The sequence below is a fragment of the Melopsittacus undulatus genome, chromosome 1, assembly GCF_012275295.1.
Source record: "Melopsittacus undulatus isolate bMelUnd1 chromosome 1, bMelUnd1.mat.Z, whole genome shotgun sequence".
Classification (NCBI taxonomy): Eukaryota; Metazoa; Chordata; class Aves; order Psittaciformes; family Psittaculidae; genus Melopsittacus; species Melopsittacus undulatus.
In genome coordinates, this window is record NC_047527.1 from 73397018 (window position 1) to 73467999 (window position 70982).

The following is a 70982-nucleotide window of genomic DNA, read 5'->3' on the forward strand; positions in this document are numbered from 1 at the left end:
GGCATTAAGACAGTTCTCTAGAAAATACCATCTACTTTACTGCTTTTTCAGTCCATCACCTTGAAAAAGATTTGCTGTAAGGGGCTTTTCTAAGGCTGCTTTAAAATACTCTTGAACCTATTTGGTGAAGGCACTGACTTAAATCCATCTATTGATATCTTCTAAACTAAGAAATTGTATTTATTGTAGAAATAGAAACTGCAGCAATTTAGATAGAACTCCATAAACATGGCACTTAAGAAGTAAAAGAAGGCGGGGTAGTGGCAATGACTGATACAAAGGTAAAAGCCTGACCTCTAATTGGAGGCCAACAAACAGAATTCAACCCAGAAATTGGAAAGCAAGTGAAAGCAGCAAGATCAATATGAAAGTGGAAGAATGATTAGACTCTTTGCAGGTCATACAACTTACAGGCCTCCTATAAATATAATATATTAGTCAATCATAAATAGAGCATTCATGGCACATGCCAAGATTTTGAAACATTTTATTTTAAAATGAGATGGTATCAAATGGTTCTTTGGACAGGTGCAATAGAGTCATAGTTTCAGAAATCTCAGTACCTTCAGTGTTATTTAATAGAAGAGCTGAGATCTGCTTCCGAAATCTCTGGTGCCTATTGGTACCATGTACCAATAACATGCCTAGCCCACAGTATAGAAGAAAATACATTTTTATTGAGGCTGACTAGCATACGGTATAAATTCATAGTGCTATGTGCGGTATACAAATCTAAGAGATAAGGACTGCAATCTGTTTCAGCAAATTATCCACCTAAACAGGTTGAAAATTGGCATTTGCAGTACAGATACTTCATCCTTGAAAATTAAAGTTCTGTTGTATAATTGCTTGGCAAAACTACACTACTGATAGGCAGAATTTTTATCAATTTCCTACATTTTTTTCATCCTTAATTAACAGGTCTTATTTTTCTTTTCACTACAGGCTGCAGGACAAATGTTTTTTTCAAATAGGTTTTTTCAGCATAATCTGTCGCTGTTAAAGCAGTCTATAGAACAGATACTCCTTAACACATATGGATCGAATAGATAGTGTAATGACTCTCTAACAAGCAAAACAATTTACATCGAGGCACACACATTTCTTCTCTATCACTTCTCGATAAACATTTTGAAAGCAGGTAGCATATAGGCTTCCTCGGAAGATTTATACTTTTGCAGTTCTGTTGGCCTTTTTGCTTTGTTCATCCCTTTCTTGGCCCCATCTGAAAGAGTGTATTGATTTTTACCTGAACTTACAGCTCTTGCAGTACCATCAATGTGTCATGACAGAAATAGTGAAAGCCAAACATTCAAGCATTACTACAGCTCAATAACACTACCTAAGCGACAGTAACCTCTGTCCTCCCTAGCACCTCTTCTGATTTTATGTAATTCTAGTGGCATGAATTACATGAATCAACATACTGAAGCAAAGTAGTACTCTGCATAAGGCAATGCAGAAGAAAGTCTCAGGGCTGGGGAAGGACTATCACTAATCTTTCAGCTAGGGTGAAACAAACAAGCAAACAATTCCTGTTGCCATGTAGAAAACTGTCTCAAGCAGTCTCATCTCTATACCCATTCTGAATTGCTCTTTTATTTGGCAAGACTGGTCTGATTTTGCACTTGCTTTTCATGATTCAGTGATAAGAGGCAGATACCAGCAATGCCATTTACTATGTTGTTCCTGGACTAACAAACTTTGACTGTATTTACTTAACTGATAGATAAGCAGTTTGATTGCCATGGCGGGGGTAGTATATTTGTTCATACATCGCTCAATATGTATTTTCTTGCACATGGCAGAGAAAGTATTTTCATAGAATCATAGAATAGTTTGAGCTGGAAGGGACCCTCAAAGGTCACCTAGCCCAACCCTCATGCAATGAGCAGGGACATCTCTTGTCTTGGGTTTGATCATATTTAGAGACGATGTCAAGCTGTTGCCTCTTAATTTAGAAAAATTAGTCAAAGCAACTAATCTAGTAAGATTTTACACATGATCTCAGCAGCCTGTTTTCCAAGCAGCCATATGTAACATACACCAGTGCTGGTTCTGAGCTCAATAAACTGATCGCTATCAGCTTCTGAATGAGAAGATCAAGACAGTACTGTACTTAAAACTGATGGTTATGTCAGGGTAAAATGAGTTGGGGCTTGTCAGGACAGGAAATTATAACAGCCAGAACTGTTGACAAGTCACATCAATAGAAAACTTTTTCAATCAATTTCACATGCTATTTTGATGAAGGATAAAGTTATTAAGGCTTAAGAAAAACAGTTCTTCTCTCAGTTCATCTCATTTGTAACTATGAACAAATACAGAAGTGAGAAATGAGAATATGTAGGTTTACTAACATAGGCCATGACAGATCAATCTGGTGACTTTACGAAAATCTAGTTTCATGTATGCTTAATGAAGTGTCCTCAGCAAATTAAAACACAGACCATGTACAAAAGTTAAAATAAGTAAGTGTGGCAAGTAAAACAGTAAGATACAAAAGTCACAATAACTATGCTGGACTGAAATCATTTTCTATTTAATACTCAACCTTAACAACAGATTTAATTGTTCAAAGATTTGAACTTTTCTGTCATAAAAAAAATGGAAATTGTCAAAAACGGGAAGAACCAAATTGACTCTCAGTGGAAGACAGACCAAGATGTAGCACACATGTCACAAACTTGTATCCTTCAATAGAAACAGTGTTTTACAACAAAGTAGCACGTATAAACAGTGACAAGGACCCAAATGCAGTTTAAAGCAGTAACCATGAGACACCAGATATTGTAACAGCTAATAAAAAGGCAAGACTGAAGAAAACAAAACCAAGATCATGAACCTGAAAGAAAGGATCGCTGCAAACACTGTGTCTTACAGTCTTAAGCAGTAAGAAAGCACTAAATGGCATACATGAGCATCTGACCTTTACAACTCTAGCTCCATCAATTGTGAAATTGCGTAAGTACTGCTACCCTCAGGAGTAGCCATTTAAAAAATACATTCTTCCAGCTGTAGATACAGATACGTAGTTGCAGATTTAATCATTTTAATCACAGCATTGCCACCTGTTACTTTCGTGGTCTTGAACAAATTAGCTCTTTAGTACAGTTTTTTTCCAGTTGTATAGGGTGAAGATAATGCCAGCCAGCCCTACAAAAGTGTTGCTAGATTTACTATTCAGCAGCAGTTTGAAAATGAATGCTGCTGTATAAATATTGCATTTTACTGCAGGGTTGAATACAAACTAATAATGAGCACTCCAACTGCCGTCTTCCACTTTTTTTTTTAACACATGTAAATAATTCCCTCAAAGTTAATAGGAGCAACACATGCTTACTGCAGAGAGAACAGACTTGTCTCTCTTCCTCCAACTTAAAAATCTCCATTGAGTAGCACTCAGCTTAGCCTATGGCCAGAGTATTAGTATCAGAAGATTATTCTTATATTTTTATTATATGATTATGATATTGACATATAAAAGAAATTATGCTACCGTAAGGAGCAAAATTTGATTCTTGATCTTCTCCAAAAAGGCAAACAGAAGACTGCTAATCCAAGCCTCCATACCAGATCCATTATCAAGCCCCCTGAACTAACCTTAAACCACGGGTAATTATACCAAGTCTTGGTGGAACATCAAGTTGTTCTGACTAGTGGTCCTGACAAACAGCATCTGTATCAGCAACAAGAATTTGAAAGTCTTCTCAATGCTTCTGGTAAGGATCTTTGTGCTGCTGACTTTCCAAAGGGGAAGACCCTCAGCTGAAGAAAGAGCCTTGCTCTCAAGTTTGTGCTGGAGAGGAAGGACTCTGGTGTTAGGTCTTTCCCTCCCAGTGAAGGAAAGATTAGGCTGTAGCAGAAACAAACAGCAGTGTAAAACTAAAGAATAATGTTCTACTGATATTAGGCTGAGGGAAAACTGGAGTGAATTTATCTTCCACTTCACAGAGTTCCTAAACCAGTGGAAAGACCAAATTCAGTAGAGCTAAAGCAATCCTTATAAAAGTTTGCCAAAAATGCTGATGCTGTGTCCCATCATGCTAAGACAGCAAGCTTCAGGAACTCTTCAGCACCCAAAGCCCACTTGTTTCAATGGCTTCTGACATGAAGAAGATACCTTAGGCAGACCCTTGATCGAAACAGCTGAAGCTGACACTAAGCCTGCTTACATCAAAATTTAAGTTGGGAAGGCCTTGCTAGACCCAGCCTAGACAAAGTTGGAAAGTCATGTGGTCATCTGCACCAGCAGCTGAAAATCAAGGAACACATCCTGATGAATGATGCTGTGGGGGCTCTGTTTATTTTGTGTGGGAGTTAGTGACCAGGGAGGAGGTGGTTGCTAAAAACAAAAACACAAAGTGAAGCACAGTGGTTTTGACTGGGTTATTTGCTGTGGAGCTTGAGCTCCAATATCCTTGGCATTAAGCACAGCTTGGAGCACTCTAACAATAACGCTGCATCATTGTTATCCTGAAAGGGATTGAAGGTATGCTTCAAGCTCTAATTTGTCCTTTGTCCTTACACTTGTAAGTATCACCCAGGTGGGTAAAAGACCCCCTTCAAATCATCTGACATTCACAATCACCCAAGGTACAGACAAGCATGAAGAAAATAGTTACAGACGAAGTCTCATAAGAGATCCAGCATCCAGGTATCCTGGAAAGCATGCAGACTACCTCATTTTCATGCAGTAGACAAATAATCCTGAGAAGAATGCTGTTTGATGAGCACTTTTATTAGAATAAGCAAACAACCTAATAGCATGTCACAAGAAGTTCTAACTTTTTCTAACAAACTTAAACTATTCATTAAGTCAATCTGGATCTCACCTATGATATGCTTCACACACTCTCACAATAATACCCTGTTGCTGAAGTTGGCAACTTTTTCCATATTAGAGTTTTCTAAGAGTGATAAATGTAGCCTCTACTTTATATATGTAATGTTGACACTCTAAAGGCTGGGTTCATTGGTTTGGCTTTTTTTTTTCTGTTGGGAAGGCAGCTTCTGACTATACTGTTAAAAAATACAGTTTCTTTTGAGCTACCACACAACACCACTGCTTTGCTACTAGTCTTCCATTCCCTGGCTTTGCTTAACACATCAGACTGACAACTGGAATGAAAAGTACCTCAATGGCAAGAGGCTGTACCACACCTATCACTAAGCAACGTTAGTAGTTTGACATCTTGACCATCACTAGTCCCTTTCCTGCTCAAAATCTTTTTAGAATTGCTTCAGTGCAAGATCTCTGTTTCCAAATAAACTTCATTGGTATTGATCACACCCACAAAGCTTAGTTACGCATTGAGCATAAAGGTAGTCAAGAGTATAAATCTGGCTTCTATGTGTGCTGGGAGAAAACAAAGGGAAGAAGCAATAAAATATACACAAACACAGATAATGAGAGTCCTGTAAGAAATTTAGAGAAGGGGACATAACAATTATTTTTATTTTTGTACACTCCAAAGCACTTGAAAAAACAATGTGAAGGAGAAAAAGGAGTACACTTTCAAGAGTAGCTATATAATCTTTGGTGAAGAAACAAAAGCATCAGACCTTAGTGGCTAAAATGACAGTAGCAGAGAAGATCCCTTTTTTTTCCTATATTCCACACCACTCATTTTTCACTCCCAGAACTTATATTGGTCCTCAAGTTTTGATCATTTTGTATCCTTCCCTCATACGCTCATTTTCAGTCAAGAAATCAAGAGAGTTTATGCAAGAGCTAGGCACATTTCTGCTCATGTGAACCTGAGCTCTGGCATGGACATCTACAGATATTACAGCATTAAGGAGTTTCATAGGGTCCATCAGCTATTTAGAAAGGCTTCAGTGGCAGCTGATCAGGTGTTTTAAACATTAGATGTCATGTTTAAATAGTTTCTAAAAAGAAAAAAGAAAATAAACCAAATAAACCAAACCAACCACCAAAAAAAACAAACCCTCAGTTAGACCCTTAAACCAAATCTACCATAGATTAACTAAAAAGCAAGAATTATTAAACTATTAGAATGCAATGGCAACATGCACAACCATGTGACTGCTCTGGTATAGTGAAATATAAAGTTTCGTGCTTATCAGAAGAGGCACCAGAAAAGTCAGGTCTTGGCTTTTCAGGACAAGGCCACAGCTCAAAATCACATGCCATTCTCTAAATCACAGATGGGTTCATTGCTTGCATCTGCCCACTGAGCATTAGCTGTTTGAGCAGCCTCCTCTAGTGGAAGGTGTTCCTGCCCATGGCAAAGGGTTGGAACTAGGTGATCTTTAAGGTCCCTTCCAATCCAAATCATTCTGTGATTTGCTGACACAAGCTTATACGTTTGTAAACTGCACGGGTTCAAGGCTCAACAGTCCATGCAAGCAACAACAGAAAGAATGAAAAAAACCCAAGAATGCTCACTTTATTAAACTCATTTCCATTTAGCTACTGTCTTACGTAAACACGTATTTTTATTTCACAGATTCTCAATTGATCATTTCAGACATATTAAAATTTTGCAATGGAAGGACACAACCACAGGGAGCAAATATAAACCTACTGATAGTAGACCTGCTTTTTAAATTACTTTTTGTGGACTCCTCAGAAAGTAACCACAAACCTCAGGTTGAAAGCTATGAATTTACTGCTTCTGACCCTGTAAAGACCTCTGCTCACCTCAAAACTTTATGCCACAAACTTTATATGGGTCTTCAAAAGCCTACTGTAGTTTTAAAAACCACAACACATACAGTAAGCTGAAAAATATCCCTGCATATTTACTGGTAAGCAGGTTTTAATTTTTACCAATGCTAGCAGTTCACTGGATTGTATTACCATGATTTTTCAAGGACTACAGCAATTTGCAAGAAAAACATCAGTCTGATATTTCAACCAAAGCCCCTAATAGAAACCCCAATATTATACTTAGGAAAAGAAATCAGCAAAATTCCCACCTGAACAAATAATCCCAATCCAAAGAACTACTGAATGGATAAAAGACCTGTATTCATTTGCCAAGTGATGAAATACAATCAAAATGTGAAATTAAGTACTTAAAACTACTAAATAGTCAGAATTGTTATAGACCAAGGCTATTTTTTAGTCTAAATACCATATGGGTGGATGTTTTTCTTTCATTTAGTGGAAACAAAAGTCATGCTGTGTCAGCACACAGACACTTAAATAAATCAAGGAGGTTAGTTAAATACATGTTAAAAACACTGGAAAGAAAAAGGACATTCCTTGACAAATTCACTCTTCCTGCAAAATTGTTGGAAAAAACAGGCAACTAGGTTACATGGAAAAAAAAAAAAGAAATACAGGAAAAGAGAAGATCTGACGAATTTATGAAGTCAAATTATAAAAAGACAGTACGGAAAAAAAAGCCCACACTGAAGTAAGAACAACTCAGAAAAAGAATGAAAAAAAAAAGTACTTATCCGTGCATAAGTCTCCCCCAGTTGAAGCACGCAAGGATGAACAGAAAGTTTATCAGTCAAAGAGATATACTGAAAATATTAATTGTGCAGCTCACTCAAGGGTGTTTTTTAAATTAAACATAGCTACCACAGTGTCCTATCAAGAACTCAAGAAGCCTTCTTGAAGAAACTTATGTTACGTCTGAAAAACAAGTTGGGGCTACATTGTAAAACTAGAGAACTACAAATTTGGCAAATGTAAAAGAAAAATAGATGACTGAAAGCAGAATTTGTTGGTACTATATCTAATGTTAGGCTGCCCCCTTCAAGCATGAATTTGAAGGATTAATGTCCTTTCTTGAGCACATGCTTCAGTATTTGTAAACCATCACAAAAAGTGAAACTACAGAAATATGGGGTGATCTATCAATAACCAGTTTTCATTCAGGTGTAATGGTATTAGACATGAAACCATTGCTGAGTCATGGAATGCTCATGACAACTGAGAAATAGGCACTGCTGATGTGCAAGTCTGTCAAACTGCTTCTGAAAAAGTTCAGAATGCCACACTTAAGGAAGGGAGTCCTATGGCCCCTTTTCTCCCATAGCTCAAAACATAAGAAGATAAACAAATGTTATCTCTGCTTACTTCTCTTGTAGATCTTAGAATGGTATTACTGTGGTAAAAAAATTTAAAGTACACACCCATGAGAAAAGCAAATCTCAAGTCCTTCTTAAAATATTTATGCGGAGTTCAGGAGATCTCAGTAATCTCCTGAGCTGCATCCCGCATTAAAGGTGACTTTCCCAAAACCTGGACTTTGGAACTTTTTTCCTCACAGACCATACTCATACATAAGTATGAAATGTAATACTTTACTTTAAACCTGATTCTGTACTGTCTTACCTGGCTACAACTCACGAGTCAGAAATAAATAGCAGCTCAGAGACAGGGGATTAAATTAGTTGGAGCAACATTAGATTAAGTGGTAGCATATTATCAGACCAGAGGATAAATCAAGAACTTCTATACAGCCAGTAATAGAGAAGTGCCTAAAGCTCACAAAATATGTGCAAATTTCACAAACAAATCTGGACAACCTTGGTTAACGTTGCTGTGTAGCTGCAGTGACTGTGCATACACTGTGAGCAACCTGCATATCCAATGCCTCTCTTGTAGCCATACCCCTCTCCCTCTCCTGAGAAAATAAATTTATCCAAAACAGGAAACTACAAAATTTGAACTGTAGCATTCAGATGCCACATTGGTACAACTGATCTTGCATCACAAAGCCTGTGGGGACATATGTTTCAACGTTAAAAAGAGCAAAAAAATATTGAAGTTTGACTCCTGGAGAACTCTGACTTGTATTACTTTCAAACAGATCAAATTCTGCATTATTTCAGGAAAGCATTACTTATTCAACAATGTAGCAACTGGTTTTGCTAAGATCTGGCAGGGCAAGGAAGGAATAAAACAAGTAAGTCCCAAGAGGCAAGGGATTCTACTAGAAGACATAAACAAAGATAAACTATAGGTTTTTCTGTGTATCTGAATTACTTTGGTATTGAACAGCATGCACATCTTGCATTTCCTTCTACTTGCTTCAGACCTATGCTATAATTTCATTAAGCCAGTTCTCTAAGGCTTTCCTGGTTTTCAGAAGAAAGAAATTTGTGCTCTGCAGTAGAATATTAATGAAATCATAATACACTACCCTAGCAATTGGAACTGTATGAACATAATAATCCATGCAGTCATAACTGAAGTCACAGTTAAGTATTTAATCTTGTAAACTATCAAATGAACATAGCAAGTAATAGAAAAATTGAGGACATGACAAGAAACTGCTTTCCCTCCCCTCCCATGTAAATTAGAGCAATTTGCTTTCCATTTCATACTCCATGAAAACAGGAAACACTGCACATTAGGCAAGAAACAGCCCTCTGCCTTTAAAAGTATTCATACATCTTTCCTTGCTGTGAGGACAGTACTTAGCGCCCCCAAAGCTCAGGCTATCACATCATCAATTCTTTATTGCCCTCCTCAACAAGTATTTCTGGAGTGATAGGTGGGAACTAAGAATTACAGGACCAAAGCCTTTCCCATGGGCAGAATTGAGAAATGCAGTTTTACCTTTTAACAGGCAAATGATAATGCAACAGACAAATATATAGTCGAACACAGCAGAAAAATAGGTGCCTCATTCCCTGCAAACTAACTTTCGTGAAAGCAGGCAATAGAAACCTGGGTCACTGCACTGCACTGCTGAGTTACAATTCACTCAACCAAACTCTTTTGCCTCTGCCTTTATACACATTTGCAGAATAACTCTGCATAATTAGCTGATTTCCCCTTTGGATGTTTTTTTTTTTGCCAACTGAAATAATTTCAGATTTCCTTTGTCTGAGGTTTTATGGCCTTGGGATATTAAAGTACACTCAGCCATGTTAAACAAGTCACTGTACCCCTCTCCTATCACTGTGTAATAATCATAACACTTAAATCATAGTACAAAGCATTCAGTGTAGTTCCACAAGATGCACTACATTACACTACAGTGAAAGGCTGTAAAAGACTGCTTACCAGAAATCAGTGTTCTTCAATACATAGTCTCCACGCTTACAGCTGTGTTTTGCCATGCAAGGCTGAAATCAGCTCTCCCTTGCAAACTCCAGAGCAGATACTTTTGCCCCTTTCTTCTCCTGCTTTGTATAAAATATCAGGACAAAACCATTCTGCTGCTCCTCAGTGTAGATTTGTATTTTAGATTCTTCCTACTCCTTCCCTCTCATCAGGAATGAAAAACCTGGGTACCAGTGTAACTGTGGACTACATATCCCAAATAACATCTAACTTCTCTTCAAGTCACACACTATAGTCCAGCAAATGTGTCTAATAAAGCAATGCCTAGTAAAATGTTACAGGCTTTGTATTTACCTGAATTGTAGGATCACAGCACTTCTCTTGTCCTGAGGTAATTTTAGTTGTGGTAACAACTGTCTAAAAGTAAGGTGGCAATTCCCTAGCCTGTTTTAGCTTAATTCTATTGGTATCATACATGCAAAAGTCTGACAAAAAGGCATTGCTTAACAGTCTATATGTTAAATGGTGCCAGGAGGGGTTAACTACGAACTTTGATTAATTTTTAAAGGGTGAAACCAGTAAAATTTTACCTGGGAACCAAAACACAGACCAAGCAAGCAGACTGTGACAAAATATGAAAGTGCTGTAACCATGTCAGAAAAGGAAAACATCACAGAAGTAGCATTAGTACCTCACTGCAAATCAGCAAAGACACGGGGAGAACTTGCCTCACCTTCCAAGGAAAAGCCACGCAGCAATGCCATGGGTTTCTGAGATCTCATCAGATGGCATAGAAAAGTGAAGTATAAAAGAAGCCTGACTGGAAATCTCCCTTCCCATCTCACTATAAATTAATGAGGTCTAATCAGATTTAACCAAGCTAGCCAGACCAACTATCCCTAGAATCAGAGACAGTCTCTATGACACATTCAAGTAAGCAGCTCCTACCCATACTTTATCCAAGGTTTGAACACAGAAGTGGTGAAACTTCACTGCCAAGTAGGTGACTTCTGAAACCCTTCCTAAATCAGAGAGGTTAGGAAAATATATGGTTATTTGCAAAGTCTTATACCAGTAAGCATTCAGTAAGAACACACTTCTGTAGTTTTGTCTTCACATCACAAGTTAAATAAAAACACACCAAGAGCTGCATTTGTGTTAATGAACAAGCAACTTGTTATATTTGATTGTGTCATATTCAACTTCAAAAAAATACACATTCAAGGCTGAGGTGCAAAACATAGGTATCATCAACACACTCAATCTGAATCAGTTTGATTTATTCAGCTTTCTGCCTACTCAGCACACATAATGGACATTTGGGAACCACGGCTCATTTGAGAAGCCACTTGCACACCACTTCCAACACCAATAACAAAAGCCACATAGGCTCAAAAAGAATACACATATTAAGTTCATCAATCTGAGCATCTTAACTAGTACATACATTCCCCTTAACAGTAGTGAAACATGTTTTATCCCATTTTCCATGCTATAGTTTTCCAATTCTTATAAATTTCTTTTCATAATTTTTACTAACTACATTAAGCCACTTCACCTTTCACAAACCTTTGTCTGCTTCCAGATAACCACTGTATTTATTTTAGTGACTATATATCTCCATACCCTGGGGCTCTGTTCACTCTTTAAAAGGTGAACTCAAAGCCAAAAAATTCAGCTCAAAAAAAATAGATTTTTAGGATTTTGTCTCTGGTGAAATTTCCAATCTTTTTGTTTCACATCCTCTGGAATGTTTCAAATCATAGGCCCACACAGTGTCTATTCCCTCTCCAGTAGTATGATCTGGGATCCAGCAAGGGAAAGGAAAACGACAGGCAATGATTCTGGCATTACATTTCAATTCTTCTTCCAGCTTCTTCTCCAACTGTGGCATCTGTTGAATAACAAGGAAAAGCTTTCAGAAGCAGTAAAAACCAGAACCATTCTCTTTAGAATCTAGTTCAAGTATTTAAGAGAAGTCCAAGGTTTGAAGAATTTTTGGAAAAGAAATGTAGGAAAATATTCATGACATACATTTTGCCTTTGGTGCATTTGACAAAGAATATCTGAAACTAGAAAATGGTTATTGTGCCCCTGATTGGCAAGATCAAGTAACTGCAGCTCTAAATTCTAAAAATTCAACCAAAACCCCATAAATAAGCCCTTAGATAACGACACATTAAGACAAGACTTTGCATGTCCCCATTTATCGCTCTCTTCAGTGAGATTCTCTGTAGAGAGAAGTATTTATGATACCCCAAGTCACATGAACTTTTATGTGATACTCTAAGGCCAATGCATTTTGTAGTTTCCAGTCTAACCCCAAGACATATCCTGGGACACTCAAAATGTTACACAGCCAACAACCCAAAGCAAATATACTGCTGCCACTGTATGGTAAAGTACTGGCATGTTAAATACTATCGAACTTGAACTTTGTAGGGTCCAGTGTGTTAATATATGCATGTAAATTGCTGCACTGCATGAAACAGCATAAAATCATAGGATGATTTAGTTGGAAGGGACCTTTAATGGTTATGCAGTTCCAATCACCTTGCCATGAGCAGGGACATCTTCAGCTCCATCAGGCTGCTCAGAACCACATCCAGCCTCGCCTTGAATGTCTCCAAGGATGGCGCATCTACCACTTTTCTTGGAAACCTGTTCCAGTGTTTCACCACCCTCACTGCAAAACAATTATTCCTCACCTCTAATCTAAATATACCTTCTTTCAGTTTCAAGACATTCCCCCTTGTCCTATCACTACATTACCTATTAAAAACTTTGTCCCCATCTTTCTTAAAAGTCCCTTTTAGGTAATGGAAGGCTACTATAATGTCTCCCTGGACCCTTCCCTATTCCAGGCTGAACAACTTCAATTCTCTCAGCCTTTCTTTGTAGGAGAGGTGTTCCATCCCTCTGATCACTTTCGTGGCCCTCCTCTGGACTTGCTCAAGCTGGTCCACATCCTTCTGTATTAGGGGTCCCAGAGCTGGACACAGTATTCCAGGCTGGGATTTCACCAGAGCACAGCTGAGGTGGAAAATAACCTCCCTCAACCTGCAGGTCACGCTTTTCGATGTGGCCCAGCATACAGTTGGGTTTCTGGGCTATGAGCACACACTGTCAGCCCACATCCAGCTTTTCATTCACCAGTAGCCCCAAGTCCTTCCAGAAGGGCTCTCAATCCCTTCATCCCCAGCCTCTATTGATACTGAGAATTGCCCCAACCCAGGTGCAGGACATTGCACTTGGCCTTGTTGAACCTCTTGAGGTTCACATGGGGCCACTTACTGAGTTTGTCCAGGTCCCTCTGGATGGCATCCCACACCCAAGGTGTGTCAACTGCACCACTCAGCTTGGTGGTATATGCAAACTTGCTGAGGGTGCACTTGATGTCACTGTCTGTGCCAATGATAAAGATATAAAACAGTACTGGTTCTAATAAGGGCTCCTGAGGGATATCACTCATGACTGATCTCCATCTGAACACTGAGCTGTTGACCACTATCCTGCATATGCTACCACCCAACCAATACCCTATTCACTGAACAGGCCATTCACTAAATCCATACCTCTCCAATTCAGAAAGAAAGATGCAATGATTCTGTGGGGGACTGTGTCAAAATACCACTGCACAACTGCTCTGGTTGAAGACCTGCAGTCTAGCTTTCCTCAATTTGCAAAAACTGAGCGGACACAAAAGTCAAGGGAAGTATCACTACTCTTCCAAAGAGAAACACCCATCCTAGTCAGATACTCTGTCTCCAATAACTAATTTGCAAATTCTGCTATGGATTAAGTGATAAATGAATTAACACATCTAGACTTCAGAGAAATTTCTTGCCCATCTCAGATACTGATGGGGGGAGGGAGAAAAAAGAAAAAAAAAAAAGGAAGGAAAAAACAAAGGGGAGAAACTTCATAGAGTTAGCCATTTTTGTCCTTTGGAAAAAAAAAATACATTATGTTTTATCTGATCAGGGCACATCCATTTGGAATTCCTTTATTTCTTGTATCAAAAGGTTAAAAGAACAGCAAGGATTTACAAATACAAATCAATATATGTCACAAAGAACACAAAGTATATGAAAATTTCACAAAAAAAAGAAAAAAAGCAACAGAACATTATTAGAAAACAAGATTAACTGAAGAAAATGTATTTCCCAAGGCTGCAGATAGCTTCAACTATCATATACACACACAGCGTGCCTTTGATGTGATATCCTATTATAGCTACACTTAAGCTTACAATGAAATATTTTAGGAAAATTATAGTCACAGATCTAATACATCAGAGAGTTACCTCTGGATATTTCTGAGCATTCTATGCTCTGATTTAATTCATACAGCAAATACTTTAAAACATTTTTGCTACTGCACTTAAATAAACTAGAAAAATAAGCCCACTTTGGAATCTCAAACTAAGCTGAGACTCCAGAAAAGGAAGGACTAAATTATTACAGAAACAATAAATATAGCCTAATAAAAATTAGTGACACTGTAGACCTATATTAGCTCAAATTATAAAGCATTGTTAATAGCTCAGGCAAAAAAAGAATCATACCCTTGAACTAAACAGTCAAACTAGTTTTTAAGCTAAATCTATCAGTAACATTAGGTGTTATAATCATCTTGTATCTTTTACCAAGACAGGCTGGGGGCTTTTTGTATGTCTACATAAATATACAGCTTAGTAAGTAAACCTTTTGTACAGTATATAATCAGTTAAAATACAGAGAACCTGAGAACATGCACACCTGGTAAGATTTCTGTCATCCCACCCTGAGCAAGTAAAAGCCCCTGCAATTACTCATAAACACACATTTCCCCACACATTCACAAGAACAAGAGAGGTCTTGGTTTTCTCTGAAGATCAATAACGCCACATTCTGTAAGTAAATCTTGGATATGAAATAAAAAGCACTGCTTAACAGCATCAAATCAGAGCAGTATTATTAAAAAAGCTGAAGAGATCTTTTGACCTCAGTAAAAACTAAAAAAGTGCATTAAAGTTTCTAGAAAATCAATTTAATCATTCAAGCAGCTAAGCATTCACAACTTCCAAAGTAAATTTAAAGGGGATCATGAGCAAACAAATGCTCAGGAAATGCAGTAGTTCACACGTTTGGATCTATCACATTTATGACAGCATTTCTATTGGAAGAATTTAGCCCAGTGTTAACTGAATTTATTGAAGTTACTCTTCCTATCATAGCTGTTACTAATTTATCCCGCTTTATACTATTACATTTAAAGTTAAGCCAGTATTTCTGCTGGGTTTACTCACATTTTCCCTGGGCACGTGTTTATTTCTAGTTTAGTGAAATTTCTTTCTTCACCTGCACTTGAAACCCTCAAGTGCGGCTGCAGAACTTCTGATTGCAAATTCAAATATTTATACTGCCCCCTCCCGGAACTCAAGCTATAGGGCACCCAACATTCAAACCTGGCAACATCCGCAGCACAACGTAACAGTTCCCACTAATATGCTACCACAAAAGTAGGGAAAAAGAAAAAATAACTGTTTTCACTCCAGTTTCCAACATGTGTTACGATTTAAATCTGAAGTACGTATCTTAATTTCAATGCTGATACAGAAAAAACAGAGAATAGTGAAGCGTTCTTATGCTTCTTGTTGCAACTTTCTGCTACTAATACAGAAATCTTATCAGTGTACATTGTACAGTATAGCATAAAACTCTTCACTCATTTCGTCCCACATTTTCCTTAGCAGAGGAAGAAGCAACACAAAAACATTTATAGGATATTTCTGTTTCATTCCTCCATCTGCATTCAACCTATATACAAGATTTCAGTAATAAATCAAAGTACCAAGAATATTTTAAATATTTAAGAAATTTTCCTCTTTCTTAGTAAAAAAAAACCAACCAAACAAACAAAAAAAACCCCTCCATCATCTGACCAAATTTATCAAATATATTAGTAAAGCAGCCTCTGCAACTTAGTTACTACACCAGTTTTGAAGAATACTTTTTCCCCAGGGATACAATGAACATAGCCTTATAAAGCCTTCCTAAAAGGCAAAGAATTTGTGGACTTGTTCTTTAGGCAATTATACTTGAAATATTTCTGAACTTTAATAGTCTAACATGGGCAAGAGATTATTACAATATATCTGCTGCTAGCCTAATTGAGGTAATCTGGGTTTTGGAGAATATGGGCAAAATTCAATACTCTTCTCTAAGAAGGTTCCCAAAATTAAGCTGTAGCCAATATCCTATTCCATCCTCTCCCTGCAAACTCCTCATTTTTTCAGTATGAAAAACTAAAATTGTCAGGAATCAATCTATCACCTTCCCTCCAAGCAATTTGAGCACATCAGTTTTCATTTTGGTTATGAACTAATGGACAGAAAATACTCCTTAAAAAAACATGCCTATTTTCAGAGCTCCAGTCTGCATACAGTCACAAGTTTTATCAGGTTTTATCATGGACATTAACAAGCAACAATGAAATATCAAAATATTAGTACTAACTACCTTTGACATTTTACAGGTTGCTTCATCTTGCAGATAAATGTACTAACACTGAATGCCTCAGTATTAATTAAACAATGCAAAAAAACTTACCATTTGAGGCACCCCAAAAACAACGACATTTGTATAACGGGAAAAAGAAACCTAAAATCAAATTTGAAAACAAGTCTTGATGAAAATGGCTTTTGTATTTGAAGAAGCTCTCACCATTCTCTGCCCTAACCCCTCTAGCTGCATTCCTTTCACCAGGGATTTAGACCAAAAATTAGAAGGGACATCCCATATCAACTTTTCATCACACAAATTTCTAAATAGACAACTTTATATTGCTGAACAGCAAAAAACTTTTACTGCCTGGCCAAGAATACAGCACTAATTCTAGTAGCACAGAAAGTGTTAATTTAGAAAATTATTTTACTCATGGCTGAGTTTTTCCACAGCTCCTGTATGTTAAAATGATGTATGTTTTAGGTTTGCCCACTCCTCTTTTGTTAAACGTTAGCTAGCTACAAGAACTTGCAAAGCATTCCAATGCCTGAGTTCTCCCACTCAGTGCCATGAAGTTTTCTGAGAGAAGGAAAAATTATACATTAGCACTTTTCCTCCAAATTCCTACTATCCACTTGGGAGAAGCCCACATAAACATGACCCAAGAAGGCACACCACATTGAAAAAAGCAATTGTGACTCAAGTGACAGTAAATTGTGAAAAAAAAATTCAGTCACATGTAAGTTACCTTAAAGCAACACTCAAAACCAGGTAACACACTACACAGCTAGACAAAGACACACATCTAATGAAGCGTCAGATGAGATTGCGATCTCATACATTAGGTGAATATAGTCTTGCTGCTGACCCCACAGTATCAGCTCTCAGCAATACCTGACATTAAAGCACCCCACATCAGTCACCAGGCATAATCATGCCATAGTACGTTCAAGGAGTCTGTACTGAAAAAGACAGCACTTCACCAAAGCACAAAACCAGCAGAGAAGCTAATTGTGCTGTGAGTTTAGTTTCTGCAGGCTCAAGTACTTTTCTCAAAGCCCAGTACAGTATCTTGTAGCCACTCAGTGTTCTGATTCTTTCAAGAAGGTATTTCTCAGTTAAGGAAATCTTTCAAATAGCCGAGATTTATGTATTTCACAACCTACCTTCCATAAGTCTGAAATATAAAATCTGGTGTTGTGATGTACCCCATCTCTCCAGGCACGGTATCTGGAGTACCAGACTAGCCAGGGATTTAATTCATAACCAACAGCTTTGAAACCCATTTTTGCAGCTGCTATCACCTACAAGGAAGAAAGTAAATCCTCACTTAGAAGCAGAGGAAGTGTATGCATGCATAGTTTTATTTACAATATAAATCAAACGAATGCACTTTTGTATTTCAGACAGATTTTAATTCCCAAGAGATTAGCAGTATAGTGAACAGAAGCTCAAACTACATTTTAGTGTTATGACTAGTCCCATTGAAATTAATAGATATATTCACATGAACAAAATGAACCACTTAAACATTCACAGGACAAAGCTATAAGCCTGTAGTATGTCTATGATTCGCATAAGAGTTTCATTTAACATATTCATGACACTGCCTTGCAGTTGGAATACTGAAATTGGCCATAGAGAGAACAGTGAAATACACAAACAGAAAAGCTCAAAATGAGAGTACTTAACTTATTTGAAAAGCAATGATGGGTAGGCACTTGAGACACACCTGAATCTGAGGAAAAATGATCCACCAATAGAAAGAGCATGAAAATAAACTGCTGACCTACATTTTAAAAAAGGTAAAAATTTAAATGTAGGATAAAAAAAAAGAAAAAGAAACCCCACATATAAAACTTATAGTAGAGCTTTCATTCACTGCTAAGCTTTATATATAATTTTAAAAGGCAAAAGGTAGTGCAGATAAATAGATTTTTAAAGACATTCCTCTAAATTTGACACTAAAATTTAGAATTGTTAAGCTTATTGCAAGTGTCTTCAAACAAGATCAAACCTACGAGATTTTAGAAAAAGTTTCTATTCTCATAGAAACATCACCAGTATCTAGAATTAAGACTTAAGTCATAATTTAAAAGGCTGCTGCCAGGTTCTCACCAGGAGAAGCCTGGTGAACTACGAATTGCAGAACAGGCAAGGTGCAGTCAGGAAGTACACATCTTAAACAGCATTACCTGGACAGTGCGTTTCACGCTATTAAAATAGCACATCTTTCATCATGCACACAGCACATGCAAATACACTAGAAAAAAACCTGACATTTTTACCAAGCTTGGAAATAAAAATACGGTAATATCTATCCACTGATCACTCCTGAAAAGAAGCTCAGTTTTTAGGACAGACAAATTAAGGCAAAACCAAGTATTCAATTTTAGGCTTGGCTCTCCAAGCAGTTTTCAGACTCTATTTAAGCACACAAAAACATATAAATTTACATACATACACATATAAAAAACAGAATTAAACACAGAATGCCTATTTAATTAGATGCCTCAGGTGAGTGTCAAGTCAGACTGCTGAGAAGAGAGGGCATCAAAAACTGTGGCTTGCATACCTACGTGCTTTTCTCCATTTCCTACTTGGGCACAATTCCTTCTAAGCCACCTTAGCAGATCTGGATTTCCAAATCATTTTTTTTTAGTGTTGAGAAACGGTTGATTCATTCACATGAACTACGGATGAAGGCAGCATTCAAGAACTTACTCATTTCCACCAAAAACCCACTTCACACACCATCCCATCACTAAACCTGACTTGAAACAGATGTTTATGGTTCACAAAACATCACAACTACAAAAAAAAGACACCATTCTCTACTACAGCCTCAACACCACTTTTCCAAATCAGAGATCAGATAATGTCCTGGAAGCATAGTATTGCTTTGACTTTAGCAATTCCCACCATTTCTCTCTGGAATTCTTCTAGGTGCGCACTGATTTTTGAAGCAGGGCAGCCAGCACTGCACAAAGGTGTGAAGACTACAGTACTAATGAAATCAGGATTGTTGTTTATGTAATCCACTGCTCATCTCTCATTCTTTGTTCCTCTGTCACCTTTATACAATAAGCATAGAGCTGCAGCTCCAAAAGGACAGTGCTATTTAATCTCAAAACTTCACATGCTGCAGCTATAAACTTGGGTGAAATCACAGCTCTTTGACAACCACAATACCAATACTTCCACTGCATCTTTTCACGTGAATTCAAAGCAATGCCCTCAAGTCAACAGGATGAGTTCATCTTTTTATACACTGCATTATCAAGCTGCAGGCAAGACTGGAGGAAAAAAAAACACTGCTTACTCACCTAAACTCAATACAAACCCTTCTCAGCTTTGAGCCTTTTTCTAAGGCTCAGACAAAAACACTGGATGACAAAGACAAGACATTCATAAATATGAGAAAACAACATCAGCCATGGCTGGAGCATCTGACACTTCTTTGAGAGGTAATATACAATAACTTACAATACGGCCATCCCCGCTACCAATGTCAACTAGGGAGCCACTTCTGTTTTCTAACATTCTCAGCACATTGTGGATCTGGGTGGAAGTTGCAGGAACAAAGGGCAGGCACACTTTCCTCAGAGCCGGAGTCACGAAGGGGGTGACCACAGCATAGAGAGCCACTAAGGTCCCACCAACACCAGCGGTGACCAACAGCCCCCAGCTCCTCTCTCTTGATGCACCCTTGCAGTCGTCCTGTGGGGGGGGTGCACGGCTATCATTTGCTACCACCTTGCACATCACACCTAGAGAGAAACATTAAAGAGTAATTTCTGAAATACCTTTATTATGTGCTTAGACAAATAAGTACTAGGATATCAGGAGGAGGGAAAAAAAACCAACTTACACCCCCTTGGGTGATGCCAAGACTCTACAGAAAACGTTACTATTACTGCTTTTTCGAGGCTAAAGCGTTATTTTTCCAGCTATAAAACCAGTTTTCATGTAAGCCCGTAGTTCCCCCCACCCGGCCGGGCAGCAGGGCACCTCACAACAGCTCAGGGACGGCGTGAGGAATGACCTCCCCGCCGCAGACAGCCAGAAGCCCGCTTCCCTAACCATTCCAGAGTAGCTATAGTTTTTCCTCCAGGAGTAACTTCTCTCCATAGCACAACCGACCCCCTCCCAGCTACCCCACCCCCACAGCACCGGCAAGCAGCCGTTCTTAGCCGGCCATATTTATAGGGGAGGGCAATACCACTTCGCCAGGCGGGGGTAGGAGGGACCGAAACCTTCTTGATGGCGCCTCACAGAGGGACGGAGCGCACTCACTCTTCCGCCGCGTGTCTGTCCCTACCACTTCGCTCTAACGGTATCACCCGATGCCGCTCGCTGCCACCGCGCTTGGCTCCCGTATTCTATCTCATACAGTATATCTCCCCACGCCCCTTCTCGCATCTGGGGACCGCGGCCGCGAGCACTCCCGTTCTGAATGCTTCCAGAAAGTCCGCTGGAGGCGCCATATACGTCTCGCCCGCCAAATACGTCGCGCAGTTACCAGCCGCGCAGGCGCGGAGTAGCGTGCGGGTGAGCGTGCTGCGTCACGGCGTAGCGGCGTCTGGCTCGTGCTTGCCTGGTGTGTGGGGGCAGCAGGAGGAGTTGCAGCCATGTCGGCCATGGGGACTTTGGCGTTTGATGAGTATGGGCGCCCCTTCCTCATCCTCAAGGATCAGGAGCGGAAGACGCGCCTTATGGGGCTTGAGGCGCTTAAGGTAAGCGGGGCTGGGGCCGCCGATCCGTCTGCGGGTCCTCGCTGGGCGCCGCGCCATGCCGCCGTTAGGGGCGGGGAGCAGGCACCGTTAGGCCTCAGCGGGAGGATGGAGCTTGGTGGGGCGAGGCGGTGCGACCCTTGTCTTCTGTCTCGTGTCAAGCGCACCTGGCCCCGCAGGTGAGGGAGGAATGGGGACAGGGGCAGGGAAGGCATCGCACGGGGGCTGCGAATCGGCCACCAGCGGCATGAGGTTTCTGTGGCTGCGGGGTCCTTTCCCCTGTAGTTTTCGGCGCGCCCCTCCCAGCGCCTTCTGGGCGCGGCGGGCAGGGAGGCTGCTCGCAGCCTGCTTCAGATCCCCCCTTTTTTCCCTTGTCTGGAGCTTGCGTTGCTTTCTTTTGTTGTTTCGCCCTTTTAAGCTTAAGGGCTGTCGTACTGCCATCTCTGCTTTGGCAAGCTATAGCGGTGCAATGTGCAAGCCGTGCAAGAAAAGGCACAGAAAATGTTTCTGATGTAAAAGCAATACATATATATTGATTTTTTTTCAGTCATAATTCGTTGATGTCAGTTAAATTACAAAATTTGTGTTAGTAGCTTATGCCTGTGTTTTTCTTAGCTTAATATTATGGTTTTGGGATGCATAATAATAATTTGACTTAATTTCTTTGTTTTATAGTCTCACATAATGGCAGCAAAGGCTGTAGCAAGTACTCTGAGAACATCCCTTGGGCCCAACGGTAATAATTTAATGCTTCCTTTTCAGTATTTTTTTTTTTGTGGATTTTCTAGATTTTCTTTCATGCTGTGAATATATTTTTAGGCTTGGATAAAATGATGGTGGACAAAGATGGTGAGGTGACTGTGACAAATGATGGTGCTACCATCCTGAATATGATGGATGTGGACCACCAGATAGCCAAACTTATGGTGGAGCTGTCTAAGTCTCAAGATGATGAGATTGGGGATGGAACCACTGGAGTTGTTGGTAAGACAAGGTTTTAAATTTAACTTAGCTTTTCCAGCTTTAACATCAAGCTTATTTAGTTATTTTAAGAAAGTTTATGTGAAGTAACAGTAGCTTTTATTAGCATGTTCTTAGAGTATTTACTCTTTCAGTATTCTTGTCAGTTCTTGTATTAGAAGCCTTGTCATAAAAAAGACTTCTCTGGCTACATTTTAAGCTGGTGTTGAGAGTCCTCTTTGTACTTTCAAAATTTTTTCTTCATGGTTTTCTTGCATAACCTTCTACCTGTCCTGTTGTGGTGGCCATGTGGCTTTTTCATCTAAGAGCATGCAGTTTTCTTTCTAAGCATAGCAAGTCTGGGGTTGTTTAGGATTATTTTGTCATTCAGGAAAGCTTCAACTGTTAAAATACTACAGTAAAAATTAGAAAGTGTACTTTTTATTCTTTTGATAATGTATTAAAGCTGATGCAGTGACCTGTGGAAGAGTAAATGTTACTGTAAAATTTTGTTTTATAGTTCTGGCTGGAGCCTTATTGGAACAGGCTGAGCAATTGCTGGATCGTGGTATTCACCCCATCAGAATAGCAGACGGTTATGAGCAGGCAGCTCGCATTGCCATTGAGCATCTAGACAAAATCAGTGACAGCTTTACGGTTGATCCACAGAACATTGAACCACTGATCCAGACAGCAAAAACAACCTTAGGCTCTAAAGTGTAAGTAACACAAACTTCAGAAAAACGTATCTGTTACATTAAAAAAGCTTGAAAGGTGAAACCCTGGTGGTTTGGTGGTTTATTAAATTGTTTGTGTTATTGGAGTGGCTGCTGAAGGCTTTTTTATGTTTGATTTTGGCTAATTTCTCAATGAACTTATGTCTCAGGATTAAAAATAATGCTTTTTCTCTAAAGGGGCAATTCCTTGATGCTAAGAGTACAAAATTCGTTTAATTCTAACCTGTTAACTCCAGATTTCTTCATCATAGTGAATTCCAAGAGTAACGCAGACCTCTTAAAAATAACTGTGTTACATTTCGAAGGTTGCTTTTGGTTTTTTGCTAATATATATTAAAAAAAAGTTTGTTAGATTGCTCTATAACTGCATATTTCATTATAGGTTTTAAGTGTATATAAATTCAGACACTGTAAGTGCTGTGCAGAGCTGTCTTTTTAATGGTGGTTTAGTGGTTTCTGTGACTTGAACGTTTCTTAACAAATTCTCCTAGCTTCTTTCAAATATATATCTTGAGACTATGTGTCCAAAGACTGCTTAAACAAGCAGTCTTTGTTCTGTTTTCTGCCATATTTAGCACCTTTGTTTCTGTGAACAAACAAGTAAGGCCTCCTGTTCTGTACAAAAGTTGTTACCTATAATGATTGGTTTTCTGTTCAAGATTGATAGAATAGCTTTCTTCTTCCAAACTGTGGAAACATAATGCAACTTTGTGTTTGTTTTTTTTAAACCTAGAGTTAACCGCTGTCACAGACAAATGGCAGAAATTGCTGTAAATGCTGTACTGACAGTAGCAGATATGGAACGTAAAGATGTCGATTTTGAGCTGATCAAAGTACAAGGCAAAGTGGGTGGTAGACTGGAAGATACACAGTTGGTTAAAGGAGTGATTGTGGATAAAGATTTCAGTCATCCACAGATGCCTAAAGTAAGTGATATCCCTGTTTGTGTCTGATCTGTAATGGTCAAATAACACTGTCTAGCTCACTTCAAATGCTGTCCTAGCATTTAAGTATTTAAACAGTGCTGCAGTTTGGCTTGTTTTTTCAACCATATGTCAACAAAGGAAGGGGAGAGGAGCATTACATTCTTTGTGTTGGCAGAGACCAAGGTAGAATTTTAGAACAGTCTTAAGAAATGATGGCAGCAGGGATCACTGTATGGCCAAGTGAGGACAGGTGCATAGTTCTGTTTTGAAACAGAAATAATCATCCATAATGTGTAATATGCTTGAGATGCTTAATGCAGCTTAGTATCAGGAAATGCTTCTTAAGCTTTATGAGTTGCCACATTGTCCTGTTTGGAACAGGAACCTCTCCTGCTATTATATTTAGTGTAGGTAAGGTCTCCAAGTCTTTGTGCAGCATACTTCAAGAACGAAGGATGCAATTTTAAATTTTGACTATTCTGAAATATTTTTCTAGTAGTTGATACTTTTTATCCTATAAAAAGGATGATACATAATGTCATTCATGTATGTAAAAGACAGCTGTGAAGATGAGTATGTAGTACTTCTAGTAGTTACAGTGGCTTGCGCAAATAATAGTTTCACAGAAAATTTTTTCTATTTGTATTTTTTCAATGATAACCATCTCTACCACTGAGGTCTTTTTATGGGCTTAAACAGTGTCTAAGCTGTGGAATTTGTTCTAGGTGGGTTAGAGACTTCTGAAAGATTTAGGTATAGTTAGTTTCAATTTAGAGTAAGTCAGATGTATCCCTGCGATTTTATACATGTCTGTATGTTTTGCAGATACAAGATAGAGGTGTTACTGAGGTCAAAACTCATTTATTCTATTTTGCGGTATTTTTTAATTATACAGGAGCTTAAAGATGCTAAAATTGCAATCCTTACTTGTCCATTCGAACCACCTAAGCCTAAAACCAAGCATAAGCTTGATGTCACATCTGTGGAAGATTACAAGGCACTGCAGAAATATGAAAAGGAGAAGTTTGAAGAGATGGTGAAACAAGTAAGATTGTTCCTCTGTTTTCTACATTTTCCATGACTCTTACACAAAATAGCATAGTGCAGTGTTGTATTTCTGGAAATGAGCTAATAATCCTGATAGGAGGCAACATCCAACCAATAATAATAAAAGTCAAGGTGACGTAAGAAAGATACCATACTAGTTTGAAATTAACTTTGAACTCTGTGTATGCCAAATAGTTCTTTTTTTGGACTTAGGTTTTGAGAAAATTAGAATGAAAATCATTAAGAGATTATTTTTTCTTTACTGTGTTAGTTCTGATCAGGAGATTTATGTTGTATGTTGTTTTCAGATAAAAGACACCGGTGCAAACCTTGCAATTTGCCAGTGGGGTTTTGACGATGAGGCAAATCACTTGCTGCTCCAGAATGAGCTGCCTGCTGTTCGTTGGGTTGGTGGAGCTGAAATAGAAGTAAGTAAAATCTTCTAAAATTGAGCTCTGTACCAGTTCTCAAACTCTTAAGTACCACACTGTACCAGTTAAAAGTTTGGGCTTTCTGGGTGGAACTGTGTAATTACGTGTATGGGTAGGTATTGGAGAAAAACTGTAGGGAATCTGTGGGAAGAACCTACAATGAATGGGATTATGGTTTACAATGGGAGTGTATGCATAGTGGCTAGGAACGTTTCTGCTTTTAGTCTTGCTCTTTGCAGAAACAAGGCATTACCTGCAATACTTTGAAGTGAAGAAAACCTTTTGGATTAGCATTTGACAGTCTGTCCTGTTAGTTTGTTATGAAAAAGGCAATTGAAGAGTCTTCTCAAAATAATTGATGGTTGTTTGACTTCAGTTAATCGCCATTGCAACTGGAGGCCGCATTGTTCCTCGCTTCTGTGAACTCACAGCAGAGAAACTGGGTTTTGCGGGTGTTGTCCGAGAGATCTCCTTTGGAACAACCAAGGATAGAATGCTTGTCATTGAACAGTGTCAGAATTCCAGAGCTGTGACCATTTTCATTAGAGGAGGAAATAAAATGGTGAGATGCTTGGTTTGTTATAAGTGTTTTATACATACATTGCCGAATGCATAGTTTCTTTCAAAACCATGTTAACTCTTCTTGTATTTCTCTAATTTTCTTTGCAGTGTGGATAAATAGAAGGGGAGGAGGGTTGTAAGCAGTGATGAGTTAGAAATCACTTGTTAGATTCACATACTGAGTTTTTTAATGAAAACTTTGTTTCCCACTATTAGATCATATAGTTCATAAAATAGAGAAGTAATTTTACCTGCGGATGGTCTAAATTCCTTTTTTCATGGGGGGGTGTCACTTTTACGGGTAAAGGCATACCACCATTTTTAAAAGATTGGAGTTCATTATAGATTTGTCATGTAATTTCTGATTTAATCCAGTTAAAAATTAAAACGCCCAAACCAGCCCCACAGCTACTGAATGAAACCACTTTAAATTCTGACATATTTAACCTGGTTCTTGGTTGTAGTGTTAGTGTTAAATTATATTAGTATAAGTCAAGACCTACTCCACATGAAAACCTTATGAAGAAAAGAACATAACCTCTAGTCTGAAGAGTTCTTAAAGAAAGAAAAATGCACCTTTGAACGTTAGCATAACTTGTTAAATCTTCCTACATCTGTTGAAGCTGGGAGATGACACAGATTGCAGTCTGAAAATAATGTTGGCATTTAAATTGATGTGTTTTGCATCTTGGAAAAAGGCAAGATTAAAAACCTTGTTGTGTAAGTTTTTGTTACTTGAATTTATATATTTTACAAGAAACACTGAAAAGGTGTTGGGGGTTTTTAATTCCTGCTCTGCCACTGAATGTCTAACATGTTATGTTGGGAAATAGTGTTAACATAGCTGCATTAGAGCCATGAAAAGATCCTACAATTTATTTGCAGTTTCTGTGTTGGAAAACACATCTTCGTAGCCTTCAGTTGTGTATGTTGTAAAATACATGCTGGTTTATAATTGCAGATCATTGAAGAAGCAAAGCGATCTCTCCATGACGCGTTGTGTGTCATTCGGAATCTTGTTCGTGATAATCGAATTGTATATGGTGGTGGTGCAGCTGAAATTTCTTGTGCCTTGGCAGTCAGTGAAGCAGCAGATAAGGTAAGAAGGAATAGTTGCAACTTTCTTTAATTTATGAAGGGAAAATAAGGATTAGGCTTAAGAGATTCCAAAAAACCTTCAAAGAGATTCCACAATGTCTGTTATAGAACTTTCTGACATTCATTGATAACCAGTGCTGCAAGTTTTCTTTCTCTGTAAAATGTCATTCCCAGTACCTTTTTCCTTTTATGATAAGAGCAGCTTATAATGCTTTTAATTTGCAAGTACTAAGTATTCATTCAATTGATACTATTTCCAAGAAAATCTGCATATCACGTATTTTGTAGCTAATGTGAAAATCAGCTTTTGCTAACATTTTTGTTCGTAATAGCTGTATGAACTTAAGTTTCTTTTCCCCTAGTGCCCATCTTTGGAACAGTATGCTATGAGAGCTTTTGCAGATGCCCTGGAGGTAATTCCCATGGCACTCTCTGAGAACAGTGGTATGAATCCAATACAGACAATGACCGAAGTGCGGGCTAGGCAAGTGAAAGAAAACAATCCTGCCCTCGGCATTGATTGCTTGCAGAAAGGAACAAATGGTAAGAACTGCAGTGTGGAGAAGGAGGAGAACAATGGGGTTTTCTTTCCCACAGTGTCTTGGGGTGTTCTTTGCTTTGTGGTTTTGACAGGGTTTTTTAACATATATATCACTTCAGTTATGAACTTTTGCCCCTTGTCACAATAAGTGGGAAGGCAGGTGGACAGATACATGCATGTCTACTAGATAGAAAATGTCTAATTGCTTGAAAAATCTTTATTTTGTAGCAACTCATCATTCAACCACCCTGTGGTACAGGTCTTCCCATGACATCCTCACAGGCAAGCTCAGGAAGTGCAGGCTGGATGGACAGAGAGATGGAACCGGCTGAATGGCAGAGCTCAGAGGACTGTGATTAGCAGCAGAGTCTAGTTGGAGGCCTGCAGCTTGTGGTGTACCCCAAGGGTCAATACTGGGTCCAATATTGTTTATCTTAATCATCAGTGACTTGGATGAAGAGATAGAGTGCCTACTCAACATACTTGCTGGTCATACAAAACTGGGAGGAGCAGTTGATATCCCAGAGTGCTGTGCTGTCATTCAAAGGGATATAGACAGTCTGGAGAGTTGGGCAGAGAGAAACCTAACAAAATTCAGCAGTCAGGGTCCTGTCCCTTGGGAGGAATAACCCCATGTGCCAGTACAGACTGGAGGTTTGTGTGCTGCAAAGTAGCTCTGGCGAGAGGGACCTGGGGGTCTTGGAGAACAGTAAGTTGTCTATAAGCTAGCAGTTAAACAAGAAGGCTAATGGTATCCTGGGCTGCATTAGGAATGCTGCCAGCAGGTTGGAGCCGGTTATTTTCCCTTTATTCTGCCCTGGTGAGGCATCACCTGGAGTACTGTGTCCAGTTCTGGGCTCCCCAGTTGAAGAGAGACATGGAATTACTGCAGAGAGTCCAGCAAAGGGCTACTGGAATGATTAAGGGTCTGGAGAGTTTCTTGTTTGAAGAAAGGCTGAGGAAGTCAGGCCTGTTCAGCCTGGAGAAGGCTCAGGGTAATCTGGTTAATGAGTGTAAGTATCTGAAGGGAGGATGTCAAGAGGATGGGGCCAAGCTCTTGGTGGTGCCAAGAAGTTAAGAAAAGATTTCGCATCTTTATGTTCCAGAATGTTTGGTAAGATCCCAGACATAAAACTGCAGTTGGTGCAAATTGTTTCTCGACTGTGGTGGCCAAGAGGAAGAACTTTAAAATAGTCTTTAAAATTACATTGAAATTACTACCTCAGATTAAATGTTTTCAGGAGAGCATCTAATTCTTCTGCTTCTTTTTGGCAGATATGAAGCAGCAACATGTTATAGAAACCTTGATTGGCAAGAAACAGCAGATTTCTCTGGCAACTCAGGTCGTTAGAATGATTCTGAAGATTGATGATATCCGTAGGCCTGGAGAGTCTGAAGAGTAAAGGCTGGAAAGCACAAACCATTAAGGGGGCCACCATAGTAGCGAAGACGGTAGTATTCTGATGCTTCATCTTCAGCTATTTATTTTGGATACTTTTTCTTTCAGATACTGTAACAGCTAATTGTTGGAAATAAAACACAATTGAGCACTGGTGGTTTCAAGACTTGTTTCAGAAATATCATTGCATATTTTCTTACAGGTGTGAATATTCATAGAAAACACTTCCTGAATGTATAGGAAACAAACATGGATAATGCTGTAATAAAATTCCATGGGTCCTTTTTCATTGCTTCTGCAGGTAACTCCATTAGCTGCTTGTATTTTTAGATGAGACTCTAAATTCTCATCTGCAGTGAAGCAAGCAGAAGTTTATTATAGCATTATACATTATATATACATATATATACACTGTACATTAAATAGATCAAGAGTGACGTTTCAGTCTGAAGATTTAAGGGAGCTGTATTTCATGCTTCTAGTTGCTTCCGTTTTTTCTGTTGTGGTACCCTGTTTCTGATCTATGTGCAAGGGTTTTTTTCAGGGTTAAACACATTCAGGCAAGTGGGGTTTTATCCAAAACTTCTGTCTGTTCTGCTACAGATTAAGTGCACTTACTTGGTAAGTCCCAGGTATTATCTTAGAATGGTAGAGTAAAATCTACTAGTAAGGGGCCTTGCTTGTGAAACGACTAGCAACAAAAAAGTGGTAGACCAGAACTGATGAGCAAATCTTCCTGCAGATTTCAAAAGCTAGGGAACTATTGAAAATACCAACTCAGCACAACTTGTGTTATGTTATATGTGCTTAATTCTGAAGTTTCAGAGCATAGTAGCACAGAAGAAATGTTCCTGTTTAGCCAGCAGGTCTTGCTCTAATAATAACATGCTGTGATGGTACATCACTTGAGTCAAACAAAATTCTTCGATGGGTGTTGATACAGAAAGAAGTGTAGAAGCAACAAGTTTGACTTTTATTATGAGTGTGTTCCAGCACTTCATTATAATCAGCTATGTTTTCATAGCTAGAAAATTAGTACTGGCTGTTCCGTTGTTACTCTTTTGCCTTTTCCTAAATCAGCATAATTTACAGGCACTACTGTGGACAGCCCCAGTTAAATCAGGTTTACTGCTGCTGAAGTCTGGAATTCTGCATTAATTTGTGGCTGTGAGTTTAAAAGCACACTGGCTCACATACAGCTATCTCTCTCTTCAGTAACAAATAGAGAAGGGGTGTAGCTAGAATTTAAGAGGGTCATTCAGTTGTACTAGTGTATCTCTTCCACTTCATAGTGAAGTTGTCTGTATGATAGGAAGTGAGAAAACAGTTACTCACATTTTACTAGTTTTTCCTTTCAACTCCTATTCCCTGTTGTGGTTTACGCCCTGCTGGCAGCACAGCTCATCACTTTCTTTCCCACAGGGGATAGTGGAGAGAATCAGAAGGGTGGAAGTGAGACAACTGATGGGTTGAGGTAGGCTGTTATGCATACAAGGAATTCATTCACCACTTCCCATGGGCAGGCAGGTGTTCAGCCATACCCAGGAAGCAGGATTCTATCATGAGTAATGGTTACTTGGGAAGACAAATCGCGGAACGCTGAGCATTTTTCCCCTCTTCCCCAAAGCCATTACAGGTGTGGCAGGGGCTATTGCTTTGGTTAGTACTGGGTTGTGTCTCCTACCAACCTGCTGCCCACCCCCAACCTGCTTCTTGGGGGGGTGGGGTTGGAGTGTGAAGCAGGGTAAGCCCTGATACTGTGTGAGCACTGCTCAGCAATATCTAAAATGAGTTTGCTTTCAGTATTGTTTTGGTCACAAATCTAAGGCATAGCACCCTACTACCTACTGTGAAGAAAACTGGATTCATCCCAGGCAGAGACAGTACACCTGTCCTCTCTGCATCTGGGAACCCCATAACCATGCAGTGCTGCTGAATGTCCCCACCAGAAGGATGGAGGAGATGAGGGGGAGGGTTCTATGCAGGCACTGCTGTGGTGGGCAGGCAGAGGGGAAAGCTGTGGTCTTGCTCTGCAGGTGGTGCATGGAGTTGATATGCAGCACTGGAGTTTATGGCCCATTAACAGTGAACACATCTTCAGTGTGATGGGCTGGTGGTTTACAAGGATGTGTGAGCTGAGACCTGCTCAGAGTTAGGTGGTGCTGTGTTGCCTTTAGGGTTGCCTTCTAAAGGCAAATTTTGATGGTAAACCCCTGCCTGGTTCAGAAGCCTCTTGGAGATCAGGGCAATTTACTTCAAAACTGGTGAAATCCTGTGGTTTTGCTGATGTGACTTGCGAAAATAAAGATTTTGTGCTCTGTGAATATGGTTTTACTGTTTAACCAGAACTTAATATGGGAACTTTGAAGTTTGGTGATGGGACTTTGAAACAATTGTACAAAAGAAAGTCCTTTTAGAGGCTTGTATCTTCTGGTCTTTGATATAATGAATGTATAGTGCTAGGATTGATAATTAGTGTATGGAGGCAATTGGAAGACAAACAACTTTAATCACATCGTGCAAGTATTAAACCAAATTAATGAAACCAGTGCAGCTCAAACTGGTACACTTTCAAGTGGTAGTACTTGAATTTGTGCTTTCAAAGAGCAGTGAGGATACCAGTATTTTGCTTTTGTGTTGTCGTCTGCCTCCGGTCAAATACAACAGAGGAAAAGCTGTAAATAACAGTACGATTTTGGAGACAAGCACTCAAATTAATCATAGGGCGTTTGTCTGTAACCATCAGGAAGTAAAAGCAAGCCCCATTGCGTGTGGGGGGCTGAGGGCTACAGGCCCCCTCGGTCCCTTGAATTGCCGCTCCCTTACTCCAGAGAAAGGTGAGATTTACCACTGGAGGGCAACACACGCCTGCCGCTGCTGTAGCAGGCTGGAACCAGAGCAAACGAGCACCCAGGCAGGCCTTTCTCAGCACCCCCGACATGGCACAAGTATGTCAACAACAAGACCTGAATCCTTCCGGATCCCCCTCAAAGGCTCGGTTGTTTCACCTAGTTTCATGTGCCCTCAAATCCAGGTTTTCACATCTTCCTGGGACCCTCACCCTGGCTCTGCCTTGTCCCGCTAGTTCTAGTTCCCCTGTTACCAGCCAGCTTTTCCCAGCCTCCTTAGTCTCTCCTGCTGCATTCCCTGGCCTGGGCTCCTTCTCCAATCTTTCTCACCTCCATGCTGACACAGCGCTCATCTTCGCAGGCACACAAGCAAGGCTGCCAGGAGCAGAGTGGGCAGATTCCTCCCCAGCCCTTGGGGTCACACCAGGCCCACAGCTGCCCCAGGCCATGCACCTGGGGCTGGGCTCTGGCTTTGGGTGTGCCGCAGTGATTCAGGGAAGTCAGGTCTGAGCAGATTGTTGTCAGGAATAGTGTTAAGCAGAGTTGTGAAACAACATTCTGGTTTCTCTACAAACTGACACCTTAAGAGAGAACCTGATGTTTGGTCTTTTCTGACTGTGTTCTGCATGGGAAAAGATGCCTCCTAATGTAAGCAGTTCCTGTCTGAACAAGCTGATCTGATAAGCTTACAGACAGTGTTTTAAGGGCAGCAAGTCAAGCAGTCTCCCTAACACACAGGTCTCCAAACCAAGACACCTGTCCCTGCCCATGGCAGGGGGGTTGGAACTAGATGATCTTAAGGTCCTTTCCAACCCTAACTATTCTATGATTCTATGTTACTAGGATATCTAGACCCATACCTACTTAAGCTATGCTGACTGGCTCCAGGTTCTGCTGGACTGTATGTCTTTATGCAAAGGCTGTACAGAAAAGAGGATGCCATGGGAGCTGCCCTCCTCTGTGGCAGAATGGCATGACTGTCCATTGTACTGTAACAATTACTGTTATATTGGCCTTAGGGATCATTATTACACCCTCTGGACTCCTACCACCATCCAAGGATGGATGGTTCAGTTGTGAGGTTTGGGTCTGGAAGAATAGCCTTGTTTGTCCTCCTCGCATACAAGTGCCTCTCCATTTCACTTCTTGGAGGGTTTCCCAGGAGCTCTCTGCCAGGGAACATTTCTCACCATGTTAAAGAGCCAATTAAATGGACTGACAGTGTTTGCTTTGTAAACAACTCATCTCTGTGATACAAGAGAGACAGTTTGCTGAACTCAAATGACTCCGGGGTAGAGCTTTAGTACATCCTCTGTAAGATGTGGACCCCGTGATACAGGCCTGGTGTACATGGAGTAGGATGCACATCCTTGTGAGATTCCTCCCTGGGACCAGTGTCCTGGGTTCAGCAGTAGCAGTCATTACACCAGTAACTGTGTTATGGTGAGGCTCCTGCCCTGCAGTGCTGAATGTGCAGCAGCATGGGCACTGAAAGAAACAGGTCTCTAGCAGCTTTCTGGTGCCTGGGTGCTTACTGAACATGAGACACTGCTACCAAGGCCTTGAGCACTCTCCTCTTGCTCCCCACCAGAGGTCTGGCTACTTTCATTCAAGGCCAGCTCTGGTATGGCACATCTGTGTCACCTTGAATCACACTGCTGGAAGAAGTGATGGGGGTGAGAAAGAGCTGGGAGAATCCCAGCAGAATAAACTTTTGCTCCAGAGTTGAGTTTAAGCTCAGGCCTGTACCTTTGCTTCACGCCTGAGCTATGTTTCAGCTATGCCTGTGCCTTGCTGGTACCGACGATGGTTTCACTTCCTGGCTTGTCCTTAGCCTTGCCTAAGTCATCTTGACAATTCACTGACCCAGGTCACTGTGGCTGGACCTGCTCTGCTTTTCTTGCTTGTGTACAGTGATGTCAAGGAGCTCTGGAAGGGAACAGTGGCCAGAAGTCTGGAAGGAACACCTCAGAAGGCCACTAGAGGAGACTCAACTCTTTGGGATGGGCAGTGGGGAGACAGCTATCCTGCACTGTATGAGCAAGAAGGGCTGTGCAAAGAAGGGCAAAGGTGCAGTGAGCAAAGGAAATCTGAGGAACCTCAAAGAAATCAGCAAAATCTGTTCACTTGCTTACAGTGAATGGTGGACAGCTGGGACTTCAGTCAAGGAAAGAAGAATAAAACAGTAGAACTGGGAAAACTGATGTGAGTAACGTTATCAAGGATTGCTGAAGGTATCAGTTCTGTGGGATGGGGTACTACCATCATCCCTCTCTCCCTCTCAGAAAAGTCGAGCAGCTGAGTAACACAGGATTACAAATGCTCAGTGTGGATTCTAATGCTTTTTCTGTTTGTGTTAGGGCCCATAATAGAGCACTGTGTTTTCTGCCATGAGGTAAAGATCATCACTGCACCAGCTTCATCTTCAAAGTATCCCAACGCAATGGCCAAAGGGAGAGCAGCAATGAGAAACTTCAAAATGCTATGAGTGAACAAAGGTGCTGGACTTGGCTACTCACCTGTACTATGTCTCAGAGATTCCCATTCTACTCGACTGGAGTTTCACTTCTCTGCTCAATTCAAACCAAGGGAGATTTTCCTTCTTCCATCTCTGCACCGTTTGTGCTGCTAAGGACTATATATTCCCTTTCCTGAACTCCAGTGTGTAGTTTGGCTCTCAGAATCCACAGGGGGGAAAACTATCAAGGATCACTAAATTTAACATTTCCATCTCTCTGCATGCTCCTCTTAAGCCAAAACCTGCTGAAAGCTGGAAAGTGTCTTTGAGGAATTATCACCATATATTTGCCCTGTTCTTATATTTATTGTTTTAAGAGATGGGATATTGGATTGTATTAGCACTTTGGTCTGATGTGGTACAGGCATTCTTATCATCTGACTGAGTAATCATACTTACTATATAAGTATGACTATGCTGAGTAATCATACTTACTATCTAAGTATGACTAGCGTAATATGACATATACTAAGTATGACTGTGCAAGCTTCTCAAACTTTGTGTTGTAGATACAACCAGTGGGTTTAAAGAACAACAAAGAACTGGCTAACACTGGTGAACTGACATATTTTTTTCTGATTCTCATAAGGTAGCTCTTAAAACTATGAAGCTGCCTTAGACTTTTAAAGTGGTCTTTAAATGTACCTCTTTTCCTGGATCATAGCCCAAAGTTACAGGAACAGTGCATTCTCTCCATACACTGATTTCTGGCAAAAAACAAATACAATTGTTTTATAATTGAATTAATATTGTACCACTTCAATAAGCAAAAAGGCTTTAACTCACTAAAATTTACCAAGCTGCCACTGAAGCAGCATTGCTTTCCCTCAAAATCTTTTTATTGGTTCAATATTAAATGAAGAGTCTTGAAAATATTTTCTTGAATTCACATTTAATTTGTAGTGGTTTGTTCTTAGAAGAAAACTAAATGTAACCCAAATATTTAAAAGTCTCATTTGAACTTAAAGATTTTGTGATTTCTGAAACAGTATAGTGCTTTCCTTACCCTGTGCAAAGAAAACCGTCTGTTTCCCTAAACCTCGTAAGTAGTCAAGCCGATTCCTCAAAGATGTCCTTTGTTTTTTCTCTCCAGATCAGGAGGCAGTGATTTCCCTGCTGGCATTAACACAGCCCATGGACAGAGGGGATTTTCTAATGTCACCTCAGCTGCTCTGATCTCAGGGCTCAGCCTCATGCTGTCTCAATTTCAAGAAGCTGGTTTGATTTATGAGCCTTATGGCACCTAGTTCTCATAACATCATAAAAAGACTGTCCAACATTAAAACTGCTGAGTTCCTGCTCTCTAACTGGATATCTCATGGTGAACTTATCTACCAGCTGCTCATATTCATCACTCACTTACCATTCCCTTCACCCAGCTCACAAGTGAAAAGCTCTCTGCCATATCCTGACCTTTCTCCCACGTGTACACCACTGACTCCTCTGCTGCCAGGTATGTGTCTCCGTAACCCACCGGCGGGAGGTGATGGTCCTCACGCTCGGCTGGGTTTTCTAGTGAACACAAAGCTTCTCCAAAGAGCCTTGAACCATCTTTTGATACACTTGCCCCAGATGGTTGTCCATTCTCCCCTCTCTCTGCTGCTGTTTGAATCTGAGTCTTGGTCTGAGCTGACATTAGCTGGTTTCCTGCTTTTCACATCCAGCTACTGTGCTGGCTGGCATTTTGCAAGTGCCTTGACTAGACAGTTAGATATGAAGTCTTCTCATTAACACATCTCTTGTAATTGGAAGAAGGCCAAAGGCTGGGAAAGGCAAGTTTCCAGCTCTGCCTTTAACTATTATTAACACTAATAGTTAAGGTTAAATGAGTGCAAGTGCTAGTGCTGGGAATACGTTCAGAGGACCAGGAGGTGATGTGTGGCAAGTGCCGGGGAAGCAGGAGTGACTGAAATGACTGAAAATCAATCCTTGGCTGAGTGACTTTGGCACAAGGTTACAATGGCACATCCTTTTAATACTTGTTGCACTGCCTCATTTTTCAGCTATGTTGACTCACTCTCTAAGAAAAGCTACTGCTACAGATCCCACGGGAGCTCCATTTCTGACTCCTCAGGATCTGGGTCAGGCTCTCTTTCTTACTCGTTCATGCTGAGACCATGCAAATGCCCAGGTGATGGACAGATCAGCATAGTCATAGAATCATAGAATAGTTAGGGTTGGAAAGGACCTTAAGATCATCTAGTTCCAACCCCCCTGCCATGGCCAGGAACACCTCACACTAAACCATATCACCCAAGGCTTCATTCAACCTGGCCTTGAACACCAGCAGGGATGGAGCATTCACAACCTCCCTGGGCAACCCATTCCAGTGCCTCACCACCCTAACAGTAAAGAATTTCTTCCTTGTCTCTCTTGACAAAGAAATTTGCAGCAATTTCTTCTCTTTTGCTAATATAAGATGTATGCACCCTCCAGCTGTGGCTTGTTTAGGAATAGCAGAGAACATAATCAGAGATGTGTCCTTTTCAAAACTGAGCACTATTATTGCTTTTGAGTAGAAGTGCAGAAGCTAAAGGCCAACAAAGTTCAGTGAATTCTTAGCAGTGGTTTCATTTTGTGGCTGAAGCATGGGAGAAGATGAAACTTAGTTCTGGAAAGAGCACTCTGGAGCTGCTGGAAAACAGGTCGTGCTACCAAATCTTGATTCTTCATAACAGAGGTTAGTGGGTATGGGTGCTTGAATCCTTGGCATGCTCCCGGCACTAGAAGCTTCAGCCACTGCAATGCAGCAGTGCAAGTATCTGAGGCACTAAGATGTGGTAATGAGAATCCCTGTAGTCAAACTGTCCCTTTAAGGTATCTGTCCCTATGCTCTGAAGGTAAGGCAGAATAGGGAAAGGACCTTTGCACACCAGTGTGGGATTGTAATACCTACCTCCAAGCCTGAGCTGTAGGCTCTGCTCCAGGTCATTAAAGAAAGATGGGCTAGCTCCTGTGAGGGTTTAAGTAGTGCCACAGATAAGAGAGCAGAGGTCTTGCAGAGCACACAGAGAAGGTAATTCAGCAGCTCTGGGGTTCTGACTGTACAAATCACAGATCTGGTCCTGTTGGCTTCTGGCCTATGTACTGGGATTCCTGTGGAAGACAGGACCTCAGTGACCTTTAGCAATGCGTACTCAGACTCTTCTCCATCATGGAAGAGGGATACAGGAAAGATGTGCAAGAAATCATTTACACGTATCCCAGTTTATGTGCTGCCAGTTTATCAACCCCTAACCCAGGCAGGTTGAATTTATCCTGTGTACATCTTACCAACAGAAAATGTGTACATTTGTGCTCTCTGTGTACTAGCATAAATGACTCTCATGGCAAAGCTGGGTTTAAGAAGGCTATACAGCCCTTTCTCAGGAAGTATTCATAGCTATTCCCTAATCATTAGCCTATCGACAGCACTATAAGAAAAGAAAATGTGGGGATGTGAAGACAATCCAATAAATTCCTCAGCTGTGAGACCCTGAAGTCTGTCTCAAGACATGTACTGGCTGTTTTTCTGTTCTTAAATGCTTCTTTTCAGCCCGAGGATTCAGGCAAGAAATTCTTTTCCTTAGTGACTGCCCAGACTTCACTGATGCATTAGTCCTTACCTGATAAACTATACCAAAAGGTGAGTTTTAATCTACGCAGTATGTGTCTACATGACCTCTTCCCTTGTCTCCAGGCTGACAGGTTGTAGCCCTTGGTTCCTAATTGCAACAAAGTGATTTGGCTATGAAACGGTGAGCAGATTTACCACTAAAGTAAATACGTGTTCAAATTACAGGATAATGAAGGCTAATGAGGGAGATTTGCAAAGCAGCAGCTTTGTGAAGCAGCATGGAAATTGCTGCCAGCATCCCATGAAACCCTGGAGTAAAGTGAAAAACCAGAAAAGCCAGCTGAACACTATTCATCCCAAAGTGAGCCTGTCTTGCAAATGGTCTGGTTTTGCTCTTAGTAAAGAAAGGTACCTCACTTCTAGCAAAGATTTTCCCATTCCCCTGTCTTTTTCTTTATCATCATCTGATTAGTATTACCTACAGGAAAATAGCAATTTCCTCATGCCATTGTCCTCAGACCCTAAGAACAAGAAAGTTTATAAACAGGGTTGTGAAATCCAATTTAATCCAACCTGAGCATTAGTTCTGACATACTACTCTCCTCTGAATAATTCTACGCAGCCATCCTCCTCTAGCAAGCTGAACAGTTCCAAGAGCCACTGAAGAACAGCACAGTCTATATCCGAGCTTGGCAAAATGAGTAGCTGTGCCAAAAACCAGGAATACAGGAAACAGGACCTGGGTCCATACAGACATTATTGTCCCTGCCTTCTCCAGTGTTAGAAATTTAGAGCCTATGTGGATTGTGGTGAGGTATGCATTTAAAGATCCAAACTGCATTACTGTAGACTGGTCTATTTTAATCAAGACAACAGAAATTAGTCATTAAGTGATGCAGAAAGGAGCTACTGGAGCTGCTCAGAGGAAATCGTTTTGACTAAACAGAGAGGTACTGGTTTTGGTGCCTTTCTTTCATTAGGAATGATTGTTACTCCAGCAGCAACAATACCCAAGATACTTTACTTGCATGCAAATACTGTGTGGGGTTGTGCAGATAGATATCTTAGACTTCAAGAATTATCAGCCAACCAGCCCAGCAAAAATATTTGCAACAACAGCAAGCTGCTAATGTCTTTGAATGAGACCAATTTAAACATTCATGCCATTTCTTCTGTAGTGATCTAGTCTGTGGCAAGAGATACGGAATTTAAGTTGCAAGTATGAAACTCAGGTTTGTTCTAGAGTTGTTGTGTGGCTGAGTGGCAGGGCTGGCTGTACCCACACCTAGCATACTTACATCATTAATTCCCTTGGTGGTCAGGAACTCTTCAGCTATTCAGATGTATAGATGAGACAGTAGAGTGATCTGAGACAGTGGGCCAACTCTGAACTCGTAGGCACCTTCACAATTAAGTGTTTGGCTAATTGCTATATGAGGCTCAGAAGGAAGGTCTGTAACTACCTGGAGATCCCCCCATGCAGCTCCTGCTGTGCCCTGACCAACTGATGTTTCAGGGTGGAGAATATGGCCATCCCAGGTACTCCCAAAGGGGGGTCTGATGTAGCATTGATCAAGCTGTATGTAAGTCCTGTTTAGGGACTACGGGAATTGTCTTCCAGAGCTGTGAGACCTAGTATAGTCCTCTGTGAAAGAGACTAACTCCAGGTCTCTTATTCATGAGCTCTGAGGAAGGCTACACTCTGCTGCTGGACTGAAACACAAAAAGACCTATTAAAATCCTTTATATGTTGACTGAAATCACGTAGTGAGAGCAAAATGAGAAATATTGGTTCTGACCTCTGGAAACAGGGGCGTATTGGCATACACAATGGGAAAGTGATGGCAACCACAAGGCAGGCAGAGCAAGGAGTCCAGTGTATTGTAAACTGAAGAAAAGGTGGAAGGAAGTCAAGGTTCCTGTTTCAAGAAATACAGTCCTAAGCTGAAGTCCAAGGTGTAGGAGCTAATGGTGAGAAGGTGTGGAAAGGAAAATGAGAACTCAGGATCAAGTCTTGCAATTCTGTGTCTAACTCTGAGAGAACAATGATATGCCGTACTGGTTAAAGAGACCTGAAGTCAGGATTAATGAATACTGCTCCCAGCTTACTGGGTGACCTAGCTTACAGCTCAGGACTTTGCCCTGTGTCCAGACTTCTCATCAGTGAGGCTTCCACCCATTGAACCAAAGCTATTCTTGGTTGTGGGTGGCCAGTTACCTTCCCCCCCACCATTCCCTTGGCCAGTGCCACATACCACATGCCATAAACTCATCTCTCTCCTGCAGTGACAGAAGAAAAGGAAAGGACAGGAGCATCCTGTTACAGCCAGATCTCTGCCAACCCTATCCAATTCCTGACATGCCCTTATGCAGTCAGGAACCAGTGGGAGGGTGGCAGGCTTCTCAGGAGATGCCTATTGTGGTTCTCACTTAATCCTCAGATTTCCATTATGGTGCAGTACAGAAGAGACCAACCAGTTAAGCAGTTACTGGGGTAGCCCAGCAACAGTAAACTCAAACAGAGGTTGGCAATGGCTATCTTCAAAGACAAGCAGAGTCACCAGGAAGCCCAGCGTCCCTCTGTCCTAACCTTCTCCAGCACTGGGAATAGAAGCCACCCAACCTGCCTACTGAAGTCCACTTCTACCCTGCTACTAGCAGTATCCAAACAGCAGCTGCTTTTCTTGGAAGTGCTTACTTATGTTTCTAAATGAGCAATAAACAGTCCTGGTGGGGTAAAGGTGCTGCAGACTTTGAAGTACTATGAGCAGTTGTCGTGGTTTAAACTAAGTCCACACACAGCTCGTTCACTTACTCCCCCCCTTGCTCCCCCGACTCCCGGAGAGTTAGGAAGGAGAATCCAAAGAATGTGGCCCCCACGGGTTGAGATAAGAACAGTTTAATAGCTAAGGTATAACATAAATCACTACTGCTACAAATAATAATGATAAAGCAAACAACAAGTGAAGAGAATACAACACCTCACCAGCCACCGACCCATAACTCACACCACCCTGCCCGACTGAGCACCGACCGATACCTCCTCCATCCCCCCAGAGCTCCAGCCCTTCCAGGTCTCTCCCAGTTACATGCTGGGTATGACGTGCTATGGTATGGAATACCTCATTGGCTAGCCTGGGTCAGGCGTCCTGTCTCTCCTTCCTCCCGGCCTCCCCTCCTCCCTGGCAGAGCATGAGCTCAGAAAAGGCCTTGGACAAACCAAACACCTGAGCAGTAACTCAAAACATACTTGCTATCAGCAACTGTTCTCAGCCCGAAAGTCAAAACCCAGCACTGCACCAGCTACCAAGAAGGAGAAAAAATGACTGCTACTGCTGAACCCATGACAGCAGTATGGTTAAACCTGAGCACACAAGTGCATGCTTCTTATTGCTACAGCTCTTCACATCAGCAATGATTCAAATAAGTCATGAGTGAGAGTAGCACCTCTCCCAGCCCAGTGAAAGGAGCCATCAAGTTGTACACTAAGCACCCTTTATTCCTTCTTAAGAGAGCAAAGCCTTCCAAGGTTTTGTATCAAGAGATACCTCTTCTGCAGCAGGATGACCCCCATAAAAGTGAAATATAGCGGATGGACAAGTGATACATAAGCAGGGCTGGAGGAGTGAGAAAGATGGACAAAAAGCAAGCGAGGGAAAGAAAAGAAATACTATCACACAAGGAAGCCTCCTCAAAGTTCCTCAGGAGCTGAAGGAGGGAAAATAACCAGCTGAGCCAGGTGCAGAGTAGCTCTGGGGACAAAGCAAGGGGACTCAGATCAGCCTGTTTCAAGTGGCTGTTTGCAGACATCTCAGCAGCAATCATGGCAACAGGGCTGTTTTTCCTGAAGCCAGCTCTAAACAGCTAGATGTCAGATACAAACTAAATAACAGACTGTTATACTACTGAAGATATTAATTCTTTCTCACTATCTGCTAAGAAATCTGCCAGCGAAGCTCAGGTGGAAGCTGCACTCCAAGTTAGCACACAGAAGGTGGCTATCAGAGCCTAAAGTGAGAGCAGGAACCTCGTGATTTAACCCTGAGATACAGCAGCCAGCCAGAGACATGTGTCCTCAGTGGGGTGCAGCTTGTAAACAGCAAAAAAGGGTTAGAAGTGCAATTAGTCTGTATGACAACTGTAACCACCTTCTGTCACCACGCTGGGCCAGGCCAAATCCCCCTTCCTCCCTCTCTTGCACAAAGTTGGGCCAAGACACAGGGCTTATAAACATGCTCAGCTGCCTGTCAGCCCAGGGGAAAACAACAAACACACCCACAGCAACAGGCAGGGCTGTATATGGGCAAGCCCAGACTATTGGCTGGCACTACTGGCTGTCAGATCTTGCACAGACTGTAAGTAGGGAAGTCTAGGATACCGGAGAATCGTTGCAGGGTTTAGTAGTGGTCAGTTCTCTTTTTGTGGTCAGCACTAGCACAGATAGCCCAGCACAGCACAAGAAGAACTAAAATTATAGTAGCAAGATACTGTGCAACCCAAGCTACAGGATGTGGGAAACACCAAGACAGAGATCAAACACCTTTGATCTCTCTTATCTAAGGCACTTCCCTCCAGTTCATGCATCTCCACTCAGGCTAACAGCTGAAACTCCACCAGCCATTGCATGTTTCCCAGTCAGGAGCCATGTGTCTTCTGATCCAGCCACTTTCAGTCCTGTAGCTCTTTGTCCTTTGGCATGACAATGTGGGGTTTTATGACTTCTCATAGCTTCTCACCTACAAGCAGCTCTAGAAGACATTAGCTGGGTTGCAGTTGTTGCCAAAATGTTCCTACGTGAGTAAGAATGAAAGGCAACAAATTCCATCATCTTTTTCCATCCCTGTGCTCAGAAGGACAGTTGTTCACAACAGGGTCATATTTTGTGGGGTTTTTTTATCAAAGGTCCTGCCTGCTTTGTCTTTGAAGTGAAAATCAAAACTGAAGAATAAGAAGTGTTGGTGGTGGCAGGCACAGGCACTATGCTGTCTTGCATTTGCTTTATCACATTCCCTGAGATGCTTTCCCCCACTCATTTTTGGGTCCCTCTACAGTCTCCTGGCTACAGACCTGGCATCTGTGTGCAGAGACAGAAGGGTCACACACGATGGTCAGCATGCAGTCTTGCTCAGGAAACAAGATTACAAGGGAACTCTGGGGAATATGGAGAATTATTCCTTTGCTGCCCTTCTTAAAAAAAACTTCAGTCACAGTTCCACTAATGATATCTTACAGTGTTTAAGTGGGAAGGGATGGAAGTGACATAATGCCAGTCAACAAGGCAGAAAGAAGATTATATGCTCCACGCCTCTAGAAATTACACCTGAAGGCTGGACCTCTGCCTTGCCTTTGGTCACTGGGTCAGCCAGTCCAATTGAGTGACTTTCATTAGTCTTCATATAGGAGGAAATTACCTTGGCCCTGTTACCCACCCTGGTCCTACCCTCCCGTTTCTGTCATGAGTCCAGCCAGCATCACAACATGGTCTATGTGCTGGGGGCATTGCTGACCTGTGGTTAGCCCATATAATTTGCTCAAGTGTTCTCTTCAATAATCAACATGTTAGATCTGAGATGACTCATCTGTGCCACTGTTTGACCATTATCATAGCCTGGGTTAATCACTTTCCTATCTGCCTGCAATTTCACATCTTTGTAGCAAAGAGCATTCACTTCCACTTTTTCTTACCAACACTTCCTAACTGGAAGGAGTGCTATGACTAAGGAATATATCCAATTAATGTATCCAGTCTCAACTCATCACCGTGCCCCTGCAATACCAAAGTGCTGGCAAATACCTTCCATAAACTCTGAAGGTTCTTGTTTGTATCACAGTCCGCAGGCTGCTGCTGACCGTGACTATTCAGGAGTGTACACACAGAGTAGGGAGCAAAATCTTTAGTGAGGTCCACTAGGGAATCCAGAAACACAGGCCATGCATCCATGTGTCCTACCAAAAGCCATTGGATCCATGCCCCTATCCTGTGCATGCAGTATGCTGCACTAGGCACTAGGGCCTGGATTCACACTTCTTGGACCACAGATGCTGCTGCCAGAACTCACATAGTCTGGCGAGCTCTGTAATTACCCAATTTATCTATTCATTCCACCCTGGAGAGCAGTGAAGTACTGGGTCTTTCCCTCCCCTTTGGAGCCACCTGATGCCTCTTCGGCTATGACACCAGATCCTAGTGCTCTGCCTTAGCTGAAATGTTACCCTTTACAGTGCCAGGCACCCAGCCAGACCTCCTGCACCAGTGGCTGCATGTGCAAAGGGCCAGCATGTTTGCACGCAGCTCCGTTCCATTCAGCCTCTCCCAGCAGCTGCTGTGGGGGTGATGGGGACAAGCAGATCTGTTTTCAGACCCCCTGGGAGGGCTTCAACAGGTCTGTTTATTCACTGATTTAAGAAATCCAGCTGTAGTTATGGTTAAGCTGCTGAGGAAAGGAGACCAGGCTGGGGCTTGGCTCAAGGCAGGTCTTCTGCCACTGTGTGCGCTGCTGTGTTTGCTCCATTGTTACCCTACTCATACCACCATCACACATAAGATGCAGCCATAGTGCTGATTTCATCACTTAGCTATGTATCACACAACTTCCTGAAGCAGAAATCCCTTCTGCCAAAGTGTTAAGGTTCTGTGATAAAGGAGAAACAATCCTCTTCATTGCCACTGCTTACTGTCAGTAGCTTCTGTCACCTCCTCTTTGTCAGGCAGCGCTGAATCCCTGATCCTCATCAAAATGATTGGTTTCTGCAAGAAGACATGCTTGGTCCTGTTGAAATCAGACAGTTTTATCTGTTTCCCCAAAGATGTCAGTGTTCCACCTGTTGTGGTTTTGTGTTTACCTTCAAATCATGGATGGAAATGTTGATTGTTTTCAACTACTGATCGCTGCAGAAACCAACCAAAATAACCAAACAGCATTTCCAGCTGACAATTTTTTCTCCTGTCCACTAAAAGTTCTCAGTTCACTTAACTATGCTTTATTGACTTGGCATAGTACATCTTCTTAATCAATACAGCATGCTCTAATTTCCTTTATATCAATAGGTCATGCCTTATAAATTGTGTACTGTAATGCTATGAGTTTACTTTATCGAACACAACTTTTTTAGCAAAAATGCTGAGTATCATATTCCAAAGGGCATGTTCCTAACTTATAACTCACTATTAGCAATCATCTGTATCACATTTTCCACTATTTTTCATCAGATACTTGTCAGCTACTTGGCCTTCAGAACCATTAGGACTTCTCAATTTTAAATACAGCTACAGTGTTGGTACCTTAACACTCCTGTGCTATTCCTACAGTGATCAAAGAGTAATTAAACCCAAATCTCAGCAGGCCAAAGTTGTGCAGCATTTATTATCTTTTGGGGTAATGAAAGATTATAAAATACAGAAGTGGATAGAAGAAAACTGTATCTTGAACAGGGCAAGCACAATGATGGTTTATAAAGTAGGCTGGGGAGCTGGAAGAAAAACATGAGGGTAAGTGACGTAGAGAGCAGGAAAAGTACAAAAGAATACTATGAAGGTGATGTTGCTGAGACAAGGATGAATGAAAGGTGTTTACCAGGTGATGGGTATTAGAAAGGAAAGTTAATGAGGAAGATAAGTAATAGTAGAATTCCATTGGGTGAGAAGATGCTGGCAAAAAGACAGTTGGATGTCGGGCAACTATGGAAGAGTGTGTGCAGGGAAGGATCTGAGGTGAAAAAAAAAAGCTGGGATGCTAGAAAGTATGGTTCTGGACCAGTGCATTTTTTTAAAGTTACTAAGCCATCGAGAATGGAAACTAAGATGGGCATGTTTCCAGCAACAGGGTCAGGCTAGGAGCTGGGAAGGATTACCAACAGCATAATCCTGGGGACTGGAAAGAGGTAGTAAAGTAAGGGGAGCTTCTAACCTCTAATTGTCTACTTGCTACCTCTTTCCAGGATTAAAATGTGCACCTGGAAGGACACTGGGGGATTAGGAGATATGTGTCACTAGGGAAGGGTTAAAGTGGTGATAAGAAATGGGAGAAAGAAGATCTTAGAGGGGTAACTGGGCATCTAAGAGCATGAAGGACATTCTCTTAGGATCTGAAAGCAGTACAGGGAAGAAGGTGTGCTCAACACCATCATCAGTGCCCTGCTATCATCTGCAGCCACATGCTGCGAGCTTCCCAGCACCTCCACCCCACTGGCCTGAAGCCTCCCTTCAAGGGTCCTGGTGGAGACGCAGGCAGCATCTAGGGGTGGTCCCAGCCGTGTACAGGTTGTCCTGAGATGGCAGCAGGCTCTGTCATGCCCCTGCTTTCCCACATCAAGCAGGCCCCACAGACATTTTATTAGAAAGGAAAAAGAGCCACATACACAAACACAAAAGTACATATTTTGCTCTATTTTGAGACAAGGCAGGTGCTGCAGCACCTAGAAAACACCCTGGAGTCCCTGTGGCCAGGAAGTGAGTGGGTGCTTCACACGCAGACAGTTATTTCCAAAAGAAAGATATTTTCAAGCCCCAAGGGAGCACAAGGAGGTGGCACTGGGCAGCACTGAACCATGCGGTCAGGACCATCAGCTGGAGAAGGAGCTTGGCTCCATGGCAGCAGAGAAGTTGCTCTCTGGATCACCATTGCCTCTCACACCCAGTCCACCATGGTGCCCCAGACTCTGAAGTCCCTTGCAGGGAGAGACCTGCCATCTTGCCCCTATGGGGAGCAGGCTCTAGGGCTTCACTGCAGTCTCCTGGCTGTTGCCATCCTCCAGCCGCCAAGGGCAATCGACATAGCGCAGCACTCCACTGACAGGGCAACGCTTGGCAGGATCTAGGGCTAGCAGGCTCCGCAGCATCAGGGCAGCCTCGGCTGTCAGGCGTTTCCAGTGGCGGGGCAGGTCCTCTTCCAGGCCTGTCTCCTGCCACTGCATGAAGTCCTCAAAGAAAGGGTCATCTGGCAGGCTCTGCTCCCAGGGGAAGTAGCCAGTCAGCAGGCAGAAGAGCAGCACGCCAAAGGCCCAGGCATCCAAGCTGCTGTCAATGGGCACCCCCTGGGCATCAGCGGTGTTGCTCAGCTCTGGGGCGGTATAGGGGATTACCCCAGCCACCAGCTTGAGCTTGGTACCCTTGGGCCGTGTAAGCCCGAAGTCAGTCAGCTTGATGCGCCGACACTCGGGATCAAAAAGCAGCACATTCTCAGGCTTGATGTCACGGTACACGAGCCCTCGGCTGTGGATGAACTCCAGCGCACTCACAAGCTGCTTGGCACACTGCTTTGCGGCTGGCTCGGGGATCCCATCCTGCCCAGAGAGACAGACAGGCAGTGCAGTACACTCACGACACCTTGGCAGCCCTGCGAGTTATACTTCCACCTGCCTGCTCTGCACTGGGGAAGATCTTTGTATTTCTGGTGTTGCAAGCCTGAAGCTGTTTCAATGCTGTAGACACCAATGCAACAGCCCATTGCCCTTACCTCCCTCTGACCCAGCCAGCCCACACAGTGGACAAATGCTACAGTCCCAGTCCCCATTGCCTTGTACCAGCACTCACCCGGGGTTTGATGATAGAGATGAGGTCTTTGTGCAGTGCTGGTTCATAGAGGAAGCCATAGTACTGACTGGACTCGATGGCAATTCCAAACATGCCAATGATGGCAGGGTGGGTGGCGAGGGAGAGTGCCACACAATACTCATACAGGAAGGTGTGCAGCTTGGTACTGGCTTTGGGTAGCAGCTTGAGAGCCATAGGAGTCCCTGGGAATGGGAAGAGTGAGTTAGACTCCCCTGAAAGTCACTCTCCTCAAGGCAAACTGAGAGGGCACTGAGCAGCCATGGGGCTGGACACTCACAGACACAGGGAGGTCTCTGACCCAAAGCTTTGTGTGAACATATCCTGTGGACACCAGATCTGGGACCAGGTATTGCTACCAGTGTGGGTTTTGAGCCAGTCAGTGCACAGGAGCACTGGGCAGCGCAAGGGAAGCTCAGGCTACGTGGGCCCATCAGTCTGAACTGGGACTACTGGCGAAGAGTAGTGTCAGGGCTCTGTGGGCACTATTAGGCCTTAATGGCCTTGGCCAACTCCACCTAAGACCTCTACTCACACCCTCTCCCCATGGGCCTTAGGGCACCATTTAAACTCAGGCCTGGGGCTTCACTCCCTGTCCAAGGTATGTGGTGGGAGTGCTGTTTTCCAGCTATATCACATCTGTGTCAACGCCTAGTCCTATTGATCCTGACTTGTGGATTGACTTCCCAGCTTGATCCTGCACCTGCCTCATCCCTATAACTTTGTCTGATATTCTGGGCTGTCCCCTGGGCACAGTGGGATGCTGCCTGGCTGGGGAGGTCCTGTCCTCAGTGTTCTCTGGGGAACTCCATGGTGCCTGGTGCCTGGCCCCAAGGAACCACCAGCCCACCCATCACCCTGGTGAGCAAAGAGGAGACAAGGCATAGTGGTTCACAGGGCACAGTCAGTTCCTTACCTCTCTGCCTGTGGGTCACTAGCATCACGTGGCCATACTTGCCCCTGCCCAGCTCCCGAATAACCTCATAGTGCTCAGCCACCTCGGTGCGCACCAGGCTCTGAGCTGTGATCTCCAGGAGCTCCTCTAGCATGGTTGGTGCCGCTGTCCCTCCTGCTGCTGCTGCTGCAGCCACAGCTGAGCTCTCGGCCATCGATGAGTGCTGCAGAAACACCACAGCCCGGGTCAGGAACATCACAACACGCACAGAGAAAACCAGATCAAACTCGCCACGCAAACCATGCCATGGCAGCAGGTGCTTCTGCCACTTGGAGCCTGAGTGCTTTCACCACTGTGCTAGAGTTGAGCTTGTGCTTTTATACAGAACACCCCTGGGCAGAGCCTCTCATCAAGTAACAGGTCCCCATATTGAAAAGAACCTCCATCAACCTTCTAATCCTTTCTGGCCTCCAGACAGATGTTTGACTCTAACTGTAGTCCTGTGGCCTCTCTTTTCAAGGACCTGGATCACGTTTCTGTGTCAGCCTGGCTTTCAGGCCTCCTCTTATTCTAGTCTCCAAGGTGTTAGGCAACAAGCAAAAACATAACAGTCCCTGATTATCAAGCATGAGTGACCCAGTCATCTTACTCTCCTTAGCCTACTGCAGTAAGACCATGTCTCTCTAGTCAGAAACCCACCCTCACTTCTTACTGAAGAAAGTCCTTGAGGTAGCAGCAGAGACAGACTTGCTCCTTAGGCAGCGGCACAGCTAGCCCATGACAAAAAAGGGATTACTAGTCAGGCAGTGTGCTCAGAGCAAGCCAAAGGGAGCTCAGTACCTCACACGCCCACTGACATTTCTGACCCAGTCACTCATCTGTGCAGCCAAGAAACCCGGGCAGGAAGGAAGCTTGGACATCAATGGCATTCTGACCTACAGCCAGCTGCTTCAGACCCATTTCAGAGAAATGCTTTTCCAGCCCCCCAGCCAGCTACAAGGCAACATTTTAAGGCACCTATGGCAGCACTCTCCCGCTGAATACCTCCCTGTGCTCTGAACACAGGCACCCTGGGCCTGAGAGACCCTCCTGGCTTTGGAGCAAGGTCACAGAACCAAAGTCACAGCATGGTTGAGGTCAGAAGGAACCTCCAGAGATCACCTAGTGCTCAGATGAAGGTTAACTATAGCAGGTTGCTCTGGACTGTGTCCAGCCCAGTTCTGATTATCTCCAAGGATGGAGACTCCACAACTCTTCTGGGCAATTTGTTCCAGTGCTCGATCACCTTTATGGAAAAAAACCTTTTTCTTATGCTTAGATAGCAATTCTGTATTTCAGGCCCACTGCCTTTTGTCTTGTCACTCAACACCAGTAAGAAGAATCTGGAAGTGTCTTTTTTACAGGTATTTATACACATCAACAAGATGATCCCATCAAGCTTTCTGCTTTTGAGGCTAAACAAGTCCCAGCTCTCTTAGCGTCTCCTTGTATAAGAAATGTTTCACTATCTTAATCATTTTCACAGACTGGATTCATTCCAGTATTGTCCACATCTCTTTTCACTGAGAAGCCCAGAACTGGACCCACATGTGGCCTCACTAGTGCGGAGTAGAGAGGAAGGATCATCTCCATTCACCTGCTGGTAACACTGCCTAATGCAGCCCAGGGTGCAAGCCAACAACCCAGGAGCATGAGGGTTGCAGCATTCTGGGATGTGTCGCAAACAGGGTGCAGTGAGGCAGAGCTCTAGTGTAAAACTGGTGGCTCACCTCTGCACCTACAAACTCAGGACCTCTTCCCATCACGCATTCTGACACACGACACTTTCAGGGGAGGGAGTAAGACCTCACACTGCTGAAAAGGAAGATGGCATCCTGGGAATATGAGTGGGAGCAGAAAGTATGAAGCCTTTTCCCTTAGTTTTTACATTGTTTTGTCTGTGAGCAGAGCTTATTACAGTTCCTTCAGTTTTCAATTTCCAATAATTTTTAATTAATCTGGTCATTTTTAAGAATCCACTAATTTAGCAACAGAATTATTTAAAACTAGGAAAACAACAAAAGGGCTGGATTTATACATGAGACTGGGCTTGCCTGTGGCAAAGTTCCCTTTCTTTTCCCTTCCCTCTTTCCTAGACTGCATTAAGTCTTACCCAGTTCAGAAGTACAAAGTAATTTGCCCTACTTTTCTTCAAAGGCTTTGGCTCGGTGTGAGAGCCAACAGTAGTGAATGTTAGTAAAGTCCATGGGGAGTTCAACAATGAACTAGTGCATGCACAGGAGGGAATGAATGGAAAGCTGGTGAGAAACTCACAGAGCAAGACAGTCTGGAAAGGATTTTAGAGATTTTGCTGTGATGTCCTCCTGCTTGCTGCCCAGCCAAACTCATGTTGCCACATTTAAGTGTTAAAACATATAGCTGAAAGAGTTTTTTAAACAGACCTAGCTAGGAATATGGAGAAAAAACACCCTTAAAGTGTAATAGACTTTTGAAAGACATAGACCTCCCTTGATGTTAAATAAGCTAAAGCCGCACTAAGCAGGGAGTGAAACAACAGGAGAGATGTCTGCTTGTCTTGTGCAGAACACATTAGATTTATATTTGGGGGGAGGGGAAAAACCCAACTAAAAGATCTCTTCTGTAAGACAGTGTTTCTCCTATATCAAATTCATGGTCATGGACAAGTTCTTGTTAGCAAATGGCTCACGATCTTCTTGGATAACTTTATTTCTCAAACTTGAGTTAGATAAGATTTCTTCCCTTGTAGGCTGGCCACCTGTTAGTGCTATCCAACCCAAAGGTTAGAATCTCCTCAGTGCATCCACTCACTGTATTAACCAATAATGATGTCATTTTAAAATACTTATTAATTAATTTGATTTGTATTGAATTATTTATTATCTGATTCTTCTATTTTTAAATGATTCATTACTTCTACTTACCCTATAAAAACTTCCTTTTGTAAATAGGAGGATATGCTTCTCTGAATGTTCCTGGTTCTTACCCCAGATCTGGGAGTCAAAACATTTCAGTCCATAAGCTTTTGCTGTTAAAAATAATCCCCAAAACTCTTTCGTCCTTCCACTCCACTTTTCAAGTGGACTGCAGTATAGGTTACAAGGATCCTTACTTTCATGCCTGGCCCCACTGGCATGGGAGGGCAGATTGTTCAGGCACAGTATAGACCATCAAAGTAAAATAGCCAGCATGGAGAAAAAGATCAGCCAGAGGATAAGGGTAGAGTGTTTTTTGGGACAATGACAATACTGTGGGTCTGATGAGGGCTCCCTATGAAGGAAGCCCCAGCTTCAGTCACTCCAGAAAAATCTGCAGGCTTTGGCCATTGCTACCCTTGAGGAAACTGATTAGACTACACACTCCATACTTCAGGAAATAGCCAAAGCTTTCAGGTCTTTCTCTGAGATACCACTGCCATTACATAGGAAGTTAAGTGAGGTCCAGATCTGGGTAATCAGTGGGTAGAGCATGTCTGGGTACTCTGTACCTACCTCTGTTACCTTCTAGAGTGCCATCTTCCTTTTGCAGAGTGACAGACACTGAGAAGAAGGCCACCAGGGCTCTGGCCAGGATGCACTCACTGTTTTGCTGTGCTGTACTGAAGTCAGCAGGCAGGGTCCTATTCAAAACTGTTCTTTCATCCACTATCCTTCCTGTGCTTCATCCCTGCTATAGGTCTTATTTCCAGGCTGTTAACATGTGAGAAACCCTAATTCCCCACAAGAGTTTCTCATTACAGCAGCAAGAAATTCACATCCTTTCCACCACCAGGAGATGCCTTCCAACTTCCTGAGGAGCTGAGGAGGAGCTAGCCTATGGAGACACAGTGTCTTAGCTAGGTAATGTTATTCTGGTTCTTCAATGAAAATGATTAATATATTTGGTCCACAAAAGCACTCCATGCATGTCAAGAGCCAAGCACAGTGTAATCTCTGTATGATAGAAATAGAGCTATGATAGCAGAATCACAGAGATGTTTAGGCTGGAAGTGGACCTTTTGACATCAGCTAATCCAATTCATCAGCTCAAGCAGCAGCAGCTGAAGCAGGTTATATAGGAAGGTGTCCAGTCAGGCTTTTAGTATCTCCACAGATGGAGACTCCTCAACCTCTCTGGTTGACACACTGAGAAGCTGCACTGTCTCATATATCCATCATGACTCCAGAGTTTTTCCAAATTACTGAGGGCACTGGGAGAAAAGCTTCACTCCCTCTTCACGTCCCTTTCTGGGTGTTGCCTGCTGAATTTCTACCTAAATACTTTCACATCAGCTTTTATAAATCCCATTTTGCTCAAGTGTATTTAGTGTATCAAGTAATTCAGATCACTTGGCATCTCTGCTGTTATCCAACAACCACAGTCATCCTGCCTACGGGCTGTGGAAGGACCCTATCTGCGCAGGTTTCCCACCAACCTCTAAATCACTGGTGGGAGTTTGAAGCAGTTCTCAGCCCAGTATTGGTTCAAACAGCACCTGCCAGAAACATCCCATTCACTGATCATTCTCTGAAAGCTGTGTGTACAAATTAATTGTGCCCTTGGTCAAAATCAATAAGCCTCATATTTTTAATGGATTTAAAAATAAGCACAGTACAGTGGAAATTATTGTCTTTTATTGGTGTCCTAACTCCACACAATTAATTTTGTTTAATCCTGACCCTTGTAGAATACTTTTACCTTTGTCATTGATCTAGAAGAAAGCACTGAAATCATCCAGAAAATGTTTGTAAATGACACAAAATGGGTTTGGTTAGATAATGCATTGCTTGATAAAACTAGTGCATGCACATACACGCATACAAAAGTTTTTCAAATAACCAGAGAATTCAGGAATTTAGCCTGACATCGCGTGACAGGAAACAAAAACATCGTATTAATAAAATAAATCTAAGTTCTTCATGTTGCTTTGTAAATGAAATGGGCACTATGTAAATCCAGAAATGTAGATCTGGTATAGCCTCACTTTTCAGGCCTTAATATGTAGGATGATACAGACTTGCACTAAAAAGAATCTACAGTGATATACATCTAAAGGATACAGATGCAACCCTACAAGATTAGCGCTACAAGGGTTACTGATGTTACTTTTGCATTTACTTTGCTAAAGAGAATATCCAAGAAATGTCAGAAACAGGAATCATCAGTAGCAAGAGGCAAAATAGCATTTTTCTGATACTAAATTAGGAAAGAAAAGTAGATATAGCCACTCGGCTTTACATAGACTGAGATAGATCATAGTAAGAGATCTGTTCTGAGGCAAAGTGCCTCCTACAGTGAACTCTGGTTTCTGCAGAGGTTCTTACACACAGATGCCCTGAGACAGTCTGAAATTTAATCTCTGAAAATCAGCTGAGCTAGGAAAGCTGTATTTCTGAAAAGCTGGCCACCTGCTGACAACATCTTCACTAGAACTGAGAATACCGTGCACCAGTGCGGTTTGTGTTTTGATTAGAAATGTATTCCTTCCATGGGCTCTGCTTTGCATTCTTATTTACTTTTCTGTGATTTTTTTTATAATGTTAAAAATATACTGATGTGAAAGGATGGTTTCTAGGGTAAATTTCCTGAACTCCTCCGGAGCCTAGCTGATGGGTGAACAGAACTAGCTACTGGGTGCTTTCTATATTTCAATGGTATCAGTGAAACAACAGTTCAGCAAGTTTGAGCTGGTGTTCGTGGTTTGATGGAAAAAGGACTAGAGAAGAACCATGAGAATGACAGAATGACAGTGGGGCTTCCAATTACAGGGGAAACTTCCAGGGGAGCAGTCTTTTTAGCTTATCAAACAGAGCAAAGAAGTTACTCCGTCATCTACGTGTACCTTTGTGGGCACTAGAATTTCACTACAAGTAAAAGCGTTCTAATAAATAAAAGCTTTATAACAAAACCAATAGCTGAAGCTGAAATGAGGCAAATTCAGACTTCAGTTGCAGTGCATATTTTGTTAAGAAGGGCATTTATCCTTGAAAACTTCATCAGACAGCATGGAAGAATATCCTTCCATCTCTGGAGCTTTCAACTCAGGAATGGCACTATTTTTTTCCCTATAAGGTCCACTCTAGTGCAAACCATGTTTAATACATTCAAAGGACCTGAACAGATCATCCCTGTGGTTGTGTCTGGCCTTTCTGTGGGCAGGTTTATAGGGTCCTTCCTAAAAGTGGTCAGCAGGCTAGTGCTTAATCTTACTGCGGAGAACCGCATCACCGTCCCTTGCAGAAATGCGTATCGCTCTTCTCGGGCAGAAACACCTAACAGCCTCCCCAGAGACAGCCCTGTAAGCCTCTCCCCAGCAAGCAGTATACCACAATCTCCATCCACACAGCAGCCTCCTCGGGCAGAAGATGGCACACACAGTCTCACTGGGACCAAGCCCCATCACACCCTCCTCCCAAGCAACCAGCCTGTACTACGGCACCATCCGACGGGACACAATTAGACAAAAAGTAACCTTTTGGGGCAGAGCCACCCAAGGAGTTCACCATCAACCAGATGTAGGAAATGGGTGCACTCCACATTGTGCCGACAGGCTATGCCAGAGTCTCCAAAACCAGTCTGTGAGGGGTGGGTGCCCTTCTATGCTCCTGTCCCATCTCCTTCATCCCGCCACGGCTGTAACTTCTCTTCCCACACTCCTTCCCTGTCCGCACGAAGCCGCTCACCTTCTCCAGCAGCACAGCACTGCCAGCCAGCCGTGGATCCCTCGCTTCTCCCGCCGCAGACTCTAGGCTGGGCTCAGCCTGCACGGAGCAGCCGGAGGGGGCTGCCAGGCATTACGGGGCTAAGCGTGACGCTCCGCCCCTTCCCCCTGCCTCTTCTGGTCCTGGGGGCACGCTGCCTGCCTGCTGAAGGTGACCTCCAGGAGGGAAGAAAAGAGGGGGAGCCGGGGGAGAAAAGAGGGTATCCATCTGTCCTCTCTATGGAGAGGGAGGTGTTGCGTGGATCAGAGTGAGTGGTTGTTTCTGCTCTAGCTGTACCATCATAAGCCCAAGGGACCCTTCAGCAGACCCACCCTTTTCAGCCCTTCCCTTCAGCTTGGGCTCTCATTACAGCTGAGGGAGCAAAGCAGCTCCCTGGGCTGGTGCATGGGCCTTGCTCTGGGGCTGTGCCAAGTAAGAGTCCCTGATGGCAGGGCTCAGAATGACTGTGGGCTGCCAGAGCTTGCCCTTGGCTACCAAGATAGCCCGTGTCAGTGAGCGTTAGAGACCAGGCACAACCTACAACTGGCTCAAGTTCCCTTCAAGGGGCCCAGTGGGTCAGACTCCTCATGCACACCATTACCACAGAGCATTATGATGAAGCTGAAATTATTAATGACAACTACAGTGACTTGCAGGCATTTCACCTGTTCTCAGTACCTGCACCCAGGCTATAGTCCTGTGCCAAAGTCCGCTTCTTCCACGTGAGTGCAGAGAGGAAAGCAGCTTCTGGGGTCATGGACACAATGCAGGTCCTAGATCTTGGCTCTGAGGCACTGTTTTTTTCTCCTGAGGATACAGATCAGTGTGTATCTGCAGCAGTGATGTGTGCAGCTGTGACACAAGCCTCCCTGTTCCCTAGGGCTGGGGCCATGCAGGGGGCCTCTAGGGCTTGAGCTGCCCTGATAAGCCCCTGTGCCCCCTCTGGGGGCACAGTTTCATGAGGAAGGCTGAGAGGACAGAGGTAAAAGACAACGTCCCAGAAGAGAGCAGAGCAGCCCCATAACCATAAGCACTCTGGGTCTCCAGCACAGGTAATTGCCCTCTCTTCAGAGAGCAGGCAAGAAGATTCAGTCCTGAGTAGCAGTGAGGCTCTCAGCCATTCCTGTGCTTCTGGATAAGATGTGGGGAGTGAGGTTGTGGTGCTGATGGCCATGGTCTGGTGCCACTCCAGGCTGCTCCTTCACACTCATTCTTGAAGGTTGCTCCACAGACTGGGAAAGGCCTTCAGTGTGCTGGGTTAAAGCAGGTGCAGTGAAAGGCCCTAATCGAGAAGGACTCCCACAACTCTTTAATACTTCCTTCTCTTCCCTCATCCCTCTTCCTTAGCATACACACAACAGCCCACTCATCCATCAGAACAGCAACAGTTCTTCAGGTACACACCATACACAGCTCTATGGATCAGGCTTGTCAGCGCTCAAGCCAGATGATACCAGAGGTACAGCTACAACTGGAACACTGCCCCTTCAAAAAGAAACTTGCCCTGCTTTAGCAAGCACCTGAAGAGCCCCTGAGGAGACTGGCTGTTCCAACACACCATTAGCGAGACACTCAGTTTCTCCAGTGTCAACTTCAGTGTGAGCCCTTTTTCACAGTATCCCTGGCCAATGACTGGTGATTTCTACAGGAGGTAAGTTGGGTGAGGAGGTTTGTTCTTATGTTTCAGGGTTACACAAACCTACATCATTCCATACTATGAGAGGCACCAACAGCATCTAGAGTGATGGAAGATTTTATGCCATTTGAACCCAAGAGAACACTCTTTGGTGGCATGAAGGCTTATTAACAAGGGCATGTGTGAGAGAAAGCTGCTGAAATACAGACATCAAGCTCCTTTACCAGAATCTAAATGGCACTGCTGTTTCAATATTGTAGTCTATGGCAATACCCAGTTTATCTGTATATATTCAAATGGACCATAAGCATTTACCCAGTGCATCACTGATGGCAGCTTTTCACTCAGTCACTATGCCTTAATTTCCAGCACTCAATTTTACTCAGTTCTTTTCAGAGCCAGCTTTGCCTGATGCTGAGATGGGAATAGCTCTTTGACTTTTCCCATTGACTTCCTACTTCTACTAACAATTCTGTGAGCTGCCAACACTTTCCTCCTCTTCAGCTTCAGCAAGCAGGCAAGCAAGCCGTGCTGCAGGGAGCTGCAGGGTGCTGCAGGGTGAGGGGTGCCTCTTGGACAGAGAGCTGTGGCCCTTGGCTCTCCTCGGCAGAGGCAGGGTGCTCAGAGGAGTCCACCAGCTGCGCCGACCATTTGTGCTGAGGTCATTCAGAGCTACCCCATCGCTGAGGAATCTGCTGGCCTCCTTCCTGACAGTGCCGTACAGCGTCCCACCTCGCCTGCCAGCTATCACAGCAGGAGCATGCTGAGCCCAGGCCCTGCTCCCCAGAGGTACTTCCCAGCCATGCTCCCCAGCTTTGGCAAAGCCCCTCACACCCAAAGCCTCTGGTCACCCACTGACCACCGTATCTGCTCCAAACACCCTGTATTGGGTGCAGGGCGGTTGCAAGAGGCAGTGCTAATCCACTAGAATCTGTGAGCACTGATCCAAATGCCTCAGAGCAATGCTGAGGCGGTGCCCTTCTGCCCCTGCACAGGGAGAGGCACTCACAATAGCTGTATTTTTAACCTTTTCTATTATAATCTCTCCCAGCCGGTCCTCCAGGGCTTAAAACAATATACAATAACCAGTATTTCGGATGCACATCAGCCTTCTTCCTGAAGATGAATGACTTTCTTGTCATCACAGGTACAGCCAGGCACTGCCCAGGTGCCAGAGTGGGCTTTCCCCATAGTTTTGCACAAGGTGAGAGCAGGACAAGCCCAGGGATAGACTTGGATTCAGCTGAGCTCACTCATCAGGTGAGCTTGTGGTGACGAAACAGGTCCAAGGTCCAGCTGAGAAGCTGCGGGTCAGGGTCAGTCAGTGGTGGCCAGTCATTGCCAGGTAGGTCTGAGGTCAAGCCAGGAAGTCAGTCCATGTGCCAGGCTCCAGACACAGTCTCTATGGACAGACACAGCTGTGAAAGAGATGGAGGTAACCATGATACAGTTCAGGCAAAGACTGAAAACCCAGGGCTGAGCTGAAAGGGGGCTCCTGGTCCCATGGGCAAAGGTTGCAGGTGGAGGCTGGTCAAAGCCATCAAGACCTATCAGTGCCCTAGGGATAAGACAAAACTATGGCTCCTGCCTACTTCTCAATTTTTCAGCAACTTCATGTCTGCCTCTAACAATGGGCTGGAAAGCAAAGGATGCTTCCAGTCCCTGAGGAACACTGATCCCTCCTGTGCATCCTCACCTCATTTCTACAGCTTCATCTTCACAGAGCAGCTAGCCAGTGCCCTGCAAAGTGTCTTCCACCAACAACCCCTAGGGACCAGTGCTGCTGGGATAGTGTCCCAGTGTCACTGTCTCATCTAATGCCAAGGCACTGCACAGGCCTCTCCTTGTGCTGTCCACAAAATTAGGAGGGAGAGAGAAGTCCCACATGGGGTGCCAGCAGTGAGTGCCTACTTTCTGACACATCTGGGTGGCCAGGGAGGGGCTGGGAATGCTCATGGATGAACGTCTGGGGCACACAGGTCATCTGGGCTCTGGCACTGGCGAGGGGTATCATAATATCACAGTGCCAGGAGGCCCCTCTTGAGGCCAGTTTGTGCTTCCCCAGGGCAGCTTCAGCCAAGATCATTCCTGGAAAAATGTTCTCCTGGGTTAGTGATTTGACTTGATGATCTTAAAGGCCTTTTCCAACCTAGTTCATTCTGGGATTCTGTGATTCTATGAAAGACATCCAGTGACATAGGCTCCTGGCTGCCTGCAACCCTGCCTTCTTCTCTATAGAAAAGATGACAGAAGAGCAAACCCATGTTAGCTATAATAAATAGGTAATAATAAAAACTTGAGGGAATAAATAAGGTGAAAATAAATTACTGCTCACTGTCTCTTCAAAAGATAAGACATGAGAACTAGTCCAAGCAAGCACAAGGCTTCCTCCAGCAACACACCTTCAGCCATGGACACCTTGCCTCAGCAGAGTGTGGGTAATAAACGCTTATGTGGTTTCATAAAATAAGTGGATAGAAATGCTGCAGAGGAAATGTACAATTAAATACAAAGATTCCACATCTGTCTCAGGCTGCTGGAGGCTAGGAGGATTTACTACACACTTCCTTGCTCTTCTATTTTCCACAAAGAATTTGCCGCTGGACAGTCTCACAGGTAGGATGTATCATTAAACACTGTTTTATTCTCATCTGGTTCAGCCATTGTCATTCATCGCACTAATGAAATATTCATTATGCTGCAGCACCCCTCGAGCACAGCTAGCAAGGCAATAAGCCCAATGGCCCTCCTGTGCAACCACTTCTCCCAGAAGAGCCCCATACCTGCTACTTAAATAGCTGGTGAGTGATTGTCTGTCCTGGGCTAGCTTGTTACCTCTGCAGTCTCTCACTGCCAGGGTGACAGCTTTCAGATGCATCAGTCTCCTTAACCTGATGAGATGTTGTTGCATGGACATGCATGGCAGGAATAGGGATTTCAACATCCCTGCTACCACAGTTCACAGAGAAAAAAAGAGGCAGGACAGCTGTGGCAGCCTCCCATCCCTGCTAGCCTGAGTTTGCCTTCCTGCTGTAGGAAGGAAAACCCTATGGGAGCTGTAGGACCTACCTACTGCTGTGGTCTCTAGAGGTATTTCTGTTTGCATAGCCCATGCAGGGAGCTTCCCTCTCAAGGGTAATCTGCACATTATGACACAAGCTATAGGATGTCCAGCTGTGCTCTGTCCCCAGGGAAGCTCAGGTACAGTTTAAGTCTTCCAGAGAGGAGACCACATGAGAACAGGCTTCACTCACAGGAGGTTCAAAGTCCTCCCTCATCAGAGAGTCAGAGAGAGCTGTGGGTGCAGGGGGGTTAGCAGGGATTGTTCCACAGATAAAAGGAACTGATCCTCCAGACTAATCCTGAGCTGCCCCACCTTTATACCCTGTCATAACCAGTGTCTCCATCTGTTCTCTACAACCCCACATACATTGTAAAGCATTCCCACACTTTGTGGAGAGGCTTCTCCTAATCCTCAATTCTGAATCACAGAACCAGGCAGAAAGGACACATCTAGGATAAACATGTCTTGAGCATACTACTATTTCTGACAGTGCAAACAGAAATCTGTGGAAGGATGAGCAGGTTTGTAAAACTGTTGAATAGGCTTGGCCAGTAAGAGTGGACATGCCAAGATGCTAAATCAAAATGTATTATCCACCCCCTGCAAAACAGGGAACAGAAAAAAAGTCTTTGGCCCTGAGTGACATTTTGTTCTTTTGTACCTCCATCAATCCATCATAACTCCAACAATTAAACAGAACTGTTTCAATTTGCAACACATTTTGGCTTATACTGCACTTATATTCCAAAGAAGATAAGTTCAGAATTATTGCAACAAAACTGTGTGCAGTATGAACAGAAACTAGTTCTAGAACAATAAGAAAAAACAAACAACCCCCCCCAAAAAACCCACAACAGACGTAAAAGAGTAAGAACTTGAATCCACAGATCATTTCTTAAAGGACTTTATTTCCTGGATGCTTCTAAATATACCTTTTTAACAAAAATTTAGGGAGGGAGGTGTCCACAGACTTCCTAAAACCACATGTGCCAGTAATCTCTGGAGGAACCCAGAGTACCCAAAGTGATTGTGTATCGTTGCCCAGCCATCTAGTTTCCTGAGATTTTGCTGCTCTTTACCATTGTGCCCATTTAGTTCAGTACCAGCTCACTTCTGCTGAAAAACCTCACAGCTTGTCTAGGCTAGCAGAGATCACAGGCTCACACTACAGGAAGCTGGTCTTCCCATACAAGCGCATGTATATGAGTTTGCTTAAGGCATCACTATGAGCATCAGTCTTTTGCTCAGATGAAATTCAAAGTGCTTCTCTCCACAGCCGCTGACCCAAACTTGTGACTGGGGGCAGCTGTCAGTGATAAAAGCAGGACATTAAGTAGATATTTTCCTCCATTAGGAAAGATGCAGATTAAAGCTTCTTTTATAATAGCCATATCAAGTCTTTAAAAACTATCCATCTGTTGGGGTCCCTGTGCTATACTCTGCTAATCCTTGAGAGGAGGAAATGGTTAGGGCATTGGTGATGATCTCGCTGGAGCACAAATTAGGTGCCTCTGTGTAATGCTGCCCAATGGCTCTCAGCCACAGCTTTGAAAGCTGAAAGCTTTCCAGCTAATGCATTATTTTCTTTCAGTGATCTCATGTCTAAAGAATCATTTCCTTTGTCTTAGGCTCTCCCATGGGGTCAGTAAATTCCACATTCAAAGAAGATTTTAATTCCTTGGTGAGTGACAAGCAGGAATGGCAATTTGAGCCCTAATCCCTCTCTTGAGTAGTGAATGGAGCATCTTGTCATTAGTACATCAGACAGATGCTGTCAACGATATCATGAGAATAGCAAACACCAGCAATCTGAGCCAGCTGGAAACCAATAAGATTTGGGATGATCCCCTCTCCCCTCCATCAGTCTGCATCCATCCTACTAGTATAGCATGAAACAGTACAGACATCTTTCTTTTCCTTTCCCTTCCAGCTATTTTCCTTCCTTCTAGACTGACCATTCAGCAATTTGGGGAGGGGGGGGGAGAATTAATATTTAAAACTTGTTCCACTTTATTAATTCCTGATTTATTTCTTTCCTTTAAAGTTATTTTCTAGCTCCTTGTCTTTCTTTTGAAACATGCTGACATTCTTCTCTTCAGTCCCCTTTGCATGTATCACTTGGCATCAGCCCAGCAGCATAAGGACATCTGGAAGACAGTGAAATAAGGGCCTAGCAAGGAAGGGAAGGGGTTGGGTGAAATCCCAGAAGAGTCCCAGATGCCTGTATTTCACCAAGATGCTTTTGTCTTGCTGAGGATTAACTTCCATCATCCCATCAACTTTTCTGTCTACTTCCTGTCATTATCCTGGGTTCAGCAATTCCTGGGAATTTCACTTTGCAATTTGGCATAAGACCTACAGATCACCCAGCAACAGCTATGAAGCAACACAAGGCCACCTGTCTCTTTACAGTGCCATTGCTCGCAGTCTGATGGGGAAGGGCTTAGTGACAGCAAGGACTGTTTATCTCTTCAAATCTCTAGGGCACCTGGAAATAGAAATGTTGCCTGCCTTGCCTCTCCAGTGCTGATCCACTGCCTTCCCTTTGAAGCAGATCTCCTTTTATCTCTCCCCACAGAGGGGCTCTACCTCTACTTAGTACTGCTGGCTTCTGTTCTTCTCCAACTGAGGTATCTCTGCTAATGTTATCAAGTGTGCAGCTAGGGCTGATTCTTGGGACAGTAAGTTGGGGAGATGGAGGGGAGGCATGGGATACCCATGACTTTCAGGAAGCACCGTCACTGCCAGTGTCTTCCCCCACTTGCACACCCCACTTCTGCATGTCCTGCCTTACCATCTGCCTATTATCCCATTTCATTACCTATTTGTTTTTCCACCTCTATCCTCACAGACAGAAAAGACATGTTCAGCAGGTCCTTGGCAAGCAAAAAAATATCTGCACAGGTAAGATGTACATGGACTAGTGAAGGTGATCTTCAAGGGTCAGCCTTGGGTTTCTTTTCCTCTTGTTTACTCCCTGCTCTCTTCAGTGCCCGTCTCCTGCACCTTTCGCTTTCACAGCCAGGCATGTGCTCCCTCTACCATCCCACCTAGTAACTCTTCACTTTTTGCCTGTTCCAGTTTCATCAGACTCCTTCTTCTCTCTCCCTCCAGAAAGACCCTATAGCTGTGCCATCTCTTCCTGTTCTGTGGTCTGTGTTGCTCTAGCTGTAGTCACCATAGGTAGCTGCTTGCAGACATTTAGTTGGCAAAAAGTGAGAAAATTGAAAGTGAGAGATGTTATACAGAGAGATAGTTAGGGCTGGGTCTCAGCAGTATTTTTCAGAGACAAAAAAGACAGGATTATATGCACTCTAGTTGTGTTGTCAGCCACTGCAGTAGTCTCACTTGGAAGCCCTTTGGCTTTTTACCCAGATTGTGTCTCTCAGAAACAAAAAATCTGAGCAAAATTAGAGCTAAACCAGCTGTGTGAGCAAAACAGGGAAAATCTGGGACAATAATAAGCACACATTCTTCTCTAACCATGTGGTGGGCTCACCTTACCTTACACTGCTAACCTACCTCAAGCTGCTAGGCTGCTGCATGTAGCTACTCACGGTGGCAATCCTACTCACAGGGACAATTTTCACAGCTCACTGCTCTCTAAACCAACATCACAGAGTACTACGAAGTACAATATTTGCAAATACATGCAACAACATGCAAACTACTCCTTCCCTCTGGATCTCCTTCTGGTTGCAAACACCAATGCCTAAAAATTACTTTCAGCTTTTTGCCCAAAAGAGTCAGAGGAGGCAATAATGTTTTGTCTTTACTAAAGGACAGGGGGGGTTTTATCTGTGGTTAGGCACCCATCTGAGGAACCTTGGCAACTTTCTTCATTTTCCAAGGACTCTGGGAAAAAAGAAAGAACCTTAAAGAAAGCTTCAACAGTTCAACAGTTCAACCTAATGGTTCAACACCTGGAAGCAAAACTAAAGAACAGTTTAATAGTGCAGTTGGGATATTTTTGCAATCCTCTTAACAAAGAACATTATGACAGTTTTGCTGAAGTTCATGGCAAGCTACCAGCCCAGATGCAAAATTTCCTCACTAGCTCAGTATAGCAGTGGCAGGAAGAGAAGGAAAGAAAATATATTGCCACAGGTGCCACCATCTGCTCCATGATCTGAAAGGAGAACTTTGTTTTAGAGCTTTATTAGCCCATTTCATTCTCCACTTTCTGAAATCCAGTATTCTGTAATCTGCTGGACTTTGATATACTTCAGTGTCAAAGATGAGAAATGGGCAAATAAGTAACAAGTGCTGAGGGAGGTTTCTGAAGGCATAAAGAGGAGGTAGGCACTAAACCCCCATGGGAGCTCTGCAACAAAAGTACTCATTGTGAGTTTACCTTTATGTTTTCTTACCTTACATGAAACAAAGGTGGATTGGTTTGTGACCCTGTGGCAAAACTACCTACCTGAAATATGGCCCCCTCGCTACACCTTTCTAGAGGCTAAAGCTACTACTTACTGCCTGCAGTGAAACACATTGGAGTCTCATTAGTTAAAGGTATGAAGTCCAGTTTGATTAAAACCTACACTACATGGGCAAGTACAGTCCTAAATAACAAACTTAGTATGCCTGTGGATGTGGCCAAAATGAGTAACCGCAAGGCCTTCGAATGGGCAGGAGCTGAATTTACAGGTGTAGTCACCTTTACATCTTCTATCAATTCTCCAAGTCCCAGCAAGTTCAACTTCTGATCAGCCTGCCAGCCCTGACGCCTCACTAATCCAGCCCAGCAATCGTTCAGCTTTCTCCCTACGGCCTGCTCTGTCTGCAGAGACAAAAACCCCTCCAAGATGTATCAGCAGAGCTCCTCAGAGCCAGAGGTTGCCACTGAGGAAAGAGAACTGCTCCACACACTAGCACAGCTGGCACTGTGCAGAGGGACATGCGTTTAAAGGAAGTGCACGGTCTGTTATAATGTACCACAAAGCACAGATGCCATTCTGCCTGCAGGCTAGAAGGTACTAGGTATTTTTGTATGCTGACTGAGTGCACGTTACTTTGTGGACATACTGGCATGTGCATTTATGTGGGTGGATGAGTCATGGGGATGTGCTTTTCTTTGTCCTTGGTGACTATGGCCAGTACATTAAAGCCCATTCCTGCTTGGAGTTTAGGTGTCAGAAAAGCTGAGGAAAATAATTAAGACAAAATAGTGATTGTATAGTTTAGACATCACAGTAAAAAATATAGTAAAAAATATTATAAAGAAATGCTAACCTGACAGAAAGAAATGCTAAAATGAAGCAAGAGTCAAAGAGTCATCTTGTTGATTAAAAATTGCTGCCATAGAGATTAAACTGAAATGCCATAAAAGAGATCCCACTCGGTGTGTAAAAAAAGTAAACAAGAAGAACTAGAAGTTAAGTCTGTGCAATATTAAACATAGGTATCAGATGCTATCAAAACACTTGTGCCAGAGAGCAGAAATCAGAACCTGGAATTCAAATTCCAAGAAGGCAGAGGATCCAGTGGTTCATATTCAAGCTGTGGCTGACTGTTTTCTCTTTTATAAAGGACATTCATCTGCTTGTGAAGAGGAGTTTATCAGCAGTGGGCAGGATATTGTAGAATCATAAAATCATTTAGGTTGGAAAAGACCTCTAAGATCATTGAGTCCAGCCATAAACCCAGCACTGCCAAGCCCACCACTAAACCACATCCCCAAGTGCCACATATTCACATCTTTTAAATACCTCCAGGGATGGTGACTCCACCACTTCCCTTGAACTGATCAAAGTGCTCTAAAGTTAATAGGAAAGGACTTGCAAGACAACACAACACCCAAAGAAACAAAAGCATCTGCCTGAGGTCCCCTGATCAGGCATCACATATCTACTATACCTACCTCACTGTTCTTCTGCAGCTGATTCACCTTACATCAAGGCTGCTAGGTTCAGTAGACGTGAACATTATAAACCTGAGTTTGTAACATATAATCTATACACCTGTTTGTCAGTGCTCTCTAGACACAAACAATATTCTCAAATACAAGTTTTGAGAATGTGTGTGTGTTTTTTAGTAAATTAAATGTTAACACTGGCAAAATGCTGAGTTTTCCATCTTAGATGCCATATTTCTCAAATACATAAATCAAACATATAATGAAATGCAATACCTGTCCTACAGCCGTTCTCAATTCTCCAAGGTCAATGAATTTTGACAAAATACTCCTCGGTTTTACAGTCTTCCCTTGTCTCAGGAGTAATTTGGCAAAACTTAGCCAAATTCCCTGAGACATCTGTTCATTCACATAAAAAACAAGCTGTAATGGTTTGCCAGCCAAGATATTACCTTCTAAGAAACCAAGGCTCTTTTATTTAAAATCCATGTGAGACAGTGGTTGTAGGGAGATCAATTTCATCATCTCTGTCTGTTCTCATAGCAACCCTGATAAATGGGACATGAATCCATAGCTGGGATTTTGAACTGACTTTATAGACTATCTGAACCACAAACCTACATTGCTTTCTTCCAGGAAGGTTTGTACATTGCTGTCCTCCCATTACCCCAGAGCTGCATAAGCACATGCATTAGACATGTCTTCACCAGTGAATAAAGGTATCTGCAGTTCTCCCATGTCAAACTGTTTCTCTTCTATATATGATGAACCTAGAACCATGCTAGGACTGGCAGGAAGCACAGAAGTCACTGGCTCTTCCCTCCATCTGCAGGTCACTGAAAGCTGCACAGATCCAGCCCAAGGGCAAGATCAGGGAAGGCATCATGGAACTTCTCACCTCCCATGTGGAGGTACTATTTTTTACTAGCATGACTCATGGCAACAACAGCCTGCAGGCCTGAAGAGACTTTTCCTGTGCTGGCTGGACCCACTAAGATCAGGCTTACCTTTCCTGAAATCAAAGAGCAAGGAGATGGAAATACAACACGTGGTGCCCAAACCGGATAAGAGCATTAGTCATTGACCAAGGGTATAAGTGCAGAAGCAAGGGAAGATTTTGCACTTTTACCTCAGAGGTCTGGATGAAATCCTTTTGAAACACAGGGAAGTTTCTTTCATATCAACTCAGTGTGATGCAGGGAGAACTATTTTCTTGTGGGAGATATATGGTGCGTTGCAGGAGGAAGGGGAAGAAGTGATGCAAAGAAAGGGTTTGAAATGGAGGGACGGCTGAAGAACCACTGGGGATATGGAATCTGAGGTGGGACCCACCTCGTAGGAGACTGAAGCAGAGGCACTGGGGAGTTCAAAGACACACAAGTGGCTGCAGCTCCACCACAGACCAGTCAGGTCTGGCCTGACACATGCCCCTGTGCAGGATGAAGCTAGACTGAATGTGACTGCATGAGAGAGCTGCCAGGCATGGCTGGAAGAGGCAAATGCGAGAAGAAAAGCACTGTGGGGCAATGGAAACAATTGAGGGGCTGCACCTTAAAGGGCAATGTTCTGTGAAAGCTGAGGGCTCCCTGGGCTGCCATGAGGTTCTAAAAATGTTAAGATACACAAGATCAAATTTTAAAATCTATTTTTATATTTATAGATTTCAGCATTTGAAAAGCCATTTCCAAGCATCTACTTAGAAAATAAGTTACAATAAGCAGTGTTGTTACAAACGAGTTTTAGAAAATATTTTGATGGCTTTAAGAATGTCTTAAGCAATATAGTCTGCATTATTTTCTGGTTTCCGTCAACAACTGAGTTATATTAGGGACATTTATTTATGCTAGAGATATTTATTCAGCCAGTTGATCATATCCTTTCTTCCTTCCTCAATGTAAGGCTTATCTTGAGGGTTGATATCTTCTCTTTTGCGATGTACAAACCCATGCGTCTGGCCAGGGTAAATTTTAACTTCATAATCGACTTTACAGTTTTGTTTAAGCTTCTGCTCCAGTACGGCGATCTGTAACACAGAATGTTCCATGTTGGTTAAGTACACTGTTAACATGGTATGTACTTACGCTCCTTAAATTGCCCTGGTTTTTCATTTTTCTGGGAGACAGTGTGTTCTTGCCATTGTTTTCCCTTCTAATGATTTTATACCCAAATCCATTTCTGTTACTACAGTTTCTTTACATAAGTAGGCTTTTTTCTTCAGTAAAATAAGAGGTTGTGACTATAAAAAACTGAAAAAGAATATGAGTTACTGCAATAATACCTGTAAAGGTAAAAATACCTATTGCTCAGTGTCATGAGAAGGTTAGCACGTAGTGATCACTGTATAAGTGACTTCGCCAAACAAAGACAAGAAACTGAACTGATTTGAAATTGAGGGAGGAGAGGCACAGATACAGAATCAGCAGTTCAAAGCGACTGGCATTCTTGGCAGGAAAACTAACACCAACACCAGTCAATGAAAGAGTATCTTCCTCTTTGATCCCCTTGGTAGATAATCATCTTCCTCCGGCCATTCTCCCCCTGGGCTCCCCAGGAAGGCTGTTGCCAAAAGTACCACAAAGGAGCAGCTCTGCATGACAGTGGGAAAAGGAACAGGATGGTCATGGGATCTTTTAAATTCTCCTACAATTACTGATTCCAGCAGCAGAGATGGAGATTTTCTGCTGATTTTGTGCACCATCAGTATGATTAAAGAGGGTCTCCTGTCTTAAGTTTGACAGAAGCCTTCATCAGGATTCTTGCCCTTTTCCTCCCAGCAGCATTCATATATAAATCATCCATATTTTGCAACAGAAACAGAAAACATTTAGTGTCACTTTAAAACTTCTTGATTTGAGGATGAACATAAATTCTGTAGAATTACCATAATAGTGAAAGAGGAAGAAAATGCAGATCAGTTTTCTAGTTTCTCTTAATTAAACTTCAAATTACAGAACAATCATGAAAAACATTAGAAGACATTAAATATATCTGATAGGAAACTCACCTGCTGCAATGGGATGAGCTCATCTTTTTCACCAAAAATGAAGAAGGTGGGATGAAGAAAACTGGATGTGTCTGCAAAGAACTTTATCACTCCTAGGGAAGAAAGAAAGGCATACACGAGTCATGCTACTTAGAGTAGTAAAGTCACTACCAAAGCTATACAGTTGAAATAAAAGACATTCTGTTCAGTAAAAGCTGAACAGTTTGTAATGGAATTAAACACGCTTTGCTTAAAAGTCACATTTGTTGTGAGAACTTCTTGTGATTTAGGATGTCATTAAAAATATAAAGACCACCTCTGTCTGAAAAAGTCATGGGAGAATTATTACATTTTTGTGGTTTTCCTTGCATATCTGCTTCTGACCATTGCCAGAGACAGGGTCCTTTGAAAGATGGACACTTGAGAGCTGCTGGCCTCTAGCCTGGCATGGCCATCTTTAAGATAATTGTAAATATTCATCATTCCAAATACACAGTTAGGATTTCAGTGTACATATATTTATACTGATATAAATTCATAACAAATTGATATGGCTATTCAAATATATTTGAACATAAGTAACAGTAAAACTAACTAGCTGCCACCCTGGCCACACTTTTCATTATTGAAATTATTACAACAGACAAGCAAAAAATTAGCAAGTAGCACTGCTGGATTGACTCAGCAGATCAGCAAATCAGTGCAGAAAAGTCCCCACAAAGTTTCTACAAAAATACCTTCAACTTCCTTTCACCTCAGATGAATTTAATTGCTCTGGGTTATAAAGAAGTACAGAGGTTTATAACAAAAATATTAAAGGTAGCACAAAGGCATTAAGAATGGAAGCATGAGAGTACGAAAACACCGAGTTAAAAAGTGGTTCCTATTAGTAACAATGGGCCCCTGCTAGCAGTAGCATTGAGGAATACGTTTTTCATGCCACGACCTGAAAGGCTGCAGCCTGTGTAGCCCCCAGGCCCTATGTCTCATCAGCACAAGACCCTGCACTCTAACAGAAGGACAGCAAAAAGGCTGCAGCGTATCACTACTGCCTCTGTTAGCCCAACAGGGGGACAGAATACAGACTTGTGCATCAAACAGGTTTTCCAAACAATGAAAAACAGATGGTGGGCAGCAACCTGTCCTGATTTATGCAGACTGAGGTAGAGAAAAATGCTGTGGCAAAGATGCACCTCTTAGTAACTGCTGGCTCCTAAAAGGTATAAAAGATGCACCCAGAAACCATTTTGTTATCACCAGCCATGAGGAACCTCTACTATAATGAGGCCTTGGCATTTGTTGTCCCTCGTAAGCTATGTTGCATGGAAGTAATCCTAACCATGCCACTTGAATACTTAGATTTCACTAGTTATGATTAAGTACAAAAATGTGAGTGTGCAAAATCAAATTGCTTAAAGATTTCATGCAATTAAATCACCTTCTTCCATAAGATGTTGCACTGAATTTTGTTACAGCAGTAGTCCTACAGAATAGTACTGGTCATGTCTGCTGAGAATAGTTACTTAAGGCTCACCATAGAGGGACACCCCAGCCTGTAAATGAGGATTTTTCAGCATCAGATGTTGTACTGCTGCTCCACCCCAGCAAAATCCAACGACACCGATCTTCTTTGCACCACATTGTTCCTTTAGATACTTCAGGATGACATCGACTTCTCTGAGACATATAAATGAAAGTGAATTAAGCCCCTAGCTCTATTTCCCTGGCCTCCAAGGTGGCTGCTGTTCAGAGACTGGCTGGGCATTGGTCTGCTTATGGGAGGCAGTGACTATCTTTGCATCACTCCTGTCATTAATCTTTCCTTCACTCATCATACTGTCTTTATCTCAACCCATGAGTTTTCTTCCTTTGTTCCTCTTATTCTCTTCCCTGTTTTCTTGGGATTGGGGGTGACTAAGTGGTGTTAAAGGTGATTTTATAAACAGCAGAGCAATTAATATCACAAAGGGCAATACTTGTCTATCCTGGGTTCAGCAGTAGCAGTCATTTTTCTCCTTCTGAGTAGCTGGTGCAGTGCTGTGGTTTTGACTTTCAGCCTGGGAACAGCACTGATAACACCGATGTTTTTAGTTGTTGCTCAGTAATGTTTAGTCTGACCAAGGACTTTCTGAGTCTCATGATCTGCCAGGGAGGAGGGGAAGCCGTGAGGAAGCAGAGACGGCACACCTGACCCAAACTAACCAAAGAGGTATTCCATACCATAGCACGTCATGCCCGAGACGTAAACTGGGGGCAGTTACCAGGAAGGGCTGGATCACTGCTTGGTCAGGCTGGGTATCAGTCAGTAGGTGGTAAGCAGTTGCATTCTCTTCCCTTATTATTTCCCTTATCATTATTATTATTGGTGGTATCAGTAGTGGTTTGTGTTATACCTTAGTTACTGGACTGTTCTTATCTCAACCCATGGGAATTACATTCTTTTGATTCTCCTCCCCAC

At 42.7% G+C, this 70982-nt stretch overlaps 4 protein-coding genes across 11 annotated transcripts in view; 1 reads left to right on the forward strand and 3 right to left on the reverse strand.

The window, feature by feature from the left end:
• Nucleotides 1-11158: 11158 nt before the first annotated feature.
• Nucleotides 11159-20992, reverse strand: ATPSCKMT (ATP synthase c subunit lysine N-methyltransferase). 7 transcript variants are annotated; one of them, XM_034065313.1, is made up of 6 exons: nucleotides 20782-20992; nucleotides 19972-20255; nucleotides 18218-18274; nucleotides 17652-17789; nucleotides 16591-16641; nucleotides 11159-11891 (listed from the first exon to the last, which is right to left on the reverse strand). In XM_034065313.1, the coding sequence occupies exons 2-6, from the start codon at nucleotides 20248-20250 to the stop codon at nucleotides 11694-11696; spliced, it is 723 nt and encodes a 240-aa protein (XP_033921204.1). In that variant the 5' UTR covers nucleotides 20251-20255; nucleotides 20782-20992; the 3' UTR covers nucleotides 11159-11693. The 7 variants fall into 7 exon arrangements, with proteins under 7 accessions (XP_033921204.1, XP_033921172.1, XP_033921135.1 ...); XM_034065281.1 differs by having other exon boundaries at nucleotides 20742-20992; XM_034065244.1 differs by having other exon boundaries at nucleotides 20708-20992.
• A 123-nt stretch (nucleotides 20993-21115) lies between these two features.
• On the forward strand, nucleotides 21116-29082 carry CCT5 (chaperonin containing TCP1 subunit 5). Its single transcript, XM_005153368.3, has 11 exons — nucleotides 21116-21221; nucleotides 21894-21954; nucleotides 22038-22202; nucleotides 22699-22897; nucleotides 23649-23841; nucleotides 24737-24886; nucleotides 25197-25316; nucleotides 25696-25881; nucleotides 26842-26979; nucleotides 27341-27521; nucleotides 28795-29082. The coding sequence occupies exons 1-11, from the start codon at nucleotides 21117-21119 to the stop codon at nucleotides 28920-28922; spliced, it is 1626 nt and encodes a 541-aa protein (XP_005153425.1). The 5' UTR covers nucleotide 21116; the 3' UTR covers nucleotides 28923-29082.
• Nucleotides 29083-46206: 17124 nt separating this feature from the next.
• LOC101871078 (serine/threonine-protein kinase SBK2-like) lies at nucleotides 46207-55093 on the reverse strand. The gene is given in 5 exon segments (XM_005153561.4): nucleotides 46207-47123; nucleotides 47374-47576; nucleotides 48308-48509; nucleotides 54967-55065; nucleotides 55067-55093. Coding segments are annotated over 5 exon segments (1086 nt in total). The 5' UTR covers nucleotides 55079-55093; the 3' UTR covers nucleotides 46207-46553.
• A 12191-nt stretch (nucleotides 55094-67284) lies between these two features.
• CMBL (carboxymethylenebutenolidase homolog) overlaps nucleotides 67285-70982 on the reverse strand; it is an 8457-nt gene continuing 4759 nt past the window's right edge. For both annotated transcript variants that reach the window (XM_031052991.2, XM_005153367.3), the window contains exons 4-6: nucleotides 70059-70201; nucleotides 68546-68637; nucleotides 67285-67564 (exon numbers count right to left, since the gene is read on the reverse strand). In XM_031052991.2, the coding sequence (XP_030908851.1) occupies nucleotides 67385-67564; nucleotides 68546-68637; nucleotides 70059-70201 (415 nt within the window). In that variant the 3' untranslated portion in view covers nucleotides 67285-67384. The remainder of the gene's footprint in view (nucleotides 67565-68545; nucleotides 68638-70058; nucleotides 70202-70982) is intronic.

What these genes read in the sequence shown, in the direction of transcription:
- ATPSCKMT (XM_034065313.1), bottom strand. Translation starts at nt 20,250, where the DNA reads ATGTGCAAGGTGGTAGCAAATGATAGCCGTGCACCCCCCCCACAGGAC. An exon ending in TCATTTTTCCTCAGATTCAG is followed by an intron (nt 17,790 to 18,217) that starts GTGTGTCTCAAG and finishes TCTTCCTTGTAG; the next exon opens with GTGATAGCAGCTGCAAAAAT. An exon ending in TTTTTGGGGTGCCTCAAATG is followed by an intron (nt 11,892 to 16,590) that starts GTAAGTTTTTTT and finishes GTTATTCAACAG; the next exon opens with ATGCCACAGTTGGAGAAGAA.
- CCT5 (XM_005153368.3), top strand. Translation starts at nt 21,117, where the DNA reads ATGTCGGCCATGGGGACTTTGGCGTTTGATGAGTATGGGCGCCCCTTC. An exon ending in AACATCCCTTGGGCCCAACG is followed by an intron (nt 21,955 to 22,037) that starts GTAATAATTTAA and finishes ATATATTTTTAG; the next exon opens with GCTTGGATAAAATGATGGTG. An exon ending in TTGAAGAGATGGTGAAACAA is followed by an intron (nt 24,887 to 25,196) that starts GTAAGATTGTTC and finishes TGTTGTTTTCAG; the next exon opens with ATAAAAGACACCGGTGCAAA.